Raw genomic sequence first — 70,740 nt, 5'->3', positions numbered from 1 at the left:
CATAGAGATGTACATGGAAACAGACAAGAACACAGAACAAAGAAAATTACAGCACAGCAATAGGCCCTTCAGCCTCGCAAACCTGTGCCTATCCAAGTCCTCAATCTAAACCTGCCGCCTATTTTCTAAGGATCTGTATCCCTCTGTTCCCTGTCCATTCATGTATCTGTCTAGATACATCTTAAATGACGCTATCGTGCCTGCCTCTACCACCTCTACTGGCAGTGTTTTCCAGGCACCCACCACCCTCTGCGCAAAGAATGTTTCACACATGTCTCCCCTAAACTTTTACCCTCTCACCATGAATTCATGACCCTGAGTAATTGAGTCCCTCACTCTGGGAAAAAAACTTCTTGCTATCCACCCTGTCTACACCTCTGATGATTTTGTAGACCTCAAACAGGCAACCCTCAACCTCTGTCTGTCTAATGAAAATAATCCTAATCTACTCAACTGCTCTTCATAGTTAGCACCCTCCACCAGGCAGCTTCCTGGTGGTGAACCTCCTCTGCACTCTCTGCAACCAGAACTGTACACATTATTCCAAATGTGCCGAACCAAAGTCCTATACAACTGTAACATGACCTGTCAACTCTTGCACTCAATACCCTGTCAGATGAAGGAAACCTTGGCATATGCCTTCTTGACTACTCTATCGGCCTGCATCGGCCTTCAGGATACAATGGCCCTGAACACGCAGATCTCTCTGTACATCAATTTTCCCTAAGCCAACTCCACTTACCATTTAGTTCGCTATTGAATTGGATTTTCCAAAATGCATTACCTCGCATTTGCCTGGATTGAACTCCATTTGCCATTTCTCTGCCCAACTCTCCAACCTAATCTATATTCTGCTGTATTCTCTGACAGTCCCCTTCACTATCTGCTACACCACTAATCTTAGTGTCATCAGCAAACTTGCTAATCAGACCACCTATATCTTCCTCCAGATCATTGATATATATCACAAACAACAGTGATCCCAACACGGATCCCTGTGGAACACCACTGGTCACAATTCTCTGTTTTGAGAAACTCCCTTCCACTACTACTCTCTGTCTCCTGCTGCCCAGCCAGTCCTCTTTCAATCTAGCCACAACACCCTGGACCCCAAGCAACTTCACTTTCTCCATCAGCCTACCATCGGGAATCTTACCAAAGCCTTACTGAAGTCCATGTATATGACATCTACATCCCTTCCCTCATCAATCAACTTTGTCACTTCCTCAAAGAAATCAGCTAAGTTGGTAAGACATGACCTTCCCTGCACAAAACCATGCTGCCTATCACTAATAAGTATAAATAGATTCTATCCCTCAGTATCTTCTCCACAGCTTCCCTACCACTGACGTCAGGCTCATCAGTCTATAATTATCTGGATTATCCCTGCTACCCTTCTTAAACAAGGAGATAACATTAGCAATTCTCCAGTCCTCCAGGACCTCACCTGTGTTCAAGGATGCTGCAGAGATATCTGTTAAGGCCCCAGCTATTTCCTCTCTCACTTCCCTCAGTAACCTAGATAGATCCCATCAGGACCTAGGCACTTGTCCACCTTAATGCCTTTTAGAATACCCAACACTTCCTCCCTCCTTATGCCGACTTGACCTAGAGTAATCAAGCATCTATCCCTAACCTCAGTATCTGTCATGTGCCTCTTCTTGGTAAATACCAATGTAAAATATTCATTAAGAATCTCACTGATTTTGTCTGACTGCATGCATAACTTTCCTTCTTTGTCCCTGAGTAGGCCAACCCTTTCTCTAGTTATCCTCTTGCTCATTATTTACATATAAAAGGCTTTGGGATTTTCCTTAATGCTTTTTGCTATAGATATTTCATGACCTCTTTTAGCCTTCTTAATTCCTCATTTCAGATCGGTCCTACTTTCCTGATATTCTTCCAAAGCTTCATCTGTTTTCAGTTGTCTAGACCTTATGTATGCTTCCTTTTTCCTCTTAACTAGTCTCACAATTTCACTTGTCATCCATGGTTCCCTAATCTTGCCATTTTTATCACTTATTTTCACAGGGATATGTCTGTCCTGCATTCTACTCAACCTCTCTTTAAAAGCCTCCCACATATTAAGTATGGATTTACCTTCAAACAGCTGCTTCCAATTCACATTTCCTAGCTCCTGCCGAATTTTGCTCTAGTTGGCCTTCCCCCAATTTAGCACTCTTCCTTTAGGACCATCTCGTCTTCTAAAACTTACGGAATTGTGATCACTATTCCTAAAGTAATACCCTACTGGAACTTCAACCACCTGGCTAGGCTTATTCCCCAACACCAGGTCCAGTATGGGCCCTTCCCGAGTTGGACTATTTACATACTGCTCTATAAAACCCTCCTGGATGCTCCTTACAAATTCTGCTCCATCTAGACCTCTAACACTAAGTGAATCCCAGACATTGTTGGGAAAATTAAGATTTCCTATCACCACCACCATGTTGCTCCTACATCTTTCCATAATCTGTTTGCATATTTGTATCTCTATATCATGCTCGTTGTTGGGAGGTCTGTAGTACAGCCCCAACATTGTTACTGCATCCTTCCTCTTACTGAGCTCTGCCCATATTGCCTCACGGCTCGAGTGTCCTCCTTCAGCTCAGCTGTGATATCCTCTTTGATCAGTAATGCAACTGCTCCTTTTACCTCCCTCTCTATCTTGCCTGTAGCATCGATATCCTGGAATATTTAGTTGCCAATCACTCCCTTCCCTCAACCAAGTCTCAGTAATAACATTAATATCATACTCCCAGGTACTAATACAAGTCCTAAGTTCATCTGCCTTACCATTAAAGCAAATGCACCTCAGACTACCTGTCCCTTTGCTTTTATTATCTGTTCCCTGCCTAGTCTTCCCTTTAGTCACACTGACTTTATTATCTAGTTCCTTACAGGCTTTAGTTACTAGGAGAAAACGCTGACTGCAGATGCTGGAGATCAGAATTAAAAAGTGTGGCGCTGGAAAAGCACAGGTCAGGCAGCATCTGAGAAGCGGGAGAGTCGATGTTTTGAGCATAAACTCTTCATCGGGTTTTAGTCACTACCTCCTTACCATCCACTAACCTCCTCATTTGGTTCCCATTCCCTCGCCACATTAGTTTAAACCCTCCTCAACAGCATTAGCAAAAGCACCCTCTAGGACATTGGTTCCAGGCCGGCCCAGGTGTGGACCGTCCAATTTGTAATAGTCCCATCTTCCCCAGAACCGGTCTCAATGTCCCAAAAATCTGAACCTCTCCCTCCTGCATCATCTCTCAAGCCACGCATGCATTCTGCCTATTCTTTAATTTCTACTCTGACTAACATGTGGCACTGTTGGCAATCCTGAGATTGCTGCCTCTGAGGTCCTACTTTTTAACTTGGCTCCTAACTTCCTAAATTCTGCTTGTCGGACTTCATCCCATTATTTACTATTCATTGCTGTTCACTTTCCCCCTTCAGAATGTTCTACAGCCAATCAGAGACCTCGTGCATCTGAGAGGCAACATACCATTCAGGAGTCTCATTTTCGACCACGAACTGCCCATCTACTCCCCTTACAATTGAATCCCCTATGACTATAGCCTTTCCACTCTTTTTCCTGTACTTCTGAACAGCAGAACCAGCCATGGTGCCATGAACTTGGCTACCGCTGCCTTCCCCTGGTGAGCCATCTCCCCCAACAGTATACCTGTTTTGGAGGGAGATGACCACAGGGGACACCTGCACTGCCTTCCTGTTCTTTCTCTGCCTTTTGGTCACTCATTCCCTTTCTCCTTCAGCGATCCTAATCTGTGATATGACCTATTCACAAAACATGCTGTCCACGACCCCCTCAGCATTGTGAATGCTCCAAAGTGAGTCCATCTGCAGTTCCACAGCTGTCATGCAGTCTAACAAGAGCTGCAACTGGACACACTTGCTGCATGAGAAGGAGCCAAGGACATCAGCCGCGTCCCTGAGCTCCCATATTAGCAAAAGAAGCATAACTCGGGTCTGAGAACGCCTGGCATTTTTAATCTTAAGTTTAACTTAGTCCAACTATAATATCAAATAATAGCTAAATGAAAAAGGAAAAAAAGAAAAATAAAATTACCAATCACAACGATTAAAAAAAGCCTTATCTTATCAACACACCACAGAACCTTCTTTTTCCAACCCGTCCATGCCAATCAGATATCCTAAACTAATCTAGTCCCATTTGCCAGCACTTGGCCCATATCCCGCTAAACCCTTCCTAATCATATACCATTCAGATGACCCTATTAAAAATTTCTGCATACTCTATCAAACCCAGTGGAGAACACTAATGAAGAAGGACTAATCAGACAGGCCAAGAAGGTCAACTGCTTGACACAATGGGAAAGGAAAACACTAGTCAGGGAATTGGAGGAACACAGAGAGCAATAAAATGAAGCCAGTTTTCCAATCGTACAACAGCATCCTGTGAATAACAGCCTGAGCCATTCTGGGAATCAGTGTGTATGGGAAAGGACACCAAATACCTACAGATGACATCAAGACATAAAGATGTACTATGGAAACAGACTTCGGTCCAACTCATCCATGCCGACCAATATCTGCCATAAATGCTGCTGGCTGCGAACCTTATCCGATCGAATGGGATCGGTTGGAGAGACAGTTCGAAGCAATGAGGAATTTGCAACAGCAACAGTATGTGATGGATGGCAGTTATAGGAAGGGGGGAATGTCTCAGATACAGTCACATAGATGGGTTAACTCTAGGAAAGGTAAGAAAGGTAGGCAGCTAGTGCAGGAGTCATTTGTGGATATACCTATTTCAAACACGTATGCTGTTTTGGAAAATGAAGGGGGTGATGGATTCTCAGGCAACCATAGCACAAACAGCCAAGTTTCTGGTATGGAGACTGGCTCTAATGCAACAATGGGTACATCGGGTTCCAAGAGATCAATTGTGTTAGGGGATTCTCTCGTTCAAGGTACAGATAGATGTTTCTGTGGCCAGCAGTGAAAAAGCAGAATGGTGTGTTGCTTCCCTGGTGCCAGGATCAAGGATGTCTCGGAGAGGGTGCAGAATGTCCTTACGGGGGAGAGGGACCAGCAAGAGGTCATTGTCCACATTGGAGTCAACAACATAGGAAGGGAAAAAGTTGAGATTCTGAAGGGAGATTACAGAGAGTTAGGCAGAAATTTAAAAAGGAGGTCCTCGAGAGTAGTAATATCTGGATTATTCCTGGTGCTACAAGCTAGTGAGGGCAGGAATAGGAGGATAGAGCAGATGAATGCATGGCTGAGGGGCTGGTGTATGGGAGAAGGATTCACATTTTTGGATCATTGGAATCTCTTTTGGGGTAGAAGTGACCTGATCAAGAAGGACGGATTGCACTAAATTGGAAGGGACTAATATACTGCTAGAGAGATCTGCTAGAGCTGCTGGAGAGGATTTAAACTAGTAAGGTGGGGGGGGTGGGACCCATGGAGATAGTGAGGAAAGAGATCAATCTGAGACTGGTATAGTTGATAACAGAAGCGAGTCAAACAATCAGGGCAGGGAGGGACAAGGTAGGACCAATAAATTAAACTGCATTTATTTCAATGCACGGGGCCTAACAGGGAAGGCAGATGAACTCAGGGCATGGTTAGGAACATGGGACTGGGATATCATAGCAATTACAGAAACATGGCTCAGAGATGGGCAGGACTGGCAGCTTAATGTTCCAGGACACAAATGCTACAGGAAGGATAGAAAGGGAGGCAAGAGAAGAGGGGTGGGGGTTGGCATTTTTGATAAGGGATAGCATTACAGCTGTGCTGAGGGAGGATATTCCCGGAAATACATCCAGGGAAGTTATTTGGGTGGAACTGAGAAATAAGAAAGGGATGATCACCTTATTGGAATTGTATTATAGACCCCCTAATAGTCAGAGGGAAATTGAGAAACAAGATCTCAGCTCTCTGTAAGAATAATAGGGTGGTTATGGTAGGTGATTTTAACTTTCCAAACATAGACTGGGACTGCCACAGTGTTAAGGGTTTAGGTGGAGAGGAATTTGTTAAGTGTGTACAAGTCAATTTTCTGATTCAGTATATGGATGTACCCACTTGAGAAGGTGCAAAACTTGACCTACTCTTGGGAAATAAGACAGGGCAGGTGACTGAGGTGTCAGTGGGGGAGCACTTTTGGGGCCAGCGACCATAATTGTATTAGATTTAAAATAATGATGGAAAAGGATAGACCAGATCTAAAAGTTGAAGTTCTAAATTGGAGAAAGGCCAATTTTGACAGTATTAGACAAGAACTTTCGAAAGCTGACTGAAGGCAAATGTTCGCAGGTAAATGGACGGCTGGAAAATGGGAAGCCTTCAGAAATGAGATAACGAGAATCCAGAGAAAGTATATTCCTGTCAGGGTGAAAGCGAAGGCTAGTAGGTATAGGGAATGCTGAATGACTAAAGAAATTGAGGGTTTGGTTAAGAAAAAGAAGGCAGCATTGTGGGCGGCAAAGTGGTACTGCGGTTAGCACTGCTGCATCACAGCGCCAGAGACCCGGGTTCAATTCCCACCTCAGGCGACTGTATGGTGTTTGCACATTCTCCCTGTGTCTGCATGGGTCCCCTCCGGGTGCTCGGGTTTCCTCCCAGAATCCAAAAATGTGCAAGTTACATGAATTAGCCATGCTAAATTGCCCGTGGTGTTAGGTGTAGGGGAATGGGTCTGGGTGGGTTGTACTTCGGCAGGTCAGTGTGGACTTGTTGGGCCGAAGGGCCTGGTTCCACACTGTAAGTAATCTAATCTAATATGTAAGGTACAGACAGGATAGATCAAGTGAATCCTTAGAAGAGTATAAAGGAAGTAGGAGTATATTTAAGAGGGCAAAAAGGGGACATGAGATAGCTTTGGCAAATAGAATTAAGGAGAATCCAAAGAGTTTTTATAAATACATTAAGGACAAAAGGGTAACTAGGGAGAGAATAGGGCCCTTCAAAGATCAACAAGGAGGAATTTTTGTGGAGCCGCAGAAGATGGGGGAGATACTAAATGAGTATTTTGCATCAGTAATTACTGTAGAAAAGGATATGGAAGATATAGACTGTAGAGAAATCGATGGTGACATCTTGCAAAATGTCCAGATTACAGAGAAGGAAGTGCTGGATGCCTTGGAACGCATAAAAGTGGATAAATCCCCAGAACCTGATCAGGTGTACCCGAGAACTCTGTGAGAAGCTAGAGAAGTGATTGCTGGGCCTCTTGCTGAGATATTTGTATCATTGATAGTCACAGGTGAGGTGCTGAAAGACTGGAGGTTGGCTAACGTGGTGCCACTGTTTAAGAAGGGTGGTAACTTTAAGCCAGGGAACTATAGACCAGTGAGCCTGACTTCGGTGGTAGGCAAGTTGTTGGAGGGAATCCTGAGGGACAGGATGCACATGTATTTGGAAAGGCAAAGACTGATTAGGGGTAGTCAACATGGTTTTGTGCATGGGAAATCATGTCTCACAAACTCGATTGAGTTTTTTGAGGAAGTAACAAAGAGGATTGATGAGGGCAGAGCAGTAGATGTGATCTATATTGACTTCAGTAAGGCATTCGACAAGGTTCCCCATGGGAGATTGGTGGTGGAGGGTTGTTTTTCAGACTAAAGGTCTGTGACCAGTGGAGTACCACAAGGATCGGTGCTGGGTCCTCTACTTTTTGTCATTTACATAAATGCTTTGGATGCGAGCATAAGAGGTACAGTTAATAAGTTTGCAGATGTCACCAAAATTGGAAGTGTAGTGGACAGTGAAGAGGGTTACCTCAGATTACAACAGGGTCTGGACCAGATGGACAAAGGGCTGAGAAGTGGCAGATGCACTTTAATTCAAATAAATGTGAGGTGCTGCATTTTGGGATGCAAATCTTAACAGAACTTATACACTTAATGGTAAGGTCCTAGGGAGTGTTGCTGAACAAAGAGACCTTGGAGTGCAGGTTCAGAGCTCCTTGAAAGTGGAGTCGCAGGTAGATAGGATAATGAAGAAGGCGTTTGGTATGCTTTCCTTTATTGGTCAGAATATTGAGTACAGGAGTTGGGAGGTCATGTTGCAGCTGTACAGGACATTGGTTAGGCCACTGTTGGAATATTGCATGCAATTCTGGTCTCTTTCCTATTGGAAAGATGTTGTAAAACTTGAAAGGGTTCAGAAAAGATTTACAAGGATGTTGCCAGGGTTGGAGGATTTGAGCTATGGGGAGAGGCTGAACACGCTGGGGCTGTTTTCCCTGGAGTGTCAGAGGCTAAGGGGTGACCTTATAGAGGTTTACAAAATTATGAGGGGCATGGATAGGGTAAATAGGTAAAATCTTTCCCCTATGGTTGGGGAGTCCAGAACTAGAGGGCATAGGTTTAGGGTGAGAGGGGAAAGATATAAAAGAGACCTAAGGGGCAACTTTTCACACAGAAGGTGGTGTGTGTATGGAATGAGCTGCCAGAGGAAGTGGTGGAGGCTGGTACAATTGCAACATTTAAAAGGCATTTGGATGGGTATATGAATATGAAGGGTTTGGAGGGATATGGGCCAGGGGCTGGCAGGTGGGACTAGATTGGATTGGGATATCTGGTAGGCATGGAACGGTTGGACCGTAGGGTCTGTTTCCATGCTGTACATCTCTATGACTCTATGACTCTCTATGATTGCTGTCAAGAGTTTACCGAGTGGGCAGGGACTGTGTTATTTCCATGTGGTGTCTCAGGTGGATTCAGTTACCCCATAACCAACATCAGAGACTCCAAGCTATTTCAGCAGGCACCCTAATGTGATCCATTTCTGCTTTACTAATCTCTATGGATCTTGCCTGCTTCGTCACTCTCACAGTGCTGCTTCCTGTTATAATAATTGTCTTGATAAATCTCATCTATTACAATTTATATTTAAATAGTTAAAAATCACACAACACCAGGTTATAGTCCAACAGGTTTATTTGGAAGCACTAGCTTTTGGAGCGCTGCTCCTTCATACACCTTTAACATAATAGACATCCCAAGGTCCTTCACAAGAGTATTATAAAAGAAAGAATGATACGGGGTCAAAAAGTGTAATGCTGGAAAAGCACAACAGGTCAGCCTACCTTCCCACTCTACCATTAGCATCTCGTGAAGAGATCAAGCCTGGTTCAATGAACAGTGCAGGAGGACATGCCAAAAGCAGCACTGGCATACCTAAACATGAAATGTCAACTTGGTGGAACTACAACACAGAACTACTTGCTTGTGAAACAATGGAAGAAATATGCAATAGACAGAGCTAAGTAATCCCAACACCACGGGATCTGATATAAATTCGACAATCCTGCCACAGCCAGCCATGAATGATAGTGGACAAGTAAAAAAAAAACACTGCAGGAAGAGGATCCACAAACGTCCCCATCCTCCAACATCCAGTGTTTGGCTGAAAGGTGGCAAGTACTATTTGTGTCAGACACCTGCCAGGCAATGATAATTTCCAACAAAGGAGAATGCAACCATCTCTTCTGGGCATTCAATGGAACCATTGCTGAATCTCCAACTGTCAATCCCATTGTCCTGGGGTTACCACTGACCAGAAATTTAATTTGATAAATAGCCATATAAATACTGTGGCTACAAGAACAGGTAAGAGTCTCGGAATTCTGTGGCAGATAACTTACCTCCTAACTGTCCAAAACCTGTCCATCTTCTACAAGTTGCAGATCAGGAGTACAATGCAGTATTCCCCACTTGCCTGGATGACCACAACTCCAAAACATTCAAGAAGTTCAACATCATCTAGGACAAGCAATTCATTTCATTGACACTCAATTACCAATTTCAACATTCACTCCATCCATCACTGATGCACAGTGGCAGGTGTGTGCGTGTGTGGTGTATGGTGTGTGCGTGCTCTATCTAACACACTGTAGCAACTCACAACGACCCTTTAACTGCACCTTCTAAAGCCATGGCCTTTATCTGGGGTAAAAAATAAACAGGAACACCATCACCTGCAACTTCTCTCCAAGCCTACACTGTGCTGAACTAACTTCATTACAGTTCCTTCAGTGTGACTTGGGTTGAAATCCAGGAAGTTCTTTCCTAACAACACTGTGGGTGACTTGCATGAAATGAATGCAGTAATTCAAGAAAACAGCTCACCGCCATCTTTGTAAGTATAAGATGTGCCGGTGTTGGACTGGGGTGGACAAAGTTAAAAATCACACAACACTAGGTTATAGTCCAACAAGTTTATTTGGAAGTACTAGCTTTCAGAGCACTGCTCCTTCATCAGGTAACTAGTGGGGCAAGATCATAAGACACAGAATTTATAGCAAAAGATCACAGTGTCATGCAATTACAATGATATACTGAACAAACTGAGATTGCAGTTAGGTTTTTCATCTTTTAGAATGGGTTGCAGGTTTCAATTCATTAATATGTAAATCTCAGAACTTCTTTAAGTTATCTCGAGAATCTAACTTAAATGTTTTATTTTAGAAAAGGGAGACATCTCAGCTCAGACAATGTATTAAAGGTGTGAGGTTAGAGTCTGTCTGTGTCCCAATCTTGAGCCAGACTGGTTCTATTTCCAAAGTAGGAATTTATAAAATATTATATGGATTGGCTGCCTGCATCAATTGCCTGCAGCTTGTGTGTGTTTTTGAGCAAAAATAGAATGTATCTGCAAATAAAGTTTTGCAAATGCAAATTCACCCCATAGACTTATGTGCGTATATGTGTGTATGTGGATGTGAGGAAGAGAGAAAGAGAGAGAGTGTGTGTGAATGTGTGCATGTGAGTGTGTGAGTGTGAGTGTGCATGAGAGAGCGTGTGTTTGTGTGTGTGCGTGCTTGATAGAGTGTGTGCATCGGCATGACACAGTGTAAGCCTGTGAGAGGGTGTGTTCACGGGCATGTCTGAGAGAGAGCATGTGTATGAGAGAGGGTCTGTGTGAGTGTGTGCATATGTGTGCTTGTATGTGTATGTGTGAGAGTGTATTATGTAGTCGGGTCACCTGTAGTGTGACATGAACCCAAGGTTCCAGTTAAGGCCACCGTCATAGGTACCAAACCTGGCTATCAGCTTTTGCTCAGCCACTCTGCATTGTTGCATATACCAAGGATGGTCACCTGGAGATCTGAGGCTGAATGCCCTGACCACTGAAGTGTTGCCTGACTGGGAGGGAACATCGCTGTCTGCCGATTATTGCGTGGTGTCCATTCATCCATTGTCATAGCATCTGTTTGGTCTCGGCAATGTACCATGCTCAGGGCATATCTGCTTGCAGCATATGAGATAGACAAATGTTGGTCAAGTCACTTGAGTACTGTGTGTGTGTGTGTGTGTGTATATATATATACATGGTGGGTGGTGTCCCCATGTGTAATGGTGGTATCCATGTTGACACTCTAACGCATCTTGCAGTGGATGCCATGAGAGGGTTGTATAGTGTTGTGGTCGATATTGTCCTGAAGGCTGGGCAGTTTGCTGCGAACAAAAGTCTGTTTAAGGTTTAGTGGTTGTTTAAAGGTGACAAGTGGAGGTGCAGGGAGGTCTTGGTGAGGTGCTCATCGATAATGAGTTGCGGGTTGCGAAGAACATGGCATAGTTTCTCTGCTCCCAGAAAGATCTGGACAATGAACTATCGGTCGCATCACATGTCTGTCTCCTGAGGAGGTCATTATGGTTTCTCGCTGTGGCATGTTGGAACTGGCAATCGATGAGTTGAGCATCATATCCTGTTCTTATGAGGGCATCCTTCACCACTGTCAGGCGTTCATCGCATTCCTCCTCACCTGAACAGATTTAAATATATATGAATGGCTTGTCTGTAGGGATGGCTGTTTTAATATGTCTAGGGTGGAAGCTGGACAAGAGCAGCATCATGAGGTTATCTGTTGATTTGTGGTAGAGTGAGGTATTGAGGAGCCCGTCCTTGCAGACTATAATCTAGTGTTGTGTGAGTTTTAACTTTGTTCACAGGTATAATTACAGAACGGCAATAAATGCTGATCTGGCCAGTGATGCTCAGATCTCATGAACGAATATTTAAAAACAAATTTACCATGCTATATTGCCCATAGAATCCAGGGATGTGCAGGCTAGATGGATTGACCATTGGAAATGCAGAGTTACAGGGATATGACAGAGGAGTGGGTCTGTGAGGGATGCACTCTGGAGAGTGGGTGTGGAATCGATGGGCCAAATGGCCGACCTCCACACTGTAGAGATTTTTTGATTCTATGATTCTATAAGAATAAGGTAATGTTACCATTGTTCTGACCAACATTTACCATTCCAATGCCATGAAGGAGAGAATATCTTGTTATTTATTTCACTGTCATTGATGAGAACTTTCTCTGGATATATCATCTGCTGCATTTCCCTGTATTAATGCAGCAATTAGATTCCAAATGAAGTATTTAATTTGTCATGAAGATATCGCAGGTTACTCTTAAACTGAAAGTTATTTCCTCCTTTCTACCTTTACTGCTATCTTTCTTTTCACTTTTAATTCTTTTGTTCTTCTTATTGCATTCTTTGTAAATATATTGAGATGAACTATGCTCACCAAATATCCAAAAAAGAACCTAAACTTTAATTGGGAAGTAACAGACAAACTTATCTCAAATCTGTATCAAAGTAAATGCTTGAGAATATTGTCCAAGATATAATCAATGTTTATCTAAAGTGTGTAAATACCGTAAGGAGTACTTGGCATGAATTAGAAACAATTTGTCATGCGTCACGAATCTAATGGAATTCTTTGAGGAGGTAAGTGAGTTTGCGTAGGAGAGACATTCAGTCGATGTTCTGTATGTGGACTTTCAGTGGGCACTCTGTGGGGTTTTGCATTTTTTTAAAGGTGAACTATACTCCACTTGATACTCAACATGTTTAAATAGCACTTAACTCAAAATGGTGGTGGAGTAGGGCTCCTCACCAGAGCTAGTCCGCTCCAACTGCTATTCTCTGTTCTTTCCTCTTTACTCGCTTATTCTCTCTCTTTCTTTGAGTCCCTTAGTATGTAGAGCTCAGTCGTGGAGGTGGCAATGGCAGCGGCTGGGGAGCTTTGACAGATGGCGATGAAGTGGCTGGTCGTGGACGGCAGCATCACAGCTTCTTCAATTCCCCGTAGCTGTAACCACAGTAGGACTCTGCAGTGAGGCGGTTAATGCGGCAAAGGGGAGTGGCAGTGGCTGGGGCCCAACGCGAGCCCTGATGGCAGCAGTGGTGGTCAGCAATGAGACAGTGGTCATCAGCAAAAGGTAGCGGCAGAGGTAGTCAGCTGCAAAGGATGGCAGCAGCAGCAGTCAGCGTGAAAACTGCACCGAGGCCTTGCAAATGGTGGCGAAGCCTGGTAAGCCCGACGGAGGTCAGCAGCGGCAGTCAGCAGTGAAGGCAGCTGGCAAACACAGGTCGGTCTTAGCCCAGCATAGCTGAAGATGTGTCCAGTGCAGGGGAGAGCGAGTCCTCTTGGGGAAAGTCCAGCATGGAGCGTCTACAGGCCCATGGCTTAAGAAAGGACTACAATGTTTGATTTTTTAACTTAATTTCTTTATTTTTATATAAGATGACTGTAGTGCTGCACTTTTTTAACTTATATCTTTATTTTTCTGCTTCTGTAACTGAGATTTTGTACCTAGGTATTTTGTACTGAAGATGGCACCGCATGTGGTGACATTGTACACTTTTCACTGTACTCTTTTATCCCGTATTTGATTACACATGTCAGAAAAATCTAAATCTAAATCTAAGTCATTAAGCAACAAATCCAACTGACTGTAGAAACAGAATACAACTCAGGAAATGTCCTCCATAACATGCAGAAGTCTGATCTTAACAGAAAGATTGCTTGATGACAAAAGCCCACACTCAATTTAGCTTGGCTTTTATCATCCTGATAGTTGCATGATACAATAATAAGGAAATTGTTCTCTAACCATAGCAATCAATCTTAACAATGATTCTAATAGATAATGGCAAAATGATGTGAGGACACCGCCACTATTGAAAAGCATTGAACAATATCTCCAAAGTTCCTGTTCCTCTTAAGCATGCCATGTTTATTAAATACCACATCTCAAATTACCCATCTATTGAAATTCAGCAGAATTACCATAACTGAATCTCCCATACCAATATCCTGGCAGTTAACAAGGACCAAAAAATGGAACTGAAGTGGGATATCATCGGGAGTTTTAAACTAACATAAATATAGTTGAAAGACTAGATGTTAAACACAGAGGAAATGTTTATATCTGAGAGTTTTGTTTATTTTTGTAAACTTGTAAAAATGTTAAATTTCTAATAAAAATATCTATAAAAAAAAACACAGAGGAAGAAGATTTCATCTTGCTTCTGCTTACATGTGGTATTAACTATGCAAGACTGACTAATGCAATGTCAATTCATTGTCTTCTATGTGTAGAACAATCCTCAGTCCATTACCTCAATTCCATAAGTTTCTATCTTGTTCAAAAACCTTTTATGTCACAGCTGATTGAATGCGATCGCAAAATCCAAATATAGTCTATCTACCAGTTCTCCTGCATCAACTCTATGATGCTCTTACAAAATTGATTTCCCTTCCATAAAACCATGTTAACTTTGTTTGATTGTGTTAAATTTCTCTCAATACTCTGCTATTTCTTCCTTGATAGTGGACTCTAACATTTTCCCAATGACGGATGTTAGGCTAACTGACCTATAATTCCCTTGTTTTCTGTCTCCTTCCCTTCTTGAACTAGGCATCACATTTAATGGTTTTCTATTCTGCTGGAATACTCCGAGAATCCAGTGAGTCTGGAATATTTGGACTAATGCCTTCACTATGTCTGCAGTCATTTCCTTTCAAACCCATCAGGTCCTAATTAATTATCAACCATTAATCCCATTAGTTTGTCAAATTCTTGGTCTCTCATAATGTAGACTGTTACAAGATCCTTCATCCCATTAGCACTTTTCTTATTTCATACCTCTAGAATAATTATGATGTCCTCCAACATGAAGACTTATACAAAATAATCTACCTGTTCTGCATTAAGTCTCAAATTCACTTCAATTACTCACTTTTACATACCCACAGAAGCTCTTGTTATTTGTTTTGTTATTTATTGCCAATTTACGTTAATAATCAATTTTCACCCCCTTTTATTGGATTCTTAATCATCTTCAGTTGGTTCTAAAACAATTTTAGTTTTTGCTGGATTGTATGCCTTAATTGTTGGTTGGATATTCTCTTTAGCTGCCTTAGTTAACAACTAAGTTAACAATTTTTCTCATCGGAACCTTCCTTTAGATCAGAATACGTTTTTCTTGAATGTTCTGAAATGTCTGCCTCTGCTCATCCACTGACCATCCTCTTAGTCTCATTCACAGTGAACTATAGACATTTCTTTCTTATTTCTCTTGTCCTTAATTAAAGTAATCGTCCTTATTTCAGTTGTGAACAATGGTTTGAGAGGATTCTCCCTTGAACTGAATTTGGAATTCTACAATGTGATGGTTGTGACCTCACATGAATGTCACGCACACAAATATTCTGAGAACGGCGTCTATCAAACTTAAATAATTAGTCCACAGCTTGTCACTGAGACTCAGGTTGGATTTGCAGATTGTAGAGTCAATGCAGAGATGATTCACTAGGCTAAATAATGAGGAAAGACTCAAGAAATTTGACGTTTTTAGATTTGAAATGAGGCAACTGAGAAATAACCTTACTGCACTAGAAGAGACTATAGTACAGGAAAGAATGAGGTCAACTTTCAACTTCATGTTGTGGACAGTAATCTGGTGTAGAGGTTCCCTGTCATTTATGGAGTCCCAACAATTTGCTTTCCAAATATTTAACAACAGCAAAGAAGCTCAAAACTGTCAAGGACACTGAAGCTTGCTTGAGCAAGAATCTGTCCACCACATTAAACAGCCTCCTCCCATCACTAACACATTTTGGCTGCCATTTAGGCTATCTATTGATGTACTATATCAAGGCTGCACATTTCTTACTGCAGTTATACAGGGCCTTGATGAACTCAAACTTGGAGTTTTACGTGCAGCTTCTTACAAAAGAAAACATATATTTGCCATAAAGGGAGTGCAGCAGAGGTTCATGGGGCTAATACAGACAATTAGAGACAAAAAAACTGCAGATGCTAGAATTGAAAGTAGACAAGCAGGAGGCTGGAAGAAGGTGAAGACGTTGATGCTTCTGGTGTAACTCTTCTTCAGGAACCTGACTTCTCCATCTCCTGATGCCGCCTAGCTTGCTGTGTTCTTTCAGCCTCCTGTTGGTCTCTCTTGGATTCCAGAATCTGCAGTGTTTTTGTCTCTAACCAAGTGATTATCACCTACTATCCTTCTTCAGCTGATAAACCTTTGTTTCTCCTTTCAAAAAAAAATTATTTGTCCATGAGATGTGGGCATAATTTTTAATTGCCTACCCCTAGTTGCCCCTGAAAAGCTGGTAGTGAGCTGTCTTCTTGAACCACTGCAGTGTACTTGCTTGAAGTATCCCATAAATGCCATCAAGGAAGGAGATCCAGGATTTTGTGGCAGTGACAGTGAAGGAACAACTATATATTTTCAAGTCAGGATGGTGAGTGGTTTGGAAGTGTACTTGTAGTTGGTGGTGTTTGCATGTATCTGCTGCCCTTATCCTTCTAGATAGTAATGATCATGGGTTTGGAAGGTGCTGTCTAAAGGGCACTGCAGAAATTCAAAATGTTGAACACAACTTGTATGAAGCACCCAGGGGTGTACGTGCAAATAATGTACTCCGCGACATCAATGTCTCGCACAAAGATTGGTTTGGTAGCACGACTACTGACCTAGGTGGCCAAATGCCGAAGGACATCGCTGATAAACTGAACATGCAGCAGTGATGAGGGAACCAACAAAGAAGAAAAACTGACTTGACTTCCTACTCACGTATCTAACTGTTGCATATGAAGTTCTTAACAAGAGTATTGATAGTTGTGGTAGTCTTCACCGTGAAGACATTTGCCATTATTTGTATGCTTCACGGGATAGATTACAAGCAGATCTCTTAGCTCAATAATGGACATTTGTGATGCCATGAGCAACATCAGAATATTATTCAACCACAATCTACAACATCATATTCCAGTTTCTCTCTCACACTAGTATTGCCAGCAAGCCAGTGGATCAGTGCTATTTTAATAAGGATTGTCAGACAGCAGTAGGTACACATTACTAAACCTGGTGTAGCTAGATGCATGACACAAATAGAGCTAGACAAATTGGTGAATGTTCTGTCCATAAACAGCAGGATAAATTTAATTTAAACAATTACTTCCTCATCTATGTATTCTTAATCGTTACCAAAGTAATTCTCATCAACAGCAACACTAACTCAACAATTACCTGCTCTCTGCCTCATCATTCAGACCTCTTGGCTTCAAACCTAATTACAACATTAGTCCAAATATGGACAAAAGAACTGATTTCCAGGGGTGAGGTGAGAGTGACAGCCCTCAACATCAAGATGGCGTTAAGGAGCCCTAGAAAATCTGGAGTCATCAGGAATTATGGGAAAATGTCTCCACTGGTTTGTGTTATATCTAACACACTTGCAGATGGTTATCATAAGATCAAATCCAAACGCAGAATTTAAATCTGATCAAGAACAGTAATCTGAGAAATTATGGCCTCAATTGGCATAAAAACCTATATGATGTTGGAAGCCAATCATCTCAGACTTGACCCATCTCTGCAGAAGTTTCTCAGTGTAGTGTCCTAAGCTCAAACATCTTTGGCTGCTTCTCAATGACCTTCCCTCCATCATAGGGTCAGAAGTGGGGATGTGATTGCACAATGTTCAGCATCATTCAAGACTCCTCAAAGAGTGAAGCAAGTTCTGTCTACATGCAGCAAGATGTGGTCAAGTGCAGGCATGGGCTTATAATTGGCAAATAACAGTTTTGCCAGATAATTGTTACAATCCCTATTGAGACCATTCACAGTTAAAGAGAAATTTTTGATCAACTAGAAGAAGTTATGCCACATTTTAAATGAAGATAAACTTGATTGTGTATAAAACTAAATTAAGCAAAACCAGCACTACTAATTCAACAATATTGTTAATAACTATTAGTGCTTTGAAATAGAAAAGATGATAAAATACTTTAAATTTAAATGCTCAACTCTACATTTCCTTTTTCACGTTGACTCTGTCACCTGTTCCCACATACACACAATTGGTTACTTATTAGACTGGGAGCAAATGTGCCACAGCACTCAGGAACTCACTTTCACTCTTCACATTGTTCCTGCTATTCTCTGAGGCCTTGGGACCTCTCTTCTTATTTCTAGTGAAGTAGTCCTTCTCTTTGATTACTGATCATTCCAGTTCAATGAATAGTTTTTAAGTCAGAAATAAATAGATATTTAGTGAGACAATTGAGAAACAGTCGGGAATGTGGAATTCAATGCCTGAACAGATGAGAATTGAAAAGTGTGGTGCTGGAAAAGCGCAGCAGGCCAGGCAGCATCCGAGGAGCAGGAGAATCGACGTTTCGAGCATAAGCCCTTCTCCAGGAATGAGGGCTGGTGTGCCAAGTGGGTTGAGATAAAAGGTGGGGGGGGGGCGGAGAATTTGGGGGAGGGGCGCTGGGAATACAATAGGTGGAAGGAGGTAAGGGTGATAGGCCGGAGAGGGGGTGGGGGCGGAGAGGTCGGGAAGAAGATTGCAGGTCAAGAGGGCAGTGCTGAATCCGGGGGTTGGGACTGAGATAAGGTGGGCGGAGGGGAAATGAGGAAGCTGGAGAAATCTACATTCATCCCGTATGGTTGGAGAGTTCCTAGGCGGAAGATGAGGCGCTCTTCCTCAAGGCGTCGTGTGGCCAGGGTCTGGCGATGGAGGAGGCCAAGGACCTGCATGTCCTTGGTGGAGTGGGAGGGGGAGTTGAAGTGTTCAGCCACAGGGCGGTTGGGTTGGTTGGTGAGGGTGTTCCAGAGGTGTTCCCTGAAATGTTCCGCAAGTAGGCAGCCTGAACAGATGAGTCAATATCTTACTGAATGGTGGAGCAGACTTGATGGACTAAATGTAATACCTGCTTTGCAGCTCAGAGCTTGCAAGGTAAATGTAGGTTACTTTTTAATTGCAATTAACGCAGGCTTGTTTAATTTTCATTTATTTTGGGATTGTTTACTGGGTTTGTAATCAGGTTTTTCCATTTTCATTTTTTAGTATTGAGAGTCCAACATCAGATATATGTTCTAGTTAAATGCTATACATATTAACCATAAATTATATGAATTACAAAATCAGACATATCCAACACCATCTCTAGCTAAGAGATTCTAATCATCTTCCCTTGATATCAAACCCTACTTCCATCACTGCATCCTCTACTATCAACATCCTGGGAGGTACCATTGATCAGAAACTAAAATTTGGATCAGCCAATCCTGAAACATTTCTTCAATACATTTCTGAAGAAAAGTCAACTTTGTCTTGAAACATTAACTCTATTTCTCACTGCACAGATCCTGCTAGACCTGTTGAATTTCTCCAGGATTTTCTCTGTGTGCAAGAGATAATGAGGGGTTGACTATACACATCCCACTCTCCCAAACCATTACACCCCAGCTATACCCTGCAGACAGATTTGTAGCAAAACACAAGTGTTAAAAGTGAGATGCAATCCTAGTTGGTGGGTTAATGGCCTGACATCAGCATGTAGATTAGTGTGGTGTGAAGGTTACAGTTCAAAAACAGCCATTACATGCTCCTGCACGGCAGGTAAAGAAAAGTAAAAGACATCATCTCACCTGAAGTGCTGCCAGCTGGTCACTTTTGAAAGTAACTAGGCATTTGAATGAAACCCCAAAGCCAAAAATCTCAAAATTCACCGTTCAAATACCAATGCTATTGGTACCAACCAATGTAACAGCTATAATGTTCTACTACCTATTCCTCACAAATGACTCAAAGTCTGATCGTCATACCTTTTCGTCAACTTAAATCTATTAGTTTACTTCTTATTCCTAATCTGTGTGTAAGTATGTTGCATTAAAATTGCTTCTCATGTGTTGTAACTAATGAATTCATTCTCTTATTAACTCAAGAAAGCCTGATTAAAATTAGCTCTTATTTAAACCAAAATTCCATTGGTCTGGGAGAAAGGTATCCACAGGGGAAGGGATCCTTTTTTTTCTACTAGTCTTGTTGCAACCAGTTGATAGGGTGGTGAATAAAGAAGAGGGATTGGTTCATTCCTCCTCTCCCAGAAGCCAAATGATTTGGTTTATCTCATCTGGAAGCTTAACAAATCAAAGAGTCTTGTCTGGTGACCAATTGTAACAATGGAACAAGGGGATTCGAAAAGGACACTCACTAACACATCCTTTAGGGCAATTTGGGATGGGCCTTGCCAAGAATGTCCAAATTCTCTGAATGTATAAAAAAAACTAAGAGTCAATGACATTGGGTCTGTGGTTGGAATCACATATAGGCCAGACCACATAAGGATAGCCGATTTCCTTCACTAAAGGTATTACAGAAATGATTGTTTTCATCCAACATTCGGTATAACTTTATTCCTTCAAGATATTTCTTTTTGGTGAATTCAAATCCTTGACCTGCAAGGGTTGATTTTCAATTCATATTGTCTTAGTTATTAATCCAGGAATCTGGATTGCTGTGGGTTATGAAGTTAGATCTGACAGCATGCATGATGTCTGACATGCCTAATTCTTCTCAATTGGTCTACTGTGTTTAACTCTTACTTATATATCATAGCCAAAACCACTCAAGCAATGACTGTAATGATGCCTGTTCCCATGCTGAACTGGGCATTTTCATCAGCTGTTTTCAAATGTCATCCTTCCTTTGCCAGTAAATTGTTCATTTTTAATACTTCCCTTCCTCATCCAAACTGTCTCCATTTCCATGGATATGCTATCAACCAATGTTCACTTTAAGTTTATTGACTCCCACTGCTTCCTCAGCTACACGTCCTTCCAGCCACGTCCTGTAAGGAGTCCATTGCATTCTCACAAGTTTCTCATATTTTCATCTTTCTGTTCAGATGATGCTAATTTTTAGGCCTTTAATTTTCTACTATCATCCTCAACTAAGGATATCCATCCATTATGGCCATGACCATTCTATTTCCCACACTTCTGCTCATAATCCTTTACCTCCATCAGAATCACAATGAGTTTCCCTTACTCCACCCCACCAGCTTCTGTTTTCAATAGATCCTCTGCCATTTCTGCCACCTCCAGGATGATGTTAACAAATAATACATCTTTCCCTTCCAGTACTTTAAAGAGGCCGTTTCCTCCATGAGACCCAGTTCCAATTCTTTATCAACTGCAATATCCCACCTCCTCTTCCCATGGCACCTTCCTATGCAAACAATAGACATGCAAAACTTGTCCTTTAACTTCCTCCCTTCCTTCCTTCTCACCAGTCCCTCAGATATTCATTATTGAACAATTTACTGATACTCTTTCCAATTTAGTAAATGGAAATCAGTGCTCATGGTGCGATCTCCTCTCAAAACTGCAGATACCATAGAGGATTAATAGAAAGAAAAAGAAATTCTTCATATTCATGTATAATATTACCACATCTCTTAGATGTGTCTCAATATTGCACATGTAATGAAATCCTTTGAACACAGTGACTGATGATACTTAGGAAAGGGACAGAGCCAAAATAAAGGCACATCAGTACAGCCTGTACCTGTCACGTTTGCTATTGTTAAAAGGTGCATGACATGCTCTCAATTGAAAAGGTAATAGGATTCCCCAGCCCCATGGATATCACTTTGTAAACTAAAATCCCAGAAAGTTTGATATACATTTGATGGTTCACCACGTGGTGAGATTTAAATTATTTAAATCTCAACTGCCTAGTACAGTACAGAACTAAGCCTTAGAAACTGAGGCTGCAACAAGGCAATAATTTACAGGGCATTGAATCAATGGAAAAGACTACAAATAACATGAGCTGTTGGGCCAGATTTACATCCTCATCTCACTGGCTGTTGCTTCAATCTGTCCCAGTTGAGATATTTCTCCCCTAAAGTCAGCATCCTCTTCTTTCCTAATGTGCAGCCCTACAAAATCACACACTCTCGAAGTAGGACCTGGCTCGTAGATGGAACCTAAACATGCAATCATTTTAGATAGCTCAGCTGAACTAGGTCCTGCTGTCAACTCCATTTTCATTCTGAAGTCACTAGAAACTTAACTCACACTTAATCCATACCCATTACCCTACATTTTCCCCTGACTAATGCACCTAACCCACACACTTCTTCCTCCACTCTGAACTCAGTTGTACTTAGTCAACCTAAACATTATAACAGATCTGCAGCTTCCTAATTGATTTCTTTATCTTTCTACAACATACTAAAGGGAGAGTTGGAGTGAGAAAGGTGGCAGTGTTAATTGCACCCCCTTCAGAAGTACAATCAAATTTTCAATCAGTGCTTGTAGGCGGTATAGAGTCACTTGTATTTTAATTATTTATATTCACTATATTCAGAATGAATTATAGATTAGCATACAGCTAAGGGGTTCAGATTGTTCACATATGGAATAATGGATACCTGGAAGAGAATTATAGATTGGAATTTAACTACGGAGTTTAAATTGAACACAAATGGATAACTGGGAGAAAGCTACAGGCTGATACTTAATCAAGAAATTTTGGCAGTTTATCTGTCGAACAACAAATACTGAGAGTGAGTTCCAGGCTGTGATTCAAAATACAAGTTCAGATAGTTTATATTTAGAATAATGAACACCCAGGAATGAGTTGCAGACTGGAATCTAATCAAAGGCTTCAAATGGTTTACAGATAGAATAATGAATAATTCAGTTGCTTTATCATGGTGGGAGTTCCTTGTACCAAGCAGGACAAATTGCATAAACATTAGAATAAATCATCATATGGGAAGTTAAGCACGGTCCCCAAACATAAAATTAGAAATGAAATAGTCTTTAATTTTGTCTGAATGGTGCCTCTGAATCAGGCGTATTGCCTCTGTGGAAACCAGGGATGAGTTCGCTAATGTACTAGTCACAATCTGCCATCTGCTGGTCACTAAGGAGTGTCACAAGGGCCAAATGTCACATTGCAATACATTCCCAGGTATTCCAATCATCACGTAGGTATTTCTGTATTGTGGAGGGAAGTTGTGCATTCGAATGAACAGGATTGCTCAAAATTAAGAGTGTAATAGGCAATTCCCCTGTATATAGTACCAGTAGATGAGTCTGATAAAGTCAATGAATTCATGGGGTTCTAATACAGTTAAGCTATTAGGTACCCATTGAAGAGATAGAGGACTAAATATCAACTCTAACTCCCAGGTAACTATTAACCTCAATGGTAGATTTGTTATCCGCTCCCCCAGTCCTATATATTTTCCAGACTCTGACCACCAATACCATGCAAACTCCACCCCTTCCATTTCAATCAGAACTTGACACTCTTTGGCTGCAGGCCTGACCCCCCAACCCTTCGTGGACATGACACCTCCTGACTGTATGCCTGACCCCGCTTGGACATGACACCCCCTGACTGTAGGCCTGACCCCCCTACCCCTCTTGGACATGACACCCTCTGACGATAGGCCTGACCCTCAACCCTTCCTGGACACGACCCTGCCTGACTATAGTTCTAACCCTAGGACATAAGATTCGCAAATTGCTGGCCTGAGCACCATCCAACATGATACCACCACTCCCAACTCGTCAGCTTGGCTCCACAGATTTCACAACATACCCCACAGACCTGACACTGCCCCAAGTTCACTGACCTGAAAGCACACACACTGTCCTCAACACCATTACCACCATCCCAGGATCTTTCAACCCTTCCTCCTCACGTTACCTGACCCCATGCCAATGTTATGCTGGGTCAAAATCCTGGAACTCTCCCCCCTAATGTCATTGACATATCAAATGGATTGTAGCAGTTCAAGAAGGCAGCTCACTCCCAACTAAGGAATAACTAGGAATGGGCAAATAATGCTTGTTCAGCCAGTGACACCCATATCCCATGAGCGAATACAATGATGACAAAAGTGTTATATGACTCATGAAAATTTTGTAGTATAGCATAGTCCTAACACAACCTAGTCTCTTCTGAAGCATCACTCCCATCTTAATAATAAGAATGTCTCAACGTGGCACTCAAATAAATTTTGGATACGGGAACATGGAGTGAATGAGTGCATGAGGGACTAGATTAATACCAGTAAGAGTATAGTTAGTAATATAGGGTTCAGGGAGGGGTTATAGAGTGACTGTGTGAAGGAAATGGATTAGCAACAGAGATTTAGAGCACTGTCTAAGAGGAGTTACTGAGCAGAATTAACATCATTAGTAGAAACAGTAGCAATAGGTGCTAGGAAAGAGGTTGATTAGTGACAGGAACTGCAGGGAACTGGTGGGAGAGATAACAGATTAACAACTTAACTTCAGTAAAAATACAGAGAGTGGAACAGGGCACGTTTAGTCCCCATCAGTATGCTTACTTGTTAATTTAGCTCTTGAAAGTAAATGGTGGTGCTTTTCCTGTTCCACATAAAACAGATGGATACATCATGTTGATTATAATTTATTGTAGTAAGATTAGACAGTGAGACTCACATTTTTAAATCCAGTTGAATGACTGCTTATGATAACACTTAAAACAACAGCTCTAATTGGTTGAACTACACATCTTTACTCACTATTGATTCAGATGATTGACAGAGCTACTGAAGAAAACAGGGAAAGTCTAATACAATGCATATTGTTTTTAAACAAAACATTCTGGATAGTCTAAAACTAAATTTTAGTATGTTTCTTCTCTGCAATAAATTTCACATTTTGTCCCATGCTCATGGTTTTATTTTAAACAGGAAACTTTTGACAAAAGCTGGTTTTCTTGGCAGTTTGTTCTGCCTACTCTGCTGTTGACCAATGTCCTCTCCAAAACTTCTCACTCAATCCTGCTGAAAAGGCAAACACAAAAGACAGGAGTTAAACATGCAGGTTCAAATCCAAACATCCCTTCACCCCCAGAGAGACAGACAAGATTTATTCTGCTAGTCAAGCCTGCTCAGCTGTACAGTTAGATCATTCCTGATCGCTGCCTCAACTCCAAATCTTATAATGGTCTTAACCAAGCACTCGTAGCCTTTTGGGGGAGAGAGTTTTAGATTGTTACTACCCTTTGCTTCCTGATTTCACCCTTAAATAACCAGCCTCAATTTTAACATTATTCCTTTTTTACCTGTGCCCTGTTTCATTATCAACCTCTTTCCTAGCACCTATTGCTGCTGTTTCTACTAATGATGTTAATTCTGCTCAGTAACTCCTCTTAGACAGTGCTCTGAATCTCTGTTGCTAATCCATTTCCTTCACACAGTCACTCTATAACCCCTCCCTGAACCCTATATTACTAACTATACTCTTACTCTTAATTGTATCATGGCTGATCAATCCAGTTCTCATCCTGTCACTAATCAACCTCTTTCCTAGCACCTCGTGCTACTCTTCTACCAATGATGTTAATTCTGCTCAGCAACTCCTCTCAGATAGTGCTCGGAATCTCTGTCCCTAATCCATTTCCCACCACAGGCAGTTATTACTAGTTATATGCCCTATCCTATTGAATCTTTCTAACTCAACTAGATTATCCTTAAGACCTGTCTACTCAAGGGAATATAAACCTGGTGTATGCAATTTGTCCTCATTATTTGACCCTTTAAGCCCTAACTACATTTCTGCAATCACCCCCACTTTGTAAAAGCCCATATATCTTTCTCTGAAGAGTAACTGTCAAAGAGTGAGTGCCATATTCTGGATGGGGCCAAACCAAGGTTCTGAACAAGTGAAGCCTAACAATATAAGAAGATAGAAACAGAAACAGGAGTGGGTCATTCAGTAAGCTCATGACTCATCAAGATCGAAGATAGTAGCCCTCAACTCCCCAAGCATCCAAACATCTGTCTATTTATTTTTCAAATATTTTCATTGATCTAGCTTCCACAACTTTCTGAGGCAGAGAATTTCAGATAATCACAGCCCTCTGGGAGAAGAAATTCCTTCACCTCTCAGTTTTAAATGAATGTCCCCTTCTTCTGAAATTAAGTCCCTAGGTTTGAAATTGCCCCACAAAAGGAAACATCTTTTCAACGTTGACCTTGTCAAGCCCCCTCAGAATCTTATGTTTCAGTAAGATCACCCCTCCTCCTTCTAAATTCAAATGAATAAAGGCCTAGCCTGTTTAGCTGTTCAATCTCTTTATCCCAAGAATAAGTCATGAATCTCCTTTGAACTGCCTGAAATGCCATTATATCCTTTCTAAATACAGGAACTAAAACCCAGCTGTACTCCAGTTGCAGCCTCAAACAACATAACTACAGCATAATGTCCTCCCCTTTGTGTTCCAGCCCCCTTGTGATAAAGGCCAACTGCCCATTTTACTTATGTGAATTGTTCTTTGTATCTGTCCAACAGGTTCTTGTGACTTGTGTAAACTATCCTCTGTGTTTTTTGCTTTCTATATGAGTTCCTAATTTATTTATCACTTGAAATATTTGCAGAAAATATGAGAATTGCCACAGTTATGTCCACAAACACTGTCAGTAACTGGCTCCCAAATTTATCAAACCTCTTCATTTGTGTAGGTGTGCTTTCACTAATTTGTGATAAAGGGCAAAGCCAGCTGTTGCATGGGAAAATTATCACTTCATAATTCTGCTCAAAGTCACAAGTTATCCAGATTTGGAAATAAATAGCTGTTTCTTCATTGTCACTGTGTCAATATACTGAAACTCTCCACCTAACAACGCTTTGGAAGCACCTTCACCACATAGTCTTCAATATTCAAGAATAAGACTCCAACATCTTCCTGGGGCAGGAAGGGATGATGCATTAATGCTGGCCTTGCCAGTGGGATACAGAGCGATTCCTTGGTATTTTGTGTGGTACAGGTTATGGTTTTAGGAGATGCTATCAAAAAATATCCTTGATGACTTGTTTCGTAATCCTTATCTTTTCAAGTGGCACAAATTCTCGAAGGTAACAATTGTAATATTACTGTTTAAAAAGGGACGGAGAGGGAGATTTCTTAGTTTGGCGTCAATGCAAGAAAATCTTAAAATCATAAAGAATTTGATAACTAGACATTTGAAACAATTGGGAAAGTTAGTTGGAGTCAGCAGGGATTTATGAAAGGGAAATCATGTTTGACAAACTTGTTGGGAGTTCTTGAGGATGTAGATTAAGAAGAACCAGTGACTGTGGTGCACTAAGATGTTCAGAAGACCTTTGATAAGGTCCCATGCAGGAAGCTAGTAAATAAAGTTACAGCAGAGGGCTAATATACTAGTATGGATTACGAATTAACAGACAAGAAGCATAGAGTAGGAATAAACATATTCTCAAGATGACAACCTGCACCTGCAAGGATTCACAGCTGTTCACAATCTAAATAAAGAATTTGGATGTGGGGATACCTTGTGATGTTTCCAAACTTGTGATCACACAAAACTAGGTGGGAATATAAGTTGTGAGGAGGGTGCAAGAAGGCTTCAAGTGAACTTAGACAGGCTGTGACTGAGCAAAAACAACAGTAGAACATAACGTGAATAAATGTGAAGGTATCCACTTTGGTAGAACAAATGGAAAGACAGAATAATTTTGAAAATGTTGATGACTTGGGGAGTGTTGGTGTCCAAAGGGAAAAGGATATCCGTGTCCAGGAGTCACTAAATACTAGCGTGCAGGTACAACAGTCAATCAGAAAGGCAAATGGTATGTTGACTTCATCACAAGGGTCTTTAAGTATAAATATTTTGTTGCAGATGCACTGAAACTTGGTGAAACCACGCCTGGAGAATTGTGTAAAATGATGGTCTCCTCATCTAAGGAAGAATGTATTTGCCAGAGAGTGATTGTAATGGAAGTTCACTAGACTGATATTTCAAATAATGGCATTTTATAATGAGGAAAGATTGAGGGAACTTGGTCTGTATTCTCTTGTGTGGCGATCTCACTGAAATTTATAAAATTTGTATAGGGTGTCCAGACAAAGGGACACAGTCTCAGGGTAAAGGATAGGCTAGTTAAGATTGAGATGGGAGGAATTTCTGCACCGTGAGTATGGTGAATATTTGGGAATCTCCAAAGGGCTAGGGAAACTCAATCATTGAGTAGGTTCAAGAGAATAATGACATTGATGAATATGAATATTACATGGGGAAGTGGTCTTGACATTTATGATCAGTCATGATCTAATTGAATGTTGGAGCAGACCTGATAGGCTGAATGACCTACATCCACTCTTACATTCTTGTGTATTTCCTGTAGATGTTCATATTGCAGTCACAATGTCTGGTGTTGAAGGGAGTTGATCTTTTAACTGGTGGAAGAGGTATCAGTCAAGCAGACTGGTATGTACTTGATGCAATCAAAATTCTTAAGTGTCACTGCAACTGAAGCCATCCTCACATTCTTGTCTTGGACTTCATAAGGGGAAAGAGTTAGGGAACTCAAGAGCTCAGCCACTTATAATAGACCACCCAACCTCATGATTCAAGTGGCTGGTCTAAATGATAACCGATCAATCATAGTGCAACATGCTGAAGGGTTTTGGCAATGATAATGCCACTGACTTTCAAGTGTAGATAGGTTTTATTTTCTTCGGTGACTGTCACTACCTGACAATAATTATATCATTCTGTCTGTTTACTGTCGCTATATGTGAAGTAATTACCAAAAGACAAGAAATGGATTGCTTACCGGTGAGCAGCTGACTGTAGTCTTTGTTGGTACAGGGACGTTGAAGCTAATTGTAATGATTGCGTTGCAAATCAATATGGTCTGTTAGGAAAATGAACTAATTAGTAGAATAAATGATTGTATTCTACTATTGCAGAAGATAATTACAGTTAAAAAGATACCATTACTTAGATTTGGATTATGTAAGTCTTTCAGCACACCTTAATGCCTTACAAGAAGGCCATCTCCACAGTCTCCTTGGTACATTATCCAGCCTCATCTCAAATAAATTCGCTGTTCTGGTAACAATTCACATTCGTTCTGGTGAATCTGTGCTGCCTTTCCTCTGAGGCCATTACATTCTTTCTCAGGGATGATGCCCAGGATTGAATGCCATATTTTTGATGACGTCTCACCAGAACTGTACACAGCTATAATATATCTGGCACTCCTTGGTAATTCCCCTCAAGATGAAGGCTAATATTCCATTACTCTAAATTAGTTTTGACCCATCCACTGGCTTTCAGTAGTTTCTGTATAAAGGTAGTCAGATCTGTCAGTTCTGCCTATCACTTGCCCTCTTAAGGAGCGACCTAAGAATTCTCGACTTTCCCATCATTCCTTTTACAAGGCAATGAGGGAAAGTCCGAGTGCAATATAAAGTTGGCATAATCTTGTTTCCGTTGAATTCTGATACTACCATCAGATTCCCATTGGAGTTATGGCATGAGACTGACAGGACTAAGGAGGACTATTGAGGCTAATAAGGTGCATGGCTGCTGCAGATGAAATGGCAGCTAAGACCAAACTGAGCTCTCCCCCCACCTGACACCCTTTGTTAGAAACAGGCACTATGAATCACAGTTAATTCCATTGGGTCATTCCCAAAATGCTCAGAAAGAAGACACAGTTATACTCACTCCATCATCCATGTATTCACAGTCTTGCATTACATCCTCCATTCCCTTAGTGCACACTGTCTGTTTGAGGGCAAACCCAATCTCATATTCTTTACCTTGTGGGATTTGCTGTTTGAACAAGGAGTAATTAAGCATTTACATTCTTATAGCAGTGCATTTGAGAGCATCAAGTCTGTTGAGGCATTTGCTTCTTTTTTGTCTGCAAACTTATCTTCCTGCAAGCTGAGGATGTATGTTTCAAACATTTATATATCAATGTTACCAGTAAGGACTGACAGATCAGAGAGAGAACAAGATGGATAAAAGAAAGGCTGAATCTCCACTGTCCCATCAAACACACCCTGGGCATGCATAGCATACTTAGGGATTAAATAAATCTCCCCTGCACTGTCCCATCAAACAAACTCAGGGCATGTACAACAACACAGTAAATCTCATTTGTATGTTCCAATATTCCCAGATAATGTGCAGCATGGATTAGACACAGAAGAAAAATCGATGCAGTCCCATTAAGTACTTACAGAGTAGGCAGAACTGGTTAGACTTAGGGAAATAACCCCACTACTGAGTCCCATTCCTTGTGCAGGTAGACACAGAATAAAATTCACATCACATTTATCCATCTAATAGTCAGGATAGGTGTAACATAGGTTAGATATAGAGTGAAAGTCACTTTCCACAACCCACCCTGTACGGTTCACTGACAGCCTTTTTGGAAAGATTCAGTCTCCAGATGCAAAGGTCTGGGTCTATTGAATTTGGTTCCCATTTTCTTCCAGTCTAATATACCTACTGTGATCCTCTTTTTCTGGAACCTGCAATTTAGAAGTAAAGAACATATTTACGTAGCATCATATAACACCCGGAAATGAATTATTTTTGAAGTGCAGTCACTGTTATGTAGTTAAGTGTGACATTCAATTTATGCACAGCAAGTTCCCATAAACAGCAAAAGGAATGAAGGCCTAGTTAAACAGTCTTTCAATAGTGCTGGCTGAAGACAGAATATTGATAAGGTCAACAAGGAAAGGCATCTGCACCTCTTCAAACACACAATAGAATCATTTCTGTTCACCTTATGTTTAAACCTTGATAGCAAGTAAACAAAAAAAGATACATGTAAAGTCTAAATATCTGAATATGTGTTGCATTCATAACAAACTAAATGAATTGATAATGCACATTATAGATATAAATAATACATGGTAGCCATTACGGAGTCATGTTTGCAGGATGTTGAGTCCTGAATATTGAAGGGAATGTAACATTAAAGAAGAATAGGAAGATGAGCAAAGGCGGAGGGCTAGCACTCCTAATCAAAAATAACACTTGTACAATAGTTAAAGGTGACTTGGTTCAGGAAATCAAGGTTATCCAAATTAGTTTGGATAGAGATGTAGAACAGTAGAAGGAAAGAAGTCACTAGTGAAAATGGTTCACAGACCCTGTAGTGGTAACTAGAAATTAGGACAAAGATTACAAAAGAATATGGTCAATAGACAGCAATAATAATGGATAATTTTAATCTACATATAAACTGGAAGAATCAGACTGGCACTTCTAGCCTAGATGAGAAGTTCATGCTTTCATCATCGTTCTTAGAGCAGCCTATCTGGCACCAAACAGAGATGAGGATAAATTAGTCTTGCTATTGTGTAGTGCAACAAGATTATTTATTGACTGCAGAGTAATGGCACCTCTAGGTAACATGACCAGTGGTCAGATAGATGGCAGATGAAGTTCAATGTGAAAAGTGCAGTGATGCATTTTGGTAGGAAGAACAAGACAGACACTATAAAATAAGGGGAACAATTCTAACGAGGGGTGCAGAATTAGAGGCACCAATGTGCACAGGTTATTGAAGGTGGCAAGAGAGGTGGACAGAGCAGTAAAAAAATCATACATCGTGCTGGGCTTTATTAATAGAGATATGCAGTACAGGAGCAAGGTGAAGCTTAACTTGTATAAGTTACTGAAAACCAAAAATGCTGAAAATCACAGCAGGTCATGCAGCATCCATGGAGGCAGAACAAGTTAATGTTTTGAGTCTAGGTGACTCTTCATCAGAACTGACATGAAGTATGATGGGGGGGGTGTGGAGTGCTGGGAGAGAAAAAATATTGTTAGTGCATATTAAGTGATCAGAATGTGAGAATGGCAGAACAATGGTGGGTCAAACTGCCAGACTGGAAAAAACAGATGGTCCCACTGAAGTGAGGGGAGGGGAGAGAGGACATGGTGACGGAGAATGTAACAATAGAAGCTAAAAGAAAGGGAAGGAATGGGAATGAATTCACAATCTGAAGGTGTTGAACTCAGTATTAAGTCCAGAAGGCTGTGAAGTGCCAAGTCTGAAGATGGGATGTTGTTCCTCCAGTTTGCGCTGTGATTCACTGGAACATTGCAGCATGCCAAGGACAGACAGGTGGGCATGCGAGCAGGTTGCTGTGTTAAAATGACCAGCTGCGGGAAGGTTGGGGTCATGCTTGTGCACGGACCAAAGGTGTTCTGCAAAATGGTCACCCCATCTGCATTTTGTTTCTCCAATGCAGAGTAGGCCACCCTGCGTGCAGGTGAATGCTGCTTCACCTGGAAAGACTGTTTAGGCCCTTGGATAGTGAGCAAGGATAAGGTGAAGGGGCAGGTTTGACCCTCTGTGGTTACATGGGAAGTTGCCGTGGGGAGTGGTGTTGGTTGTCGAGGACTGGACTACGGTGTTCCAGAGGGAACAGTCCCTCAAAATGCAGAGGGGGGAGTGAGGAGAAGATGTATTTGCTGGTGGCATTCTGCTGAAGTTGTCTGAAATGGAGGAGAACAATCCTTTGAATGTGGAGACAGGCAATATGAAAAGTGAGGACAAAGGTGTTAAATTTCAGCTAGAATACTTACTACTAACTGGGTATACATTGTCTTAAAGCAGTATAATCCAAAAAGGGCAGGAGAGGTTAGATTAGATTAGATTACAGTGTGGAAACAGGCCCTTCGGCCCAACAAGTCCACATCGACCCGCCGAAGCGAAACCCACCCATACCCCTACATTTACCCCTTACCTAACACTACAGGCAATTTAGTATGGCCAATTCACCTGACCCTGCACATCTTTGGATGGTGGGAGGAAACCGGAGCACCCGGAGGAAACCCACGCAGACACGGGGAGAACGTGCAAACTCCACACAGTCAGTCGCCTGAGGCGGGAATTGAACCCGGGTCTCTGACGCTGTGAGGCAGCAGTGCTAACCACTGTGCCACCATGCCGCCTGGTCTCCCACCTGATCTCATAAATATTTAGCCTTCAGTTAACCCTAACAAAAACAGATTATCTGCTCATTATCAAAAGTCTGTTTGTGGGACTTTACTGCTCACAAATTCACAATTACATTTCCTATACCACAACAGTGACTAATTTTCAAAAGGCCTTCCTCAGTCAGAAAGTACTTTGAGATATCCAGTTATGAAAGTTGCAATACAAATATAAGTGTTTCTTTGTTCATCTCTTGCTGCCTCCAAAGACACCCAGTTATTTCATTACTGTAGGTACATCACCCTAACACAATGCATTGCTCCCCTTGCCTTTCAGAACAATGTTGGCCATAATAGAAGGTGCAGTTAATTGTCTAGCTGCTGGCTAGACACAGTGTTAACACCTGAGTCCAATGGAGGAGATAGCCCTCCACATCATGCAATCAGTTACAACTGAGCCCACAGCATTCGCCATCACGAAAACCACTCAGGATGCTCATACGTAACTACATTATGGTCCCACCTTAACCCAACCCCACTCTCATCCTGCCATTTGACATAATGTGAAAGTAGCTGATTATGTAAGCATCAATCTCTCACTTTACCCTGCCCCTCGGTCTCCCCACCCCCTCAATCTGTCCTTTCTGATTCACGCTTCCCGAGCCACCAGCGTCTCCAGCCACAGTGATGAGAAAGCACAGCTAGTTGATGTGACAATCACAGCCAGTAACTCAGATACTGATACTGCTCAAACCTTAAATGCCAGTATAAACCAGCACACAGTGAGACAATGGGTAAGAGATGGGAGCAGCTTGGTTGAGAGTGATAGGGTAGCCTGTGTGCCAGACCACCAGAGGATAACAGCACAGATAAGCTTTGAAACACAGACTCAAATGACAATTTTGATAGGTTGGCCCACAGGAGAGATTGATGGTAATGAATGCCAGATTCACTTTTGCCACTGTCAAAGGCCCATGGAAGAATTCCAAATCAGTGTGAGGAGATCCCATAGAGCCTGAAGGCCAACTATTGCAACAAGGAATTGGTAACAGCAATCCATGACAGCACCAGCAAACCTAGCCATGCTACAGAGTCTGATAGGTGCAGTCTCTGTTCCATTGTAGCACAGACAGAAGCCTCCCAATGTCTCAGGGCTGCACAGAAGTGAAAGCACTGGCATAGATCCTGAGTTCCATGCTTGATATGATTACAGACTCAAGTTCCTGCCATTATGGTCATGGGTTTCAATTCTCAAAAGACCGTACAGGCTCTTGTGACAATCTGTGCTCCTAAAGATATCCAAATTGCTGAGATGTCACCCAGAAACAAAGTAACATCATGGTGCACTATTAGTCTTTCTCAGGATGACAACTTTCATACTGCCACCACTGTATCTCCACCAGTGCCAACCTAGAGCTTCTCAAGGCCATCTGGAGTCTCCCTTGGTGCAAGTCACTCCTTCCTTCAGCCAGGCTGCAGCCAATGGAATAACACTGGGTTGGGCAAAGGTGCATGGAAGACTGATAGTAAGTGTGATTTTTTAATTAATTATGTTATTGCTTTGTATTATTTGCTATGTTACGGATAAGATTGTTGAGTCAAAGTGAAGGAGCTTCAAACTCATGAGCCACTACATACGTCACCTGTATCACCAAAAGATAAATCTCTAATTCTCCATGGAGGCCTTAGGAATGAATAACTGTCTCAGAATAAGTGCATAATGGTTTCTACCAGGATGGAAAGCATTCTCTGGCATGATGTAAGTGCTTATTTAAATAATTGTCCTGGGCATTTCCAAAACCTATTGTTATTGACATCCATAATGTTGCTTCTGCCGACAGAGGAAGAAACCATGTGCTCAATGAGCGTAACATAGACGAGATCAACATTGGTGTATTCATTGATGTACAAGGATATATCGGAAATGTTACCTGACCCCATGTGGAAACATCCAGACACATAAAATGTCTATCCCACTATGACCTTTGTGGTCATTGAACATGTCACTCTGATCCTACCGTGAGATTTCAAATCAGGCTGAAGCAAGTGGCTCAATCCTTTGATCTCATCCTTGTTTAAACTGTGTCCTGATTCAAACAGAGATGGAGGTGCTCTGGAGAAACCTTTAAGTGGACAGCCCACCTCCTCTGCCCTCTCTGTAAAAGTTCATATCTCTGCAGCTTTTATTCCATTTGCTAGTTTTGTTGCAGAACAAGGAGACACAGTCACCACGGCCCCTAGATTTCATACAATGTTGAGTCACCAAATCCCGTTGCCTCTCTGAATGCATGCAGTAGCTCATCAAAACACAATTCACAGCTGGAACTGCTGTTTGACATCATGATGGAATCTCTTCTGACACTTCCAATGACAATATACCTCTAATCCCTTCTCACCACAATGAGACAATGCCAGGAATGCCCAAAAGCATGTACAGCACCATTTCAGACCTTCAGGGCTGCTGCGGCATTGGCATTAGCCATGACTTGGAGCTAGTTTTACAAAGTACCTAATTCAGTCCTACTTGTTTAAGCCACAGTCATTTCCAATGTTATTGCCCTCTAATTATAAATTGGGCTTCATTACTTGTATAATGGTTAACAACAAAACTTACAAGCAATAGAGATCATTTAACTGAAAAATAGCACTTGGCTAAAACAAGATGTGGATACATCAGTACAGATCTCCCCTATTGCCACAGTGGGTTGAAATTTATAGATCATTATCAGTGGATCTGAAGCTGGAGTGTTCACAGGATATAACACATGGCAACTCCACTGATTTCACATCCATCCCTACCTATGTGCCATTTTATGATGGGTTTTATACAGCCCACCCATCATCAGATCCAAGAAAGGACCTTAACCGGTCAATTAGTAACCATTTAAGAGCAGGATTACTTCAAAACCATCCATGGTAGGTAGAGGCTTACACCAGAGGCTCACACCAGCATATCCTACACAGGTTGGTTTGGACTAAGTTGGCTGGGGAACAACATCCCATTGAAGGTACTACACTCTCCCCAACCAAGGTCACAGACACCCCTTACAACCCTTCCCTCTCCTATCAGCCTCTTAAGCCTTGCTACCACCATTGCAATCTGCCAGCCCTCCACGCGTTCTCACTCCAAACTGCCAGCCCTCTCCTCCCCCACTCACCACTCCAATCTACCAGCCAGACCCCACCAATATCCCAGACGTAGCTTAAATTCCTTTTCCATGTCTGTTCCTTATTTGGGGATGACTTACAGCTTCTGCAGTGGCCACTACTCAAACCTGGAACTGCTGGGACTGTAACATTGCCAAGGAACAAGCTGGTAACCTCCTTGTTTTATGGGGATGAGATCTTATCCCGAACCAATTAACATTGCTGCCAATGTAAAGTTGCCTCAGGCCAGCTAGTTTTTAATGAGTGGGCTCCCTATTGGTTTTGTAGTCAGGGTTTGGAGTAATGTTTTTGTACATACTAAATTGCCTGGCTTGCTCCAGCCATGTGACCTTTACCTCTGTATAACTTGTTTTCACTTCAGTTTGTGGCAGCCATTGGTGGAACTTAAAAGCTTAAGATGAAGCCATGTGAGATCCAGCTACTGTGAAGAAAGTAACCCCAGCCTCGAACATTTGAATATTGGGTGAATTAGAATGGTTGCCAATTTTCCACACCTTGTTGCTGCGGAAATGAAAGGAGAGACAGAAATGGAATGTGTTGTTCCTTTCTCAGTGGCAAAAATATGAAGTAGTTACACAAATAAGTAAAAAGATTGAACAAATAAGCATAGTAACCCTGTTATCAGCCCTGGGTCAAGAGCGATAGAAGCTATATACGTGCTAAGCTTCACTGAGGAGCAGAGAACCAAAACAAGATAAATTTTGAAGATTTAAAGACTTGAACCATCTAATAATGCTACATTGAATGATAAATATTCAAATCAGAATTCAAGGAGAGAGGGAGATTACTAGTTCGTATGTGATATCACTGATACAGCTAGCTGAACCCTGAGAGTTTGGCCAAAGTGAAAGGTCATCTCAGAGATAGAATTGTCTTTAGGCTTAAGATATCCCATTCTGAGAGCATGTTTGCTAAAAAAAAAAAGGAGAAATTAAATCTCAAGAAATCCATTAACATACAGAAGCTCTGAGGCTGTCAATCGTCATCTACAGCATATTAATGGGAGAACAGGTAAGACTTTGCATTCTGCTGAGAGACATTCCAGGCTAACAAGAACAATATATTCTAAACAATTAAAAAGTATTTGTAGAAGGGCCAGAAGAGAGGTCACAGCCAGAGAACACGATATAAACATTGTGGAAGACATTAAACAGAAGAAAATAAAACATATCTAGTGTGGGGAAACAATGACTATCTGTAAGCAGATGAATCACTCTGCATGCAAATATCGACCTGGAAAGGAGCAAAACAAGCCTTTAAAGATGGCTGTGAGAGAGATTTCAGATGATACTTCTGAATGAATTATTTTACACCATACAACAGGTTGGTATCATCAGGTCTAAAAATTATAACTAGTTTGTGACTATTAGACCAATGCCTGCATAAGGAGAGTATCAAATTAATGTGGTGTCAGATAGACATCATTCAGGTGCCTCATTCAACATTATGGGCTTTGTAAAGTTGTTCAAAATGGTGACCCAAAAACGAAGCCCTCATAGATTAAGTTGAGGCTATATGATGGAATGACACTCATTCCAATAGGAGAAATGAAGTTGAGAGTCTGATGCATTGGAAAGAATAAAGATCTGGAACAGTAGATGTCAAGCAAAATCCATCCAACTCAACTGAACTAAGTCTAAAATTTGGACTAGTAAGTCTTCAGAGAAGCCTTCCAGAAGAGGCCTGCAGAGTTTCACAGGCTGCTAAGCCATTGACTGCTGAAAAGGTTATAAAGATCTTTTTACATGTGTTAGATATCTTCATGGTATCATCTCAAAGTAGAGGAGAAAGTGAGGTCTGCAGATGCTGGAGATCAGAGCTGAAAATGTGTTGCTGGAAAAGCGCAGCAGGTCAGGCAGCATCCAGGGAACAGGAGAATCGACGTTTCAGGCATAAGCCCTTCTCCCTGAAGAAGGGCTTATGCCCGAAACGTCGATTCTCCTGTTCCCTGGATGCTGCCTGACCTGCTGCGCTTTTCCATCTCAAAGTAGATTAAAGTGTGAGACTAACTCAGCATCTGCTGAGGTGGATTCCAGCTGCCTCACAGACAAGATAGGTGATATCACCGATATCAATGAAAAGAAAGATAAGGTGAAGAACTTATTCTGTGAAGAGACTGATAGTTGATAATAAGCAAATGTAAGCTAAGGAGGTGGTCAGCACAGAACAGCAGAATGAACAATATGAGATGGAAATAAACAACATAAAAGAAAAGGAATGCCTGACATCACATAGGAAGCTCATATACTGAAAGCAAAAAGCCTTAGCTCAGATCCTGATAAAGTAAGAGCTGGGGCAGAGATGTAGTGACCAATAGATGTGAAAACTGCAAATATCTGTTGGACTTGTGAACAATCTAGCAAAGTTCTCATCTAATTTGTCATCAGAGTGTGAACATCTACACAGGTTCACTACTAAGAATATTGATATTGATGGTATTGGGGCACAGATCAAAAAACAAATTTCACTCAAAACCAACAATCAGCACCAAAAGTTTGACATGCTCCAGAAATTAGCAACATGGCAGATATTGGGCGGAATTTCCCAGCATCTGAATGACATGACCAATGGTGAGAAAGGATAGTCAGGGTTAGTTAGTGTAGATTTGGTAAGGTCACATTTGACAAACTTGATTGACTTTTATTGAGATAAATGGGAGCATGAAAGCTCTTGATGTGGTCAACATGCACTTCAGCAAGGTTTTTGATAAGATCCTTTATGGAAGACTGGTCAAGAAAGTAAAAGCCTATGGGATTCAAGGCAAGGGATACAAAGTAACACACTGGGTCCAAAATCAATTGACAGGCAAGAAGCAAAGGGTGAGATTAGAAGTATATTTATGTGACCGGAAGTCTTTCCAGTGGAGTGCCACAGGGCTCAGTATTGTCTGTGGTGTACATTAATGATTTGGACCTCGATTTAGGGGGTATGTATCAAGAAGTTCATAGATCACATGAAAATTTGCAGAACAATACATAGTGAGGAGGATAGCTGCAAACAGCAGGATATCAACGCACTGCTCAGCTGGGCACAGTAGTGCCAGTTGGAATTCAATCTGAAAAGTGTGAGGTTTGGAAAAGGATTGGGCCATGGTCACTTTGGAAAACTAACGAGACAAAGAGTGACACAATGAATGGCAGGACCTGGAAATTACAGAAGATGGGAGAGTGGGTGCACATTCACAGATCCGTGAAAGTAGAAGGGCAGGTAGATTATGTGATAAGGCCTTTTGTGATACTTGGTTTTACAAGCCGAGATGTAAAATACAGAAGCAGAGGGGTTACGCTACAAATATAACTTACTGGGCATAGCTGGAGTACTGTGTGCAGTTCAGGTCACCACACAATAGGAAGGTAATTATTACACTCGAGAGGGTGTGGAAAGAATTTCCTGGATTGCGACCTGGGCAGGAGGGTCTGAGATATAAGGAAATATTGGTTAATTTGAGGTTGTTTTCCTTGGAGAAGTGATGGTTGAGAATGGCCCTGATGGAGGTGAATAAGATTATAAGGGGCTCAGATAGGGTGTAGAGGAAGGATCTTTTTCCATGAACAGAGGGATTAATCTAGATGTATAGATTAAAAGCTAAGAGCTAGAAGGCTAAGAAGAGTGTTGAGATTTTTTTTGTGGAGGGTGATGGGAGTCTGGAACTCCATGCCTGAAAGTGTGGTTGAGTCAGAAATTCTCATAACAATTAAGCAGTATAAGATATCCATTTTCATTGCTATAGCCTCCTGGACCATGATATTCTCTTGCTCTGGGCTCCATCTCCAGCCATTGTTTACTCCTCCCACCACACTTTTAGTAATATATACCAACCCTTTCCTAGCTACAGAGCAAACCTACAGTCAGTTCTGAACTAACGTCACTGGACCCGAAATGTTAACTCTGCTTTCTCTCCACAGTTGCTGCCAGAGTTTCTCTAGATATTTCTGTTTCTGTTTCTGATTTCCATCATCCACAGTTTTTTTGATTTTTTTTTCACAGTAATTCTGTCTTACTTTGTATTTGAGTGCAGGCCCAAAACTAGGCAGCTATGCCTGAAAGTCTGCGAAGAGTAGTCCTTAGTCCAGTCAGGGAGGACTTTGGCCAGTCAGCAATTCAGTCACTGACTTCGTCTGACCTGAGTCCATGGGGTTGGCTGTGGTCAAGGGTCCAGGGATCGTGTGCATATAGCCCAAAGATTGGGCCATGGTCAGTCTTGCAATTTGAATCCAGGGATCACCAATAAATCAGTCAGGGAACTATACAGGAAGCTGGTCCCTCCTCGGTCAGGGCAGATGATGGCAAACCACAGCCAGTCCTGCAGTTTTGGGTCCTCTATGTCGAAGGGTGCTATTAGGGAGCAATGCTGTTCTAGGGAAATTGGGGAACTCAAATCACGAGACTGGTGCTACAATGCAGAGTGGACAATAACTGTGAAGGGGGTTATTGTAGATACTGGTGTGGGAACTAACATAACATGGGAGGGCACGTGATACCACAGGAGGGAGAGTCATCAAGGGTCACCACCATGTTGGCTTTAGAGGGGGCAGTGGATCACGATGGTAGCCATTAATAATTGTTAGGCCTGCAGTTCAAGAGATAAATTGCAGAGATGCATAGTTAAATAAACAAGTTGAGTGGGGAGAATCAAAGCTGGTAGAGTTGACAGGGATTTCAATTCAGAAATGAACATGAACTGAGGCAGACTTGATAAGGCAGCTTAAGGTGAAGGAACCCTTAGGAGGCAGTGATCATAATTTGATTGAATTTACTCTGCAATTTGGAAGGGAGAAGATAGAATTAGAGGTAATAGGTTTACAGCTGAATAAAGGTAACTGTAGAGGCATAAGGGAGGAGCTGAGTAAAATTGACTAGGACAGAGCCTGGCAGGAACGATAGTGGAACAGCAATGGCAGGAATTTTTGGGAGTAATTAAGGAGACACAGCAGAGATTCATCCCAAGGAAAAAGAAGCCTGGTACAGGAAGGAGGAGGCAACCGTGGCTGGCTAGGGAAGTCAGGGATAGCATAAAAGCAATAGAGAAAGCATGTAATGTGCTGAAGGGCAGTGGGAAATCAGAGGAGGTTTACAAACACCAACACCAAAATGAGATAAGAGAGATTAAATATGGGGGTAAGCTAACCAGTAATATAAAGGAAGACTGTAAGAGTTTCTTTAGATATATATAGGGCAAAAGAGAGGCAAAAGTGGACATTGGGCCACTGGAAATGATGCTTGGGAGACAGTAGTAGGGAACAAGGCTGAAGAACTGAATAAATTACTTCACGTCAGTCTTCACGGTGGAAGACATGAGTAATATCTCTAAAGTTCAAGAGAGTGAGAGGGCAGAGCTGAGCATGGTGGCCATTATCAAGGAGAAGGTGTTAGAAAAACTGAATGGGTAAGTCACCTGCACCAAATGGACTTCATCACAGAGCCTAAGGGATAGAAACTTCTAAGCTGAAGAGATAGTGGAGGCGTTAGCAGTGATCTTTCAGGAATTGCTAGAATTAGGGAGGGTTCCTGAGGACTGGACACCCCTCTTTAAAAAGGAAGTGAGACAAAAGAGGAAAAATTACAGACCAATTAGCCCAACCTCGGTCATGGGTAAGATCCTGGAATCCGTTGTGAAGGATGAGATTTCTGAATACTGGGAAGTGTATGGTAAATTAGGGCAAAGTCAGCATGGTTTCATCAAGGGGAGGTCATGCCTGACAAATCTTCTCGAATATTTTTGAGCAAGTAATGAGTAGGTTAGCCCAAGGAGAGTGAATGGATGATATCTATCTGGACTTCGAGAAGGCCTTTGACAAGGTGTCGTACAGGAGGCTACTGAGTAAGATAAGGGCCCATGGCGTTCAAAGCATGTATAGAAGCTTGGCTGTCTGGCAGTAAGCAGAGAGTGGGTATTAAAGAGTCCTTCTCAGGATTGCAGCCAGTGACAAGTGGTGGTCTGCAAAGCTCAGTTTTGAGACTACAACTTTTCACTTTACACATTTATGATCTAGATGAAGGAACTGAGGGCATTCTGGTTAAGTTTGCAGATAATATAAAGATAGATAAAGGGACAGGTAGCATTGAGGAGGCAGACGGCTGCAGAAGGATTTGGAAAGATTAGGAGAGTGAGCAGAGCATTGGAGTACAGTGTGAGATCATGCACCTTGCTAGGAAGAATAGAGGCATCTACTTTCTAAATGGAGAGAAAATTGAGAAGTCTGAAGTGCAAAGAGGCTGAGGAGTTCCAGTCCAGAATTCTCTCAAGATAAACTTGAAAGTTGAGTCAGTAATTAGGAAAGCAAATGCCTTATTTTGAGAGGAGTTGAATATTAAAGCAGAGATGTACTTCTGAGGCTCTATAAGGCTCTGGTCAGACCACATTTGGAGTATTGTGCACAGTTTTGGGCCCAATATCTCAGGAAGGATGAACTGGCCCTGAGTGTGTTCAGAGGAGGTTCACAAGAATGGTCCCAGGAATGAAAAGATTAGCGTATGAGAAACGTTTGAGGACTCTGCGTCTATACTCGATGGAGTTTAGAAGGATGAGGAGGGACGTTATTGAAACTTACAGAATACTGAATGGCCTGGTCAGAGTGGATGTTGGGAAGATATTTCCATTGATAGGAGAGACTAGGATACAAGGGCACAGCCTTAGAGTAAAGGGAAGACCTTTTAGAATGGAGATAAGGATACACTTTTTCAGCTGGAGAATGGTGAATCTATGGAATTAATTGCCACAGAAGGCTGTGAAGGCCAGGTCATTGAGTATATTTAAGGCTGAGATGGATAGGTCCTTGAGTATCGAGGGGATCAAGGGTTACAGGGAGAAAATGGGGTTGAGAAACATATCAGACATGATTGAATGGCAGAGCAGACTCGGTGGGCTGAATGGCCTAATTTCTGCTCCTATGTCTTATGGTTGGTGGGGCAAAGAGGCATCTGGAATAACAAGTGAAGCTTTCAACTCTCTCTCTCTCTCGAGTGCAATCTGGAAAGTCTTCCAATCTTGCCCCCAATTTCAACCACACAATGAACATGTGCTGCCCCCACATGTGGGCAGAATAAGTTTGTTATATTTTGTCTGAGGGAACAGGCCAGACTTGTGAGCAATATGCACCTTCAAGGGGCAACTGTATTAATCAATCTTTCAGATTTGAGATTGAAGACATCTACCACCACAAACTTCTGCACCTCACGCATTGGTCTTCTTTACAGTTTAGAATCTTGGCCACAAGCAATCCTGACTGTGTTGTTAACTACTACAAGTTAATCCTCGTAATTTCTGGGAAGCAGAAAATATCGCATGTGACCTTTAAAGTTGCATCTGCAGTCCACAATTTTCGAACACATTCCACGGGTCTCAGACTGCACAGAGGTGCAGAGCTGGTGTATGTCAGAACATACTCTATTATGCAAGACTGCCTTTCTTGGGTGATGTGGGAAGTGGGGTTGAGGTGGGGAGGTGGGAGCAGTTACAAGGTTTCATTAATCTCATCACACTCAAACTCTTACTGTATTTGTACAGCATGGTTTGTGCTGTATACATCTGAATAAATTTTAATATGCTCGCAACCCATATAGAAGCATCCCATGGCCTTCCTTGACAGAGATCTCCACATCCTACTATACTGTGACTCTGGTAAACTCCTGTGTGTGTCTGCTACAATGGCCCAAGAGTCACATTTTGTATCTATCTTCAGTCCATCAACTCTGCACCAGCATTCAACCACCAAAATCCAACTCCAGTTTCTTAATATTTTCCAATAACTCTTAATTCCTTTACAGACTAAACATCTCTCAATTCCTGCTTCGAATGGACTTAATGACCCAACCTCTATAGCCCTTTGCAATAAAGAATTCCACAGATTCATTACCTTCAGAGTAGAAATTCCTCATCTGTTGGAATAATTTTTGAAAAGATTCACCCACATAAAAATTATAGATAGGCCTGCATTTTCTGGCTTTTTTATTCCTCTCTCCTTTGTTTGAATGGGTGTAATAGTTGTAATCCTTTAGTTTTCGGACACTGACCGATATATAACAAAGATTGACAAATTTTAAGCAGAGCCTCTGTGATTTCTGTCAAGCAAAGTCTTTAGGATCCTGAAGCAAGCTTAGAATGATATCACATTTGCCTCTTCCTGCAGCGTATGAATAAAACATGGTGGGTGGAATTAGACAGGTAGAAAGTACACAAATCAAAAATGGAAGATTGTTCAGTTGTGGATAACAATCTCTTAACAACTCTTAGCTCTCTGTCTCTCTGGGTAAATGCTCTGTGTCTCTGGGTAATCCAAGATGGAGATGGGAAAAATTTCTGGCTGCAAGAGTTGCTCCTTTTTTGAGGTTTTTTAGGTGTTGGAGGTGATTTCCTCAAATTCTAGGAGCAGCAATTACTGTTTCTTATGCTGTTGCATTGTTTTGGAACTTTGGGGAAAAAAGTTTGAATCCATGTATCACTGGACATCGGAGTGCATCTGGGAAAATTAACAAACAGTGAAATTCACAACTGATCTTGGAGGAACTGTTGGGCAAAGTTCACAGCACAGAATCAGATAAGTTAATCGTTGTTTTAAGTGTGGCCTACAGAGAATCGGCAGTAGTGAGAAGAGTGGGTTCTTTTTTGAATATATGTTTTTGGAGATATGTCTCTTGATGAAACTTAAAATATAAGCCATAACTATTAATTTAACCTGGGGCAGTGTTTGTAGAGGAATAAGATAGTGTTATTTTCTGGGTCTGTAGATTGTGAAGGAGCAAACATGGCCTTTAATAGAGTGATATGTACTTCTTGTCAGATGCGGGAGTTTAAAGAGAGCTTATGGGTTACTGTGGATTATATCTGTCATAAATCCTGTTGGCTACGAATCTTATCAGATCAAATGGATCGGTTGGAGAGGCAGTTAGGAGCAATGAGGAATTTGCCAACAGTAACACTATGTGATGGATGGCAGTTATAGGAAGGGGGGAAAGTCTCAGATACAGTCACATAGATGGATTAACTCCAGGAAAGGTAAGAGAGGTAGGCAGCTAGTGCAGGATTCTTTTGTGGATATACCCATTTCAAACATGTATGCTGTTTTGGAAAATGTAGGGGGTGATGGATTCTCAGGAGAACATAGCACAAACAGCCAAGTTTCTGGTATTGAGACTCACTCTAATGCAACGAGGGTTGCGTCGTTTTCCAAGAGATCAATTGTGTTAGGGGATTCTCTAGTCCAAGGTACAGACAGACGTTTCTGTGACCAGCAGCGAAAAGGCAGAATGGTGTGTTGCTTCCCTGGTACCAGGATCAAGGATGTCTCAGAGAAGGTGCAGAGGGGCCAGCAAGAGGTCATTATCCACATTGGAACCAACAGCATAGGAAGGGAAAAGGTTGAGATTCTGAAGGGAGATTACGGAGAGTTAGGCAGAAATTTAAAAAGGAGGTCCTTAAGGATAGTAATATCTGGATTACTCCCGGTGCTATGAGCTAGTGAGGGCAGGAATAGGAGGAGAGAGCAGATCAATGCACGGATGAGGAGTTGATATGTTGGAGAAGGATTCACAATTTTGGATCATTGGGATCTCTTTTGGGGTAGAAGTGACCTGTACACGAAAGATGGATTGCACCTAAATTGGAAGGGGACTAATATACTGGCAGGGAAATTTGCTAGAGGTGCTCAGGAGGATTTAAATAGTAAGGTGGGGGGGGGGGGGGGGGGATGGGGGGAGGGGGGGGGGGGGGAGGATGTGGGCCCATGGAGATAGTGAGGAAAGAGATCAATCTGAGACTGGTACAGTTGATAACAGAAGCGAGTCAGTCAGGGCAGGCAGGGACAAGGTAGGACTAATAAATTAAACTGCATTTATTTCAATGCAAGGGAAGTCAGATGAACACAGGGCATGGTTAGGAACATGGGACTGGATATCATAGCAATTATAGAAACATGGCTCAGGGATGGGCAGGACTGGCAGCTTAATGTTCCAGGATACAAATGGGCGGCACGGTGGCACAGTGGTTAGCACTGCTGCCTCACAGCATCAGAGACCCGGGTTCAATTCCCGCCTCAGGCGACTGACTGTGTGGAGTTTGCACATTCTCCCCGTGTCTGCGTGGGTTTCCTCCGGGTGCTCCGGTTTCCTCCCACAATCCAAAAAGATATGCAGGTCAGGTGAATTGGCCATGCTAAATTGCCCATAGTGTTAGGTAAGGGGTAAATGTAGGGGTAGGGGTATGGGTGGGTTGCGCTTCGGCGGGGCGGTGTGGACTTGTTGGGCCGAAAGGCCTGTTTCCACACTGTAAGTAATCTAATCTAATCTATATTCAAATGCTACAGGAAGGATAGAAAGGGAGGCAAGAGAGGAGGGGGAGTGGTAATTTTGATCAGGGATAGCATTATAGCTGTGCTGAGGGAGGATATTCCTGGAAGTACATCCATGTAAGTTATTTGGGTGGAACTGAGAAATGAGAAAGGGATGATAACCTCATTGAGGTTGTACTGTAGACCCCCTAATAGTCAGAGGGAAATTGAAACAAACTTGTAAGGAGATCTCAGCTATCTGTAAGAATAATAGGGTGGTTATGGTAGGGGATTTTAACTTTCCAAATATAGATTGGGACTGCCATAGTGTTAAGGGTTTAGATGGAGAGGAATTTGTTAAGTGTGTACAAGACAATTTTCTGATTCAGTATGTGGATATACCTACTAGAGAAGGTGCAAAACTTGACCTACTTTTGGGAAATAAGGTAGGGCAAGTGACTGAGGTGTCTGTGGGGGGAGCACTTTGGGGCCAGCAACCATAATTCTATTAGATTTAAAATAATGATGGAAAAGGATAGACCAGATCTAAACGCTAAAGTTCTAAATTGGAAAAGGCCAGTTTTGATGGTATTTGGCAAGAACTTTCGAAAGCTGATTGGGGGCAGGTAAAGGGATGTTCGCAGGTAAAGGGACGGCTGGAAAATGGGAGATAACGAGAATCCAGAGAATGTATATTCCTGTTTGGGTGAAAGGAAAGGCTGGTAGGTATAGGGAATGCTGGATGACTAAAGGAATTAAGGGTTTGGTTAAGCAAAAGAAGGAAGCATATGTAAGGTACAGACAGGATAGATCGAGTGAATCCTTAGAAGAGTATATAGAAATTAGGATTATACTTAAGAGGAAAATCAGGAGGGCAAAAAGGGGACATGGGATAGCTTTGGCAAATAGAATTAAGGAGAATGCAAAGGGTTTTTACAAATACGTTAAGGACAAAAGGGTAACTAGGGAGAGAATTGGGCCCCTCAAAGATCAGAAAGGTGGCCTTTGTGTGGAGCCACAGAAAATGGGGGAGATACTAAATGAGTATTTTGCATCAGTATTTACTATGGAAAAGGATATGGAAGATATAGACTTAGGGAAATAGATGGTGACATCTTGAAAAATGTCCAGATTACAGAGGAGGAAGTGCTGGATGTCTTGAAACACATAAAAGTGGATAAATCCCCAGGACCTGATCAGGTGTGCCCTAGGACTCTGTGGGAAGCTAATGAAGTGATTGCTGGGCCCCTTGCTGAGATATTTGTATCATTGATAGTCACAGGTGAGGTGCCAGAAGTCTGGAGGTTGGCTAATGTGGTGCCACTGTTTAAGAAGGGTGGTAAGGACAAAGCAGGGAACTATAGACCGGTGAGCCTGACATTGGTGGTGGGCAAGTTGTTGGAGGGAATCCTGAGGGACAGGATGTACATGTATTTGGAAAGACAAAGACTGATTAGGGATAGTCAACATAGTTTTGTGCGTGGGAAATCATGTCTGACAAACTTGATTGAGTTTTTTGAAGAAGTAACAAAGAGGATTGATGAGGGCTGAGCAGTAGATGTGATCTATATTGACTTCAGTAAGGCGTTCAACAAGGTTCCCCATGGGAGAATGATTAGCAAGGTTAGATCTCATGGAATACAGGGAGAACTAGCCATTTGGATACAAAACTGGCTCAAAGGTAGAAGACAGAGGGTGGTGATGGAGGGTTTTTTTTTCAGACTGGAGGCCTGTGACTGGAGTGCCACAAGGATCGGTGCTGGGTCCTCTACTTTTTGTCATTTACTTAAATGATTTGGATGCGAGCATAAGAGGTACAGTTAGTAAGTTTGCAGATGACACCAAAATTGGAGGTGTAGTGGACAGCGAAGAGGGTTACCTCAGATTACAACAGAATCTTGATCAGATAGGCCAATGGGCTGATAAGTGACAGATGCAGTTTAATTCAAATAAATGCGAGGTGTTGCATTTTGGAAGAGCAAATCTTAGCAGGACTTATACACTTAATGGTAAGCTCCTAGGGAGTGTTGCTGAACAAAAAGACCTTGGAGTGCAGGTTCAGAGCTCCTTGAAAGTGGAGTCGCAGGTAGATAGGATAGTGAAGAAGGTGTTTGGTATGCTTTCCTTTATTGGTCAGAGTATTGAATGCAGGAGTTGGTAGGTCATGTTGCGGCTGTACAGGACATTGGTTAGGCCACTGTTGGAATATCGCATGCAATTCTGGTCTTCTTCCTATCGGAAAGATGTTGTGAAACTTGAAAGGGTGCAGAAAAGATTTACAAGGATGTTGCCAAGGTTGGAGGATTTGAGCTATGGGGAGATGCTGAACACGCTGGGGCTGTTTTCCCTGGAGCGTCGGAGGCTGAGGGGTGACCTTATAGAGATTTACAAAATTATGAGGGGCATAGATAGGGTAAATGGGCAAAGTCTTTTCCCTGGGGTCGGGGAGTCCAGAACTAGAGGGCATAGGTTTAGGGTGAGAGGGGAAAGAAATAAAAGAGAACTACGGAGCAACTTTTTCACACAGAGAGTAGTACGTGCATGGAATGAGCTGCCAGAGGAAGTGGTGGAGGCTGGTACTATTGCAACATTTAAGAGGCATTTGGATGGGTATATGAATAGGAAGGGTTTGGAGGGATATGGGCCGGGCGCTGGCAGGTGGGACTAGATTGGGTTGGGATATCTGGTCAGCAGTTGGACTGAAGGGTCTGTTTCCATGCTGTACATCTCTATGACTCTATGACTCTGAACCAGGTAACGTGCAGATTACTGCATGTAGTAATAAGGGTATTAATGGATGTGCAAGTGGATATGTGGAGTTTAGGTACATGTTCTACTTTCCTGTTGCTATTTTGATACAAAAAGTAGAGCGATGACTTCTCTCTTCAGATCACACCAGAAACTGCCAGTTTTCTTTCTTACAGAATTACAGAATTGTTCTGGCATAGAAGGTGCCATTCAGCCCATCATGCCTGCAACTGTTATATTCCCAAGTGCCAATTTCCCTATATCCTTGTACATAATTTCTGTTCAATTAATCATCAAATGTCCTCTTGAAAATCTCAATTGAAACTGTCTCCACCACATTCCCATGTTATGCATTCCACATCCTAACCACTCACTGATGAAAAAGTTCTTTTCTTACATAACCGATGCTTTTTTGTACATCACTAAGTGTATGCACTCGTGTATTTTTATGAGCAGGAACAGTTTCTCCCTATCCAGTTCAATCATGATTTTTGAAAACCTCTATCAAATCTCCTCTAAGCCTCCTTCTCCCCAAGGGGAACACTTAAAGCTGCATCATCAAAGAACTGAGTCCAGTTTAGGTAAGGCTATAAAAATGTGCTCAACATGAGCAATGAGATCACATCACCTAGTGCAGAGCTTGTAATGAAAATTAAAACATACATCCCAGACAGATCATGAATGAAACTTGGAATAGGTCTTTTGGAGGAAGTGATTATCTTGTCAAGGTCTATTCTGAGAGTAAGACCATCAAATCTCATCGACTGTCAGTGAAATTGTGCAATGTTTGAAAGAACACTAAAATGTAGTTTCCAATGGTAAAAAAACTACTAAAGGCAGCAGTCGGAATTGGAGTAATGGACAAAATCAAGGTGAAACAACAGGGCTAAATGCCACTTTGATGAAACTGCTGAATCTTTGCCAGAGTTGAGCACCGGATAGCTAGAGTGCAAAAGGTCAATGCCCTCAACAAGAGTCAGCCCCCATTTGGCAACTTGTGTCCTGAGCAAAATGGTTATGACCTTGGCCACAGTGAACAGGAATGATCATTATTGCAAATACTGACATTAACCTACAACGAGAGAAACTGATCCTCCTTTTCAGGCAGCTGCTTAGGAAGATATGATCCAACCACCTGCATAAAGTACAGAACAACACACAGTCCCAAAGATCCATCACTGTCCAACATGGAAATAGACAAGCAACAGTCTACCATGGCAACAGTACTCACTACAAACACCTGTAGTTAAAGGAGAAACAAACCCTTGGGAACAAACAGATACCAATGAACAGCCAACAACACATAAGTACTATTGGAAGAGTTGCATAATTTACAGCTTATGAATCCAATGCATGTAAAGAGACTGATGAATGTGGAATACATGAGAGCTAATACTGTTTTTTTCCCCAAAAATGATCATTTTTGTTTTTGTCTGTATTTTTGGATTTATAATTTGAAACTGCAAATATTAATACATGCAATCTCTTTTTGTTTATATTAAGTAAAAGGGACATGTTTGGAGAAATGCATTTGTACATTGAGTACAGACTGACTTGCTGTGGTCACGTGACCTCATAGCACAGCTGCAACTAGTTTTCACTTTCATTTAAACACATTATTAGAAACAAAGGGAATATAGCACCCTATTAAATCCAGCCAATAACTCACACAGGGAGGACTCAGGTCCAATAAACATCCAGCGCTGACTGAGCCACACTTATCCTTTTCGGGGAAGAGGGTGGAGTGTGTGAGAAAAGGTTTTAAAAATGCTACCATTGGAAGGATGGAATTAAAATCAGCTGATCACTAACCAGCAGCAAAGAATGTTGGGTGACAATACTACTATGTGTGTGATTTGTCTTGGCTAGGATGCTTTCAAGATAAAATAACTTGCACAAGGAATATCTGGATGCAGCACACAGTTTAGAACTGGACTTCTGCCAGCAAAGAAACATTTTGTGAAGTGCCGTCCAGGGGCTACGGAAACAATTCAAAACAAAATCTTTGGAGGGCAGGAACATGTTAAACTGTGCATGACACCGTCTCTTACCAAGGTCCAATTTAAAATGGTGATTAAAGGGTCTATTTATACCACAGGATTCTGACATGAAATAAATCCAGTCGCTTAACAGATGTTGGTTTTGAACACCTACCAATCACTTGTCACTGATGATAATGGATCCATAATGCTGCTGACCCCATTTTGTAAACATTGCAGTTCTGTTAATGACAGGTGAATTGAGCCCATTATAATTTTTTTCTTGCTTGCCTCACCTTTGGTTAGGTTCCCTCTGATGTGCTGGCTCACCCAGCTCCTACTCCCAGTTCTGCAGCAATAAAAGCAAGCTGCACGCAGGCCCACTGGGAAACCTCTTTCCTAATTCCAGCATTTCAGCTCCATTTTTATTACCTTGATTGCAATGCAGGAGGCTCCCAAGAGCTTAAATAGGTTCGTCTGGCTGGAACCTGCATTGTATTTGTAGATAGCAGCATACAATGCATCCTTGGATGTTGGCGTCCGTAGAACTGGGGCTCCGTTCCCCATGGCAACTGCCCCAACACACACAAGCATAATCAACCAGAATCTCATCCCGTAAGAAGTTTCCTGTGCAAGATTCCAGTCAAAACTGCTGCGACAATCCAGCAGAAACCTGTCTGCCCATAAGTTAGCTATTGGTTACAATGGTTAATTATTATCACAGGCCTTGAATGTGTCTTTGATGATCAGGATGAGCTGGCTTTTTTTTATGTGTAGATAGTGCTTCAGTTGTGTGCGGCTGTCGACCAAAACAAACACTAATGAAGCTGTCCGAACAAACATGCAGCTTTAGGTTTTGTGAGCTTAGTGTTTAAAAACGGTTTCTTAAAAAGAGCAGAGAGAACCTAGCCACCAATATTAGTTAGTCATGCAATGACAGGCAGTGCCATGGGTGAGAACATTACCCTACACCTGGATTTTAACCCACTCTTGACCAATGTGTCACAAAGCTAGTCCCTTTTTTTCTAAAAGCTGTTCCATGGCTCAAGGAGATCTGTCCTTGATTTTGTTCAGAGGGACAATAAACCGGGCCAGGCTCCGATCAGTCTGGTTTGGTACAGAGATGAAATGGATTTCAAGAGGCCGTTTGTTTATATGTAAACAGATGAGATTTCAGGCCAAAGTGGTCATGTTTTAGAAGTGCCCTGTATAAAGAGAGGGGAGTGGTCAGCTCTTTAGCTGAGCTGAGCTGAGCAATTTTAGTTGAGTCTTGAACTGGGAGGTTCAACGGGGAGCTGTGTGGAAATGCTCTCTCCCTCTTTTCTGCCCTTCAATTCCAACCTGTAAGCATGTGTTCCATTTATACTGGGTTTTTTAAGGGAGTTTGCTCATTGGGACTGTTGTGTATATTCAGAACAGCATAATCAAGTCTAGATGGATAGGTTGAGTTCTGTAGGAGGTCTTTATTTTGTTCTTTGTGTTTCATTGTGTATCAATTTTGTGAATACACTTTTGTCTGTTTTAAAATCTAGTAGTCAACCTAGCTACCTCACTCCGGGTAATTTTCACTGTACACTTACTGAAACAAATTGCAAAGTTTTGGTCTGGGCTGCCTGCTTAAGAATGTTTTGAGTGGTCTGGCCTAGCCCATAACAGATTGGGGGCTCTTTGCGGGATTTTAAACAGCGAGTGGTAGATGCTAGTGTCTTTATTTCGGGTGTTGGTTTGTTTGGGTAGACAAGGCTTGGGATAGGAGTGGCTCTTTCAGTTGCCAAAAGTTTTCTGAGTGCGGATGAGGTGACTTTTGAAGTTCTGCAAAAGGAGAATAAGACCAAGCTGGAAGTGGAACTGCCTGTTTCAGTGAGGAAAGGAGAGATAATTACAGCAGTAGCTCACCATTTAAACTTGCTAGAGAAACCATCAGTATCTATAGAGATGACAAGAATTCAGTTGCAAATGAAGCAGCTTGAGTTACAGGCAGGACATAAGGAAAGGGCAACAGAAGTGAAACAGTTTTAGTTATGACTAAAAGCAGAAGAGAGGGAAAGAGAGAGCAGCAGAACAGAGAGAAAAAGAGAGAGCAGTAGAAGAGAGGAAGAAGAGTGGACTTTTGAACTTTAAAAACTGCCACTTAAAGAGGAAGTTCAACTTAAAAGTTTGGAGATAAAGGCTGAGGGTAGGCTCAGTGAGGAAGTAGTGCAAACTCATGTGGAAGAGCAGAGAGTTAAAACAGCAAGGCTAGCAGCTGAAGTGGCTGATGATTATGAACTGGTCCATAAAACTCGGTTTGGCTTCCAGAATCAATTTCAGTCCGTGAAGGATAGAAATTGGGGCAAAGAGAAATCCTCATGTGTAAAGGGAAAAGTAGATCTCAGTGAAGATCATAATGATAATTTACCACGGGGTAAAAAACAAATCCTTAAGGGGGACAAAAAAGTTTAAAAGTTCCGGTGTTTTCATTGTAATAAAGTGGGCCACACAAAATCACAGTATTAGTGGGCTAGGAGAAAGCAGATATAGGAAAACCAGACAAGCCTGGAAGTTTTGCTGGACTAATAACAAAAAGCACAAGGGAAGTTAGACAACTGCCTCAGAGTGTACAAGATGATCAGAGCTTGATTAAGGAGAAGATCTGCTTTAAAATATATACATGTAAAGGTACAGTTTATTCACATAAGCCAGGAGTAATAGGTTAGGATGTTACAATATTAAGGAATACAGGATCCTCTCAGTCTGTATGCTGAAGGATGAGGAGATATACACTCCTGGGGGACTATTGTCACAAAAGGTACTGGTAACAGGAATTCATGGTGAGACAAAAAGTGCTCAATTATGTAAAGTGAGCTAGAGAGTCCAGAGAAAAGTGGAGAATTTGAGGTAGGAGTACTAGACAAACTCTCAGTTCTAAGAATATAATTTGTTCTTGCAAATGATAGGTGTGCTGCCTACTCTAGTTGAAAACCCAGTGGAGATGCAGGCAACTGAAAAAATGAAGGACCGTTATCCAGGAATTTTCCTTGATTGTGTGATCACAAGATCACAGAGGCACAAGCTGAAGCAGGAGAGATCAAAAGGCAGAGATAAGGAAGCTGATATAGATTTATCCAAAACTTTCTTTGATCAGATAATAGGTAAACATGCCAGTATCTTCAGTTCTACTAAGCTGATTGAATTACAGCAGAAAGATGAGGAGTTAAAACAGTTATATCAAAAGGCATTTACTGAGAAAGAAAGTGGATTCATCCCTGTGTGTTATTACTTAACAATGATGTCTTAATGAGAAAAAGGAGGCCATTACACATTCAAGCAGATGAGAAATGGGCAGAGATTCATCAAATTGTTTTGCCAGTAGGATATAGAAAGGAGGTGCTGCGAGTGGCACATGACCTATCACTTGGAGGTCATTTAGGGGTGAAGAAAACACAGGTGAAAATACGAAGACATTTTTACTGGCCTGGACTACATAAGGATGTAGTTGAATTCTGCCAGACATGTCAGCTAATCGGAAAACCATAGGCAGTTATAAAACCTGCATCTTTAATAACTATTCCAGCATTTGAGGAATCTTTCACAAGATTGATTGATTGCATGGGTCCCCTACCTCAAACAAAAAGTGGGAATAAGTATTTATTAACAATAATGGACATGTCGACTAGATTTCCAGAGACAATCCCATTATGCAACATCACAGCTAAAAGGGTTTTAAAAGAATTACTAAATTTTTTTACTAGATATGGACTGCCAATAGAGATCCAGTCAGATCAAGGATCAAATTTCACATCCAAACTATTCAAGGAGGTTATGGATAATGTGGGAATAAAGCAATTCAAATCTACTGCGTGCCATCCAGAATCGCGGGGAGCACTAGAGAGTTGGCATCAAACATTAAAGACCAGGTTGAGGGCTTATGGTCAGGATTATCCAGATGATTGGGATAAGGGAATTCCGTCTGTACTTTTTGCAATCAGAGATGCACCAAATGAATCGACCAAATTCAGTCCATTTGAATTAATCTTTGGGCATGAAGTAAGAGGACTGTTAAAACTTATTAAGGAGAAATTAATAAGTCAGAATTCAGACACCACATAATTTGGATCATGTGTCAAGGTTTAGAGAATGATTAAATAGAGCTGGAGAGTTGGCTAGACATCATATAAAAGTATCACAGCATATAATGAAACAAGCAGTGGATAAAAAATCACAAATTCGTAATTTTGCAATTGGGGATAATGTATTGATATTGCTTCCAGTTACAGGTGAGCCTTTAAAAGCAAGGTTTAATGGACCTTATCAAATCAAGAGGAAATTGAGTGAAGTGAACTACCTGATAAGGACTCCAGACAAGAAGAAATCTCACAGAGTGTATCTTGTGAATATGGTCAAAAGCTATTTTGACAGGGAAGGAAAGCAAGAGGAGAAGGTGTTAATGATTTCAGCACAGAAGGAAGAACCAAATTCAGGGGATTTGGAATTGGACATTCCTCAAATCAAATTGGACAATGAGGAAGTTGTCAAAGTATTGAGTTACTTTCCACAAGAAAATCGAAATGAGCTGAAAGAGTTATTACTATCACATGAGGAGATATGCGGGAATAAACTAGGAAGTACTAACCTAATTGTGCATGATGCGGATATAGGAAATGCTATTCTGATTAAGCAACATCCTTATAGGCATAACCTCTAAAGTTGACAAAGGTTCAGAAGGAGATAGAGCACATGCTCCAAAATGGCATAATTGAAGTGAGTTACAGTGATTGGAGCTCATCCATAGTCATGGTGCCAAACCTAGATGGTTCCCAATGGTTATGTATGGATTATCGCAAAGTCAATGCCGTTACAAAAACTGATGCATATCCAATTCCAGGATTGGAGAACTGCTTTGAAAAAGTGGGACAAGCAACTTACATTTCTAAGTTGGACTTGCTCAGAGGCTATTGGCAAGTACCTCTGTCAGAGAGAGCAATGTCAATTTCAGCTTTTGTAATGCCAAATGGACTATATCAGTTCAAAGTCATGCCATTTGGTATGAAAAACGTTCCAGCCATATTTCAGAGACTGACTACTAAGGTCATTGCTGCCTTACCCAAATGTATGTTATATAATGATGACCTGGTGATTTTTAGTCACTCACAGAAGGAATATTTACAGCATTTATCAGAGTTGTTCGATTGACTTTGGAAGGCAGGCTTGATGGTAAACCTAGCTAAAGGTGAATTTGCCAAAGCCCAAGTTGCCTTCCTGGGCCATATTATTGGACATGGACAAATGGCCCCATGAGATGCAAAAATGAAAGTAATTGGTGAATTCCCCATATCTTCGATGAAAAAAGCAGTACTATGGTCCTGGGGTTGAGCGGATTTTACCAAAAGTGTGTGCCGAACTTTAGCAGTGTGGCTGCTCCACTCAGCAAATTGTTTAAAAAGGGCAAGATGTTTCAATGGACTGACAAAAGGCATTTGACAGCCTAAAACCTGTATTAACCACTGCCCCAGTATTAGCCACAGTTGAACATTCATCAACAGGAATATTCAACGGTGGAGAAAAAGACCTTAAGCTTGGTGTTGGCCTTACAACATTTCAGTGTTTATATTACCAGCAATACGTCTGAGTCAATCGTATACAATGATCACAACCCATTGACATTTGTAGAAAATGTAAGGACAGAAATGCCAGACAGTTCAGATGGAGCTTGTTGTTGCAGCCATTCAATTTGACAATTGTACATGTGGCAGGTCACAAAAACGTGATTGCCGATGCGTTACTAAGACTCGAATGAGATATGGAGGTGTTCGGTGGTGGGTGTACTACGGCCTGAATTTGCATGTCGTTGTGCATGTTTGCATGTTTATAGTTAGTATAGTGTATGTGTGTGATTCGACTACTAACTGGTTTTTGAATGGTATTGATGGTTCACTTTTTCTTAAGGGGAAGGTGTCAAAAAGCTCGTCCCTTTTTTTTCTAAAAGCTGTTCCGTGTCCTTGATTTTTTTCAGAGGGGCAATAAACCAGGCCAGGCTCCGATCAGACTGGTTTGGTACGGAGATAGAAAGGATTTTGAGAGGCCTTTTGTTTTTATGTTAACAGGTGAGACTTCAGGCCAAAGTGGTCATGCTTTCAAAGTGACCTGTATAAAAAGAGGGAAGTGGTCAGCTCTTTAGCTGAGCTGAGCTGAGCAGTTTTAGTTGAGTCATGAACTGGGAAGTTCAACAGGGAGCTGTGTGGAAATGCTCTCTGTGTGTCTTATTACCTCCTGACAGTATGTAACTACATTCTGTTTGGGACACCACATATCAGAGGGGATTACATTAACCATGGGCAGGCTGCAACCCAGATTCACAGGGGTGAAGCATTAAACAATGAGGAGATGTTAAAGAAACTAAATTTAAAATGGAAGAAGAGTGGTAACCTAATTGAGAAGATTGAAATGATAGAGTGATTGAATCATTTATTTAGATGCAGGGAAACTATTTCCTGTCTTGGAGAAATCTAAATAAAGTGCACTCTTAAAATTATGGCTGGCCCATCCAAATAAATGGTCCAAAGGGTCAGTTTCTGTGCTGTATAACTCTATGACTATGGTATTAGTTTCTGAACCCTGAATCTTAAAACCTGGAAATTGGAAATTCCTATTTCTGACCAAGATCAGACTAAAGGTTGCTGATGTACCTTCCCAGGGTTTTTTCCAGACGGATGTCAATGCAGGATCCATCACAACAGATAAACTCTGCAAACTTCGCAAGCAATGTCTGGGTAGATTGTCACAGAAACCAGAACCATTTCCTTTTATGGCAATAGCTGCCATATACTAATAAGTAAAATGTTCAAAGGTCCCAAAATTACTCTGAGAGTTCCTGAGAAGGTAGGTGCATGGCAGACGGGAAAGGAAAGTAGGTGGGTGTGGGTGGGGGTACAGATGGAGGGTATCTCATGAAAGACAAAAGGTGGGTATTGAGAGCGTGGACAGGTTGGCATCACTGGAGAGGGTGTGGATGGATCAGGTATTCGGGGCAGGTCAATACGAGCAATATGGGGACCAATGTCGGTGATCAGGGAAACAATTTTATTGTCATCCACGAGTGGGTTTTCTTCCCTCTAACAATTCCTGGGTAAATATTAATGTGAGTATATTAGGAACCTTGTTACCTCCTAAAGTGATTTTAATAAATTTGTAAGGATGATTTCACCTTCTCAAAGCTGTGTTGCCTCTATTTGATTATATTATGTATTTCTAATAGCTCTGCTATTATATTGTTTGTAAAACTACAAGTTTTCCAACAATGGACACAAAGATAACTGGCTCATAGTTACCAGTTTCTTGTCTCCCATCCTCTTTTATTGAATGTAAGTGTTATACAGGCAGCTTTCCAATTATCTGGGACTTCACCAGAATTTAAAGATTATTGGCTGATTACGACTAGTACATCGACTGTCTCTGTAGATATTTCCTTTAACTTACTCGGATGGAAACCATCAGGTCCAGGGAATGTGTCGACCGTTAGGCCCATTATTTTCCTTAGGACATTTCCTCCAGTAGTAGCTATTGTATTTATTTACTCTCCTTTTAGCCTCTTGATTATTTTAATTTGCTGAAGAAACTCCTCTTTGATGTGGATTGGATACACTCAGTGTCAATACCAAAATCCTTATTTTCATATGTAATCCAGATTCTGCAAGTCAAGGTAAAATAGTTACATTTGCAGATGCTGCATACCATAGCAATTCACTGCTGAGGAAGTAAAGAATAATTTGGGGATGGTGTGAAAGTATTTGAGACAATGATAGATGGACTCTAAATGAAGGTACTTTGTTCTTTAATCATATCACTAATGATAAATCTACTTTATCCACTTAATCAGCTGGACTGGTTTAACAAGCTTTTATAAATGCAACCTCCATAATGTAAAAGGATGGAGAGTTTTTCATTACAGTGATAAACTTTCCTCCATCGCTAGACAATTACAATTCAAATGGTATCTTCAGGTAAAATTTAACTAAATTACCATTTTAATATTTTGTTGCAATAGTGAACATAGCTCATGAGCATGAGCAATGCTGAAAAACTAAAACGGGCTGAAAGTATTTGAGGAGATGGAAGTGTTTGAGGAGACCTAATGTAGAACAGCAATCAACAAAGCAAATAAGAAGTCAATAGTGGAAGAAAGTAATGGCAGAGATCTATTCTGATCAGACTGAGCCTTAAATACTAAGCTTAGCATTAGTCATCCAAAAACCAGATGAGATACTTGAGCATTAGAGACAGTGCAAAGGATTCCCTGAGGCTGATCCACAGCATCAGGACTAAGAGTTGTAAAGATTACTCTGGAGATTTCCATCTTGAGAAAAATTGTTTTAAATTAATCTTGGGTGATGGGTTAGAACCAGTAGACACAAGTTTCAACCAGTAAATGTAATGTGATCACAAATAGATTTCCTGATAGTGTTGTAGAGATAGAAATCCTGGAATTACTTCAAAACACTATGGGACAGCTTCATAGGAACTACTAATTAATATTCTCTGGCTAGATGTTTGCAGTGGACTACATGTTTCTCATCATTACAATAAACTTGAGGGATAAAGCTGACAATTAAAATCACTCCAAAGCAAGTCTTGGAACTGAGAAATTATTGTCATTGATAAAATTATCCCATGCTTTTCAATGACAAATCTGATCAAGTTATTTGACAAACTAACAAGGAGGCTTAATTAAAGATAGTTCAGTAAATAATTTTTACATGGATATTCAAAAGTACATTGATAAAGTACCTCACAACAAGCTGATTTGGAAAATAGAAACACATGGCATTACTACTGAGGACTTGCATAGTAAATTGGTAAGGGATAGGAGGCAGTGAGAAATGATGAATGGGTGCTTTTCTGACAGTGTTATGCAGCAGGGCCCTCCTGGGGACCATTAGTTTTCTTGTTTTATATGAATGACCTGAACTTTGAGATTGTACTTCCTGTATCCAGCTTCACAGACCATACAGAATACTCAGCATAGTAAATAATAAAGCAGAAAAGTAGCATACTTCAGGAGGAGATCAGCAGATTCATGAAGTAAGCACGTAGATAGTAGATCTAATTCAATATTGCAAATATGAAGTAATGCTCTTTGAGAGAACAGCTGCAGAAACAGTTTAATGTAAAAGGTATTATTGTGAGAAGTGCTCAAGAACTTCTGAACCAGAGGATGAACACTCTTTGCATGCAAAATGATAAGACAATTAAGAAAGAATATGAAATACTTGGCTTTTTGAATATAAACTTTAAAAAAGGCTAATTAGAGGCAGAGTGTAAGGCAATTGGGGCCTAAATGCTTTTCCTCATAATTGGTTTGGTTACCAGAGATCATAAATCTAAACTAAATTCACAAAACAAAGTCTAAAGGGAAGTGAGCAGTAATTTCTTCACCATAAAGATTTGTTAAAAATCAAGAACACACTCCTGGTAATCAAATTCCACAGGAGCTCCGAGAAGATAGTTGATAATGTACTCGAAAGGAATAACTTGTAGTGTCAAGAGGAAAAATCTGGGTTGTGAATTAAATTGAACAGCTCTTTCAAAAAGCTGCCAAAGACATTTACAGGCCAAATAACTCGCTTACTGTCAGCTTCCATGATCCTATGTGATTGTCACACATTGTTTGGTGAAATTGGGCCCCTCGTAATTTTAGTCACTTACCAGACAACAAAATATCATTCACCTGCCGGTTGCACTCAAATCAAAGATATTATTTTTTAAAATTACCAGAAGTAGATGAAATGAGACCAAGGCATGGAAACTCAAAAATACAAATAGTGTCAATGTCACCATCATCATGATATCAATCGTAAATCAAAGAGAATAACATCATTAAGCATATTAAATCAAAGAGAATAACATCATTAAGCATATTTTAAATATCTTGCCCCCCCCCCCCCAGCCCTCAGCCATAACACTTAAAAGCATTTGCGATGGATAACGGAGAGTCCAAATTCATCATACTCCTGCTTGGTGGTACACATTTCCTGGAAAGCAGAGAGGGAAGCTAAGATTGAGCCACCAATCCAACTCAAATACTTCCTTTCAGACGAAGTAATAATTCTAATCTTTGTTGTTTTTGGAGACAAGACTGTGATTTCTTTCTGCATTCGATCAACAATGCCTGGAAACATGGTAGATCCACCAGCCAGAATAATATTTGCATAGAGATCACTCCTGATAGAATGTTCACATGCCTCGATGCTGTCATTGACAATCTTGTGGACCCCAGCTGATGGTATTCCCAAAAAGGAAGGTTGGAATAGAGCTTCTGGACATTGGAAACACTCCTTATTGATGGTGAGGATTTGACCATCTGGAAGTTCATAGCTTTTGTCTAGAGTGGAAGTAGTGGTAGCCTTTGACATCTCCTGGTCATAATCAAGGGCCACATAGCAAAGCTTCTCTTTGATATTTTCGGCAAGCAATCTCTCAGCAGCCGTGCTGAAGTGGCAACCACGATGAATCAAGTTCTCCATTAAGTTGTCATTTAGCTCCCTGCCAGCGAAGTTTAGGCGTCGAATGCTATCAGGTAGGGTATAGCCATCATTGACTGACATAGCAGAGGTCACGCCCTCACCACTGTCCAGTACAAGGCCTCTGAGACGGCCCGTTCCATATATGGAGAGTAAGCTAGGAACAGTAGCAAAAACGCGTGGTATGTCAAAACTCTCAAACATCATCTGGGTCATCTTCTCTTTGTTAGCTTTGGGGTTGAGAGGTGCTTCTGTGAAGAGAATGGAATATTCTGCTGGAGCAACTTGCAACTCATTGTTGAAGATGTGTTGCCAAATCTTTTCCATGTCATCCCAGTTGGTCACAATCCCATGTTTGATTGGGTATTTGGAGATCCAAATGTCTGGCCTGTCCCTGGCTTCTTTCCCAACACAGTAATTATTTAAGTCTGCTCTGAGAATAGCATCCTAAAGTAGAAAAGAAAACATTATTGTTTTACTTTCCCTTTTCTTATGTTGTCATTCATCTTACTCTTTTATGCAATCTAACATTTGCCGTATTGTTTATTCCCACATTTGCCTGCTCCAATTGTTTAGAATTCCCTTTTATCTCTCACAAATTCTTTCTAATCCTGATTTTATTTTTAGTATTTTGTCAGAATGGTTTTTCTTCCAAATCAGTGTGTAACAAAGTCACACCCAAACTAAAAAATCCTGTCACCATTAGTTTTCAGCAGGTATCAAGGTTTGAGTAGCGCTAGAAAACGAATCAATGTTTTTACCTCATCTGTCATCATCCCTGGGTATGTCTTATATTGAGAGTGTGGTGCTGGAAAAGCACAGCAGGTCCAGTAGCATGGTCACACTACTGAAGAGGACATTTTACCCCATTCATATTGCCACTAGTACCCGAAGTCAGTAATTTGCCACATGCCATTTGCTCATCTTCTCCCTGTAACCCAAAACATGCTTCTTTTTCAGATAAACATTCAATTCCCTTGAGAATATCACACCTTCCTCCATTACTTTGGATTCTTAATCACTTGTTGTGTAAAAATAAAATGTTCTCATGTTCTCCACTGATTTTATTGCCAATTATCTTAAATCCGTGTCCTTTTACTCTCAAATCTTCTTCCAGTGGGAATTTCTTTTCCTTAACGAGTTTTGAGTTAGCTCAGGTTGACTTGGATCTCATTTACCACCCCTGAGAAAAAGAACAGGAAATGACGTCACCAACTCAAGGCAACCTAAACACATAAATAGAAAGCGGGCCATGCCACCAGTGCTTCATCCAGAGGCTCACTGATGATGTTGCTTAGTATGGTAACGAAACGTCTGAAAATGAACCTTCCAGCTCAGCAAGCAAACCTACATTCAGATTCTTTTGCTATTCACTCTCTCCAGTCCCAAAATAGTTTTGAACATCCCTATCAGATTGTCTCTCAATCTTCCCTCCTGCAAGGAAATCAGTCCCAACCTCTTCAATCTTTTGAGGTAATTGAAGTAACTAGATACAACAAACACTGGGAGGTTCAACAACATCTCTACTGTAATACTGAGACTAGTTTACCTGATCTAGCCTTGCTGCTAGCCAAGTTGCTCCAGGGCAGATGCAACAAATGGTATCTACACAACGTGGAAAATTGTCTGAGTGTGTCCTCTTTACATAATGTGGACATGTCCGGTGTTGGACTGGGGTGAACAAGGTCAGAAGTCACACGATATTAGGTTATAGTCCAACAGGTGAAGGGGCAATGCTCCAAAACTTGTGATTTCAAATAAACCTGTTGGAGTGTAACCTGGTTTTGTGTGACTTCTGATTATGTACAAAAAGAAAGATAAACTCAACTCAGTCAATTACCCTTCCATCAGCTTATATTCAAACTTCAAGAACTAAATAGGAATGTGGAGGTGAGAATGACTTCCTTGAAATCAAATAATTCAACCAATATACACCAGAGTCTGAGTTAAAAGGTTCACAGGGATCAGAGGGAAAATACATGTATTGAAAGCATCATCAGCTGAAGGAGTTGGGACTCTAGGTTTCAACGATTGTACAATAGCTGGCATCACTAAGGGCAGTACAGTGGCTCAGTGGTTAGCACTGCTGCCTCACATCACCAGGGAGCGGGGTTCAAATATGGTTCAATTCGTCTGTGTGGAGCTTGCACAGTCTCTCCATGTCTGCGTGGGTTTCGTCCAGGTGCTCAGGTTTCCTCCCACAATCCAAAGATGTGCATGTTAGGTGGATTGGCCATGCTAAATTGCCCATAGTGTCAAGGGATGTGCAGGCTAGATGGATTAGCCATGAGAAATGCAGGGTTAGGGGGATTTAGTAGGGAAGTGGGTCTGGGTGGGATGTTCTTTGGAGGGAAGGTGTGGACTCAATGGGCTGAATGGCCTACTTCCACACTGTAGGGATTCTATTCTATGACTTATCACAGCATTGTAGCTGTGAGACTTAGAGTCACCATACCATCTTAACAATGTGTAAGTAGAGAGGAAATGGGTGACCAGCAGACAGATAAAGCACAACAAGCAGATAATGCAGTAGTTCCTCCACTTGTTCCTCAGTGTCTTGCTGATATTCAGTCCAAAATACTGGTGAGGAGAAAGATTCTCCTGAGGCATTTCAACTGTACAAAGAGGCATGGAAAAGCTCAGAAGAGAGTAATACTGAAGAAGGATCAATAGTCAGATGAACACACAGGGATTTCCATGGATGCAAATGTTATGCTGCTTCCTTAGTTGCAGGGTTAGAAATCTCACTGAGCAGCAGCAGAGCATTCTGAGGAGAGAGAAAGAGCATCCAGAAATCGCTGTTCATATTGGTACCAATAGCACAGGTAGAAAAAGGAATGAGATAGACTTTTACAAAGTTAAGAAAGGAATTCAGAAGTAGGTCTTCAGAGAGGTAATGTCCTCATTACTCCCAGTACTATGCACCACTGAGCACAGAAATTGATTGTCAGTGCCAATAAATGCATATTTGGTGCTAGAGGGAGGGTTTTAGGTTCCTAGGACATTAAGGCCAATTTCAAGGAAGGTTGAACCTACACAAGCTGTTGTAGGTTATGATGTTGTTGTATGTTGTATGTTCTATGTTGCTCATCACTGGTGCCAGAGCCAACATCAATACCATGTCAGCAATGTTTACCAGTGCTACTGGAGAGAGTTTAAATTAACAGGCTGGGGGATGGGAGTTTGAGTGCAGATTCAGAAAGGAAAGAAGAAATATTAGAAATGAAAAGCAGAAAATTGGAAAGCAATTATATAAAAGAAAGAAAACTGTAGAAAATAATCAAGGAAGTTGTTCAGAGAGTAGTGGTGTATACTTCAATGCTCACAGATTAGTGAATAAAGCAGCTGAGTCAAGAACACAGCTGGACACTTGGAAGTGTGAGATGGGAGACGTAGGTCATACAGTGTAGCATTTGCTGAGCATTTAGAGATGGTGGGCATCAATGCCCACATTTTCCAATGCCTTTGAAAATAAGAGGGTGCTGGAGCAGACAACAAGCAGTGGGTCCCATGTCCAGACCATTCTGACACAGGCCAGAAGTGTGGCCCAGATCTGGGTTTCTGTGACTGACAACTTGAATACATGTAATTATTTGATACACATTAGATGTAATCTGCATTAATTTTAACAAGGCTTTTAACAAAATCACAAATGGCAAAATGGTTAGAAAAGTAAGAATTCAAGTGACAAGTTGGCTTAATGGTAGGAAGCAATGGTTGATGGGCACTTTTCTGACTGGAAGGCAATTTCCATTGAGGCTCCACGGATCTTGGATCTGGGTTGTTTACTTTTAATAATATATATCAATAACTTGGACTCTAAACCTAAAGGATAATAGAATGAAAAATCCTCACTGCATTTAAATATTTGTATATATTCATGATGCTCTAACCTACAGCATTGCAACCTGCAGTGATTGTAACAAGGTCAGTCAGGTGAATCTCATAGAATATGAGTTCTGTGATTGGACCAGATTGACAGCCCCAATCAGGGAGCCCTAGCTGATAGATATAAACAGAAGTGTCAGTGGTTCTGTTCACTCAGAGCTGGCTCTGAGGGAGCTGGATCATTGTCAAGGACTCTCCATGTGTAAATAAAAGGTGAATTGGTGATGGGATATCAACCTCTGTGGAGTTATTTCACAATCCATGAGCTATAAAGTTGGATTATGAATAATAATAGGCCAAATGGTCTCATTTGTGCTGTACGTTTCCTTTATACAGTGGCTGACATAAAGGAAGATAGTTATGGTTTATGGAGATGAACTACCTTAACCTCAGGAGATCAATGGAGTTTGTCAAGGCAGTATTCTAGGCCCAGTTCTGTACTGCTCCTTCAATTAGCTGCCCTCCCTCATTAGATCAAAAATGGAATTGCTCACTGATGATTGCAGTGTGTTCAATTATTCACTAACTTTCAGATGAAGAAACCTTTTATGTCAGTTTACAAGTTTGTTTGACAGTGTTGGAAGTTAAAAACCTAAATGCGTCCATGAAACTCTCAAACTGGTACAAAAATTTAAATTGTTCACTAGTTTCTTTGGGAAGGAAACCTGCGGTCCATAGTCTATACATGACTCCCTAATAACACACCAAATTAACTGTTCACTGAAATTATCTTAACAGGCTATCATGTTAACTAGGAATACAAGTTACCTGTGCACTTACATTTGCATCTCTCGATTAAAACAACACTTCATCCATCAAAGAGCTGTTTGCTTGATCAGCACTCATCCACTAACTTAAACAACCACTTCTTCAACTAATACTCAAGAAACATTATCTACAGGACACAATGCTGTAACTCGTGAAGACTTCACTGGCAGCACCTTCAAATCTGACACTACCCTTTAGAGTCTCCTTTTTCATCCATCCTTTATCGTTACGAATCACACCTCCTCTTTCCAACGTCTATCCTTTATATTCAGACAGTCTTTTCCTATTTTAACCTGCTAACGTGTCTTCCCATGTATCCTAATCCATCAGGAGATCAGGAAGTCACGTATCAGAATGTATCCAGAGTCTTCCAATTTCTCCCATCATGAACCAAGATGAAATATCATCCGAGGTCTTTTAGTACACACCCCCCCTCCGCCCATCACAGCCCCCAACCACTTCTTCACCCTTAATTCACCATTCTGAGAATGTGGAGGTGGGTACTGCAGATGCTGGAGATTAGAGTCAAGATTAGAATGGTGCTGGAAAAGCACAGCAGGTCAGGCAGCATCTGAGGAGCAGGAAAATTGACGTTTCAGGCAAAAGCCCTTCATCAAGATTGGATCAGCTGTCTCCTGCAGTATGGATGCAAATAAATATTTCTGGTAAAAAGTGGATGCAGGTGAATATATGATTTAAGTCACCAGGAACTAGAAGGAAATTTAAAATGAAATTTGTTCTCTTGAATGTGTTTCAGTTTTGACTGACTGAGAAGGTTTACCTGATGCATTCCCACAACAGATGGGAATATTGCTCTGGGATATTGATCCGCTGCAAACCCGACCTTGATCATCCCAGTTCCAATATCCACAACCACAGCCATGACTCAAACTGTGAGAAAAAACAAACAAACAGAAATTTAAAAAAAACAAAGTGGTAACTGTGATAGAATGAGATTTAAGTAAATCGTGATGATGTAACTAATCACATAATTCTGACATCAGTAAGAGAAAAGACACAAGCCGAGATAAACATGTGAAGAGGGGGGATTTGTACACAACATTTCATAACTTACTATCTACATAGATAAATAAACTGTCCACAAGAAGTTGCCTTACAATCATAGAGGCATAGATATGTACGACATGGAAACAGACCATTCAGTCCAACTCATCCATGCTGACCAGATATCCCATTTTCCAGCAGTTGGCCCATATCCCTCCATAAACCCTTTCTATTCATTCACCTATCCAGATGCCTTTTAAATGTTGTAACTGTACCAGCCTCCACCACTTCCTCTGGCAGCTCATTCCATAAATGCACCATCCTCTGTGTGAAAAGATTGCCCCTTGGGTCCCTTTTAAATCTTTTCCCTCTTCCCTTACTTAGGATAAGGAGTAGGCAGCCTATGAATAGTGTATGTACAATTACCCACTGTTGTAATTTGGAGGTGCTGGTTTTGGACTGGAATGTACAAATCACACAACACCAGGTTATAGTCCAACAGGTTTATTTGGCAGCACTGCTCCTACATCAGGTGGCTGTGGAGTATAAGATTGTAAGACACAGAAATTATTGCAAAAGTTTACAGTGTGATGCAACTGAAATTATATATTGAAAAGACCAGGATTGTTTTAAAATCTTTTATAATGACCATGTTGGTTTCAGTTATTTCATATATAAATCACAGAACTTTTTTAAAAGTTACATTCTCAAGTGAACTTTAGTAGGTGCCATGTCAACTCAGATAATGCATTGAAGGTGTGAGGTGTCCTATGTGAGGTTGTCTGTGCCTCAATGGTCAGACTGATTCTATTTCTAAAAAAGGGATTTACTTAATCTTGCAGCTTTTGAGCAAAATACAATACAATTCTGCAAGTACAAATTCACCCCGCAAACTTAAACTTGTGTGTGTGTCTGTGTGTGTGTGTGTTGGGGGGGTATGAATGTCTGTGAGAGAATGTGTGCATGTGTATGTGTGTAAGTGAGAGTGTGAAGGGTATACGTCTGTGAGAGGATGCATGTGTGGGTGTGAGTGTGGATGTGTATGAGAGTGTGAGAGTAAGAGTGTGAGAGTGAGATTAAGAGCATGAGAGTGAGAGTAAAAGTATGAGAGGAGGAGGGACAGGGAGACAGAGAGACGGAGACAGGGAGACAGAGAGAGAGGTGTGACATGAATTTAAGGTCCCGGTTGAGGCCATCCCCATGGATACCGAACTTGGCTATCAGCCTCTGCTCAGCCACTTTGTGTTGTTGCCTGTCCCAAAGACTGCCTTGGAGGATGGTCACCCGAAGGTCAGCAACGAGAGGGTGTGTCAGGGTGATACCACTGGCCAGAGGGTCAGCAATGGGAGAGTGTATCAGGGTGATGCAACTGGCAAGAGGTCAGCAATGAGAGAGTGTATCAGGGTGGTGCCACTGGCCAGAGGGTCAACAATGAGAGAGTGTATCAGGGTGATGCAACTGGCCAGAGGGTCAGCAATGAGAGAGTGTGTCAAAGTGATGCCACTGGCCAGAGGGTCAGCAATGAGAAAGTGTGTCAAGGTGATGCCACTGGCCAGAGGGTCAACAATGAGCGGGTGTGTCAGGGTGATGCCACTGGCCAGAGGGTCAGCAATGAGAGAGTGTGTCAAGGTGATGCCACTGACCAGAGGGTCAGCAATGAGAGAATGTGTCAGAGTGATGCCACTGACCTGAGGGTCAGCAATGAGAGGGTCAGTTAGGGACCAGCAGTGATGGTCAACTGAGGGTCAACTAGAGAGAAATTGTTAGGCAGCCGGAAGTAGTGCTGAACATTGCAAAACAACTTCAAAATAAAGCTCATTATGATAAGTGAGAATAAAGGCCCAATTTAAAGTGAAAGAAAATCAGGTGAAAAATGTAACACAAGTTCTTACCATATTGCCTTTATGATTTCTCTTATTAATTTGGCCCTGGCTCTTAGAAGAACCTTGTTCTTTATTCTACCTAAGTCACTGGTTCCTACATTGATTTGCCAGTGCAAGCAAAACAACACAACTCCCAGATGTGCAGAGCAGCAACACTCCCAGATAGTAATTTTCTTCACCCAGTACCATATCACTTTAAACTTCACCCACATGAATGTAAACAAAGGCTGAACTCCTCCAGCACTGCACCTGGGATTTACTTACCTACCTCCGTCACAATCACACACTCCTATTCAAGAATAAAAAATCCAGACCAAAGGACTAGGAGGACTGCCTTGTGGATCAAAATGCTGAGGCCAACTTTCCTCCTCCCTGATGCCTCTCAATATTGGCACATTGGACTCTAGCTCAACAACTCTATGCTGAACTCCTGATGCAGATTAATTACACAAGTGATTCTTTGCAATTGTAACCTTCCCACAATCTATTACTCATTGCAGTCATGACACAACACTGACACTGAGATTCCTATCTAACCTTGTTTTATTTATTTAATTTTAAGCACGCGCAAATAATCAACTTGGCTTCTAACTTTAACCTATTTTGTACTATTTGCTTGATCTAGTTTAAGATAACAATAGATTAAACTAAATACTTACCTCTAACAAGAACTACTCCAAGTGTTAAACTTCTTCTTCCCCCTCTATGTTGAATGCTCACTCTCACCAACTTCCCAATCTTTACACTGCAATTATAATGCAGTCAGAATCAACTCACATTTGACCAGCATTTTAAGCACGCCCAAGTTCTAAAGGCTCACTCATCTTATGTTCACTGTAATTGCCTCTTATTTGGACAATCATTGACAAATGATTGACAGCGAGCTTTTAGCTTGCACTGACTTGCAGTTTCTGTTGAGTGTTGGCTAACCTCCAATTTCTCTTGCCATTTTTAAAGTTCTAAGTTAAACAAGATTTCAATTTGAAACTACAGTTTCCATACTTAGCAGAGAATTGCTCTCTTACAACATTCTAAATTTTTACTTTATTGACAATTACCAGTGTGTGCACAATCAGATAACTCATAACCTTTACACACTTTTTTTCACACACAACCAAGTTCTGAGTGTTCATTTTGTCACGTAGATGCCAGCATAAACTCAAAGGAAACAAAAATCTTTTGCCTATCTGAACTTGTGGAAAGTCCCATTTCCACATCACTCTACACTTTTAGGCAAGAAATGTTCTGATTTTTAAATTCTTACCTTTGTTTTCAAATCCCTACAAAGCGTTGCCCCTCCCTATCTCCTCCAACCTTACAACTCTTCATGATATCTGATCTTCTTTAATGCAAGCCATTCTGCATTCCTGATTATAACTACTGCATAGTTTGTGTCTGTGCCTTCAGCTGCCTGGGCACCAAGCTCTGGAATTCCTTCTCTCCAACTTGGTTTTCTTCTTTCAGAACATAAAATCTATCTCTTTGACAAAGGTGTTATACAGTGTTTTATAATACTTTTGCAAAGCTCCTTGAGATATTAAAGATGCTATAACAATATTGTAGTAGCTTTATAGGAACAGACTGGTTAGGGACAATGCTAGTTCTGTAGCATGAAACCTCATCACTCCCTTCAGGGCCCTTAGCGTGCGCTGTACCCAG

At 41.3% G+C, this 70,740-nt stretch overlaps 2 protein-coding genes across 5 annotated transcripts; both read right to left on the bottom strand.

Annotated features, from left to right (window-relative positions):
• Positions 1–24,551: 24,551 nt before the first annotated feature.
• On the bottom strand, positions 24,552–51,710 carry LOC122548947 (cathelicidin-related peptide Oh-Cath-like). 2 transcript variants are annotated; one of them, XM_043687954.2, is made up of 4 exons: positions 51,474–51,710; positions 29,642–29,749; positions 28,743–28,823; positions 24,552–24,943 (listed from the first exon to the last, which is right to left on the bottom strand). In XM_043687954.2, exons 1-4 carry the CDS (start codon positions 51,651–51,653, stop codon positions 24,938–24,940), a joined length of 375 nt encoding a protein of 124 aa, XP_043543889.1. In that variant the 5' UTR covers positions 51,654–51,710; the 3' UTR covers positions 24,552–24,937. The 2 variants fall into 2 exon arrangements, with proteins under 2 accessions (XP_043543889.1, XP_043543888.1); XM_043687953.2 differs by having other exon boundaries at positions 24,552–24,946; positions 51,474–51,708.
• A 6,682-nt stretch (positions 51,711–58,392) lies between these two features.
• On the bottom strand, positions 58,393–69,865 carry LOC122548948 (actin, cytoplasmic-like). Of its 3 annotated transcripts, none has more exons than XM_043687957.2 (3): positions 69,741–69,865; positions 66,975–67,084; positions 58,393–61,984 (listed from the first exon to the last, which is right to left on the bottom strand). In XM_043687957.2, the coding sequence occupies exons 2-3, from the start codon at positions 67,074–67,076 to the stop codon at positions 60,980–60,982; spliced, it is 1,107 nt and encodes a 368-aa protein (XP_043543892.1). In that variant the 5' UTR covers positions 67,077–67,084; positions 69,741–69,865; the 3' UTR covers positions 58,393–60,979. The 3 variants fall into 3 exon arrangements, with proteins under 3 accessions (XP_043543892.1, XP_043543893.1, XP_043543890.1); XM_043687958.2 differs by lacking the exon at positions 69,741–69,865 and adding an exon at positions 69,350–69,515; XM_043687955.2 differs by lacking the exon at positions 69,741–69,865 and adding an exon at positions 69,346–69,513.
• Between the last annotated feature and the right edge of the window lie 875 nt (positions 69,866–70,740).

This window comes from Chiloscyllium plagiosum, unplaced genomic scaffold (genome assembly GCF_037043375.1).
Source record: "Chiloscyllium plagiosum isolate Xiang-an unplaced genomic scaffold, Cpla_swu_hap1 HiC_scaffold_4, whole genome shotgun sequence".
In the NCBI taxonomy this organism is placed as follows: domain Eukaryota; kingdom Metazoa; phylum Chordata; class Chondrichthyes; order Orectolobiformes; family Hemiscylliidae; genus Chiloscyllium; species Chiloscyllium plagiosum.
The sequence above is the reverse complement of the archived record's forward strand: the minus strand, read 5'-3'. Positions and strand labels throughout refer to the sequence as shown.

Bases quoted from the DNA above. Each gene is read 5' to 3' on its own strand.
- LOC122548947 (XM_043687953.2), bottom strand. From the start codon at position 51,653: ATGAGATTCTGGTTGATTATGCTTGTGTGTGTTGGGGCAGTTGCCATG. The intron at 29,750-51,473 runs GTAATAAAAATG...TTGTTCAAACAG, and splicing joins CCTCCTGCATTGCAATCAAG to CAAATCCCACAAGGTAAAGA. The intron at 28,824-29,641 runs GTGAGTATAACT...TTTTCCTAACAG, and splicing joins GTGAATACATGGATGATGGA to ACCATATTGATTTGCAACGC.
- LOC122548948 (XM_043687957.2), bottom strand. From the start codon at position 67,076: ATGGCTGTGGTTGTGGATATTGGAACTGGGATGATCAAGGTCGGGTTT. The intron at 61,985-66,974 runs GTAAACCTTCTC...TTTCTACTTTAG, and splicing joins CTGTTGTGGGAATGCATCAG to GATGCTATTCTCAGAGCAGA.